General features: G+C 38.7%; 4 protein-coding genes across 4 annotated transcripts in view; 2 read left to right on the top strand and 2 right to left on the bottom strand.

The window, feature by feature from the left end:
• Window positions 1-13,997, top strand: part of LOC145774479 (translation initiation factor IF-2, mitochondrial-like) — a 16,275-nt gene extending 2,278 nt beyond the window's left edge. The window contains exons 2-17 of the mRNA XM_082585734.1: window positions 564-650; window positions 996-1,113; window positions 2,735-2,794; window positions 3,586-3,703; window positions 4,792-4,955; window positions 5,524-5,609; window positions 6,174-6,314; window positions 6,559-6,655; window positions 7,573-7,739; window positions 8,228-8,383; window positions 9,077-9,180; window positions 9,516-9,640; window positions 10,461-10,601; window positions 11,095-11,259; window positions 12,284-12,424; window positions 13,427-13,997. Of these exons, the coding sequence (XP_082441860.1) occupies window positions 564-650; window positions 996-1,113; window positions 2,735-2,794; window positions 3,586-3,703; window positions 4,792-4,955; window positions 5,524-5,609; window positions 6,174-6,314; window positions 6,559-6,655; window positions 7,573-7,739; window positions 8,228-8,383; window positions 9,077-9,180; window positions 9,516-9,640; window positions 10,461-10,601; window positions 11,095-11,259; window positions 12,284-12,424; window positions 13,427-13,599 (2,043 nt within the window). The 3' untranslated portion in view covers window positions 13,600-13,997. The remainder of the gene's footprint in view (window positions 1-563; window positions 651-995; window positions 1,114-2,734; window positions 2,795-3,585; window positions 3,704-4,791; window positions 4,956-5,523; window positions 5,610-6,173; window positions 6,315-6,558; window positions 6,656-7,572; window positions 7,740-8,227; window positions 8,384-9,076; window positions 9,181-9,515; window positions 9,641-10,460; window positions 10,602-11,094; window positions 11,260-12,283; window positions 12,425-13,426) is intronic.
• A 2,818-nt stretch (window positions 13,998-16,815) lies between these two features.
• LOC145773886 (secretory carrier-associated membrane protein 1-like) lies at window positions 16,816-23,457 on the bottom strand. The gene is made up of 3 exons (XM_082585008.1): window positions 22,762-23,457; window positions 18,388-18,564; window positions 16,816-17,721 (listed from the first exon to the last, which is right to left on the bottom strand). The coding sequence occupies exons 1-3, from the start codon at window positions 23,455-23,457 to the stop codon at window positions 17,572-17,574; spliced, it is 1,023 nt and encodes a 340-aa protein (XP_082441134.1). The 3' UTR covers window positions 16,816-17,571.
• An 8,337-nt stretch (window positions 23,458-31,794) lies between these two features.
• On the bottom strand, window positions 31,795-39,231 carry LOC145774637 (secretory carrier-associated membrane protein 1-like). Its single transcript, XM_082585927.1, has 3 exons — window positions 38,520-39,231; window positions 36,407-36,583; window positions 31,795-33,051 (listed from the first exon to the last, which is right to left on the bottom strand). The coding sequence occupies exons 1-3, from the start codon at window positions 39,204-39,206 to the stop codon at window positions 32,902-32,904; spliced, it is 1,014 nt and encodes a 337-aa protein (XP_082442053.1). The 5' UTR covers window positions 39,207-39,231; the 3' UTR covers window positions 31,795-32,901.
• Window positions 39,232-69,104: 29,873 nt separating this feature from the next.
• LOC145774710 (uncharacterized) lies at window positions 69,105-71,349 on the top strand. The gene is made up of 3 exons (XM_082586002.1): window positions 69,105-69,428; window positions 70,211-70,445; window positions 70,943-71,349. The coding sequence occupies exons 2-3, from the start codon at window positions 70,234-70,236 to the stop codon at window positions 71,328-71,330; spliced, it is 600 nt and encodes a 199-aa protein (XP_082442128.1). The 5' UTR covers window positions 69,105-69,428; window positions 70,211-70,233; the 3' UTR covers window positions 71,331-71,349.
• The last annotated feature ends 376 nt before the right edge of the window (window positions 71,350-71,725 follow it).

Genomic DNA, 71,725 nt, shown 5'->3' with positions numbered 1-71,725 from the left:
AATAGACTAAACTGAACGGCCACAAAAATGCGTAGCCTCACGATTGAGTCACTTCGGGTTAGAATTTAGTTTAAAAAAAGAATCACCTCCTGGTGGTATCGAACTCATATCCTTGGGAGTAATAGTCAAACAAAAATCGCACGCGCCACTGACTCACTTGGCAAAGGCTCTTGAATTTAGAAGTTATATATTCACTTTTTCTTTCAAAGAAAAGGTGAAAAAAGAAAAAATACGCACCAGCGCGCATGCGCAGTAAAAGCGCCGTAAAGATTAAAAAAAAGGCATGGAACGGCTGTATTTACGGCGCCGTAAACGTAGCCACTTCCAACTTTATAACTATTTCAAGACAAAATTAAGGTTAAACATTTATATTACACTTTAATTTTATTCTGAGTTTTGTTGTTGCTTAAAACTCTTCTGTTACATGCTGATAACTCTCAAGCAAACTGCTGAAGAATGTTTTGAATATTAAAAGTATTGGCGGTATATTCAATCTGTTACCGGTAGTTTGTAGATACTGCCACAAAATTATGTTCATTTTGTGGCTTATTTTTGCATTTTAGAATGTTATCTCACAGAACTGTCGATACTTGTATGCAACACAAGTTTTAGAAAAAAAGAGCCACACACACAACCAACTAACTCAGAAGGTATATTTAACAGCAGTAGTTTAAAGATTAAAACTAAACCTTAATTTTTTTAAAACGTATGTCTACATTTGAACTTGTTTGACATTAACTTTTATACATTTATTTGCAAATTGTTGTCTAACTTTTTTTTTTTTTTTTATACAATGCAAAGAGAATTTTATCCTTTGTTTAACTCTTTAGTGTTTTTGAGAGAGAATGGAAAGTATTCAATATGGTACGGTACTCTAGAAAATTTCAAGTACAATCATTTTGTTTATGTGATAACATTGGTATAATGCTTAAATAAACTGTTATTATGCATGTCAAAAATCATTCTTCTCGGATAACTCTTGTGTTTTTTTCAAGCGAATCGATATAATGCATGCAAAGCGCCTGGCACTAGCTAGAAAGAAGAAACCTGTTGTTGAATTACCACAGCCTGTCCGAGTTAGAGAAATAGCGGAAATTGCCAATATTCCTTCAAGTAACAAATTTGAATTTTCACTTTTTTTGTATTAATGTTGCCACTGCAGAACTTTAATGATTGCATGAAAATAAGTTTTTAATACTGTATATATATAGTTTATGTTTTTAAACTTTTGTTCAAAGTAGATATGTATAGATAAAATCTGTCTTTTATTACAGGCCTCGAAATTTGTACTTTTTTCCGGCGGTCAAGCATGTCCTACCGGACTGGCCCTTTCAGCGGACATTTAATATCTCAACCGGACATATTTTTTGTATGTAGATTTTGCGCAAAATCACACTACCGCGCAAAACCACACACAGAGTATTGTGTAGTCGTGTTTGTAGAAGAAGATTTTCTACAACAGAATAACTCTGCAATGTCCGCAGCAGTGGCCGAGTGGTTAGCGCGTTGGGCTCGCAGTCGAGAGCCTGCATGTTCGACTCCAGCCACCCGCACTGCTGTTGTTTCTCTGGGCAAGAAACTTTACGATAATTGCCTCTACCCAGTGATCGATTTCGAGTAATGGGTAGTACCAAATTTAAGTCATAAGTAGAGTAGACAACCGGAAACAGACATTGCCGTCGGCTGCAGCGTGGGTCAGGGGTACGTCGGAAGGCGTACACCGATGCATAGCGCTCAAGTCCGCTTTCCCGCAATGCAGAATAAAGATATGACAAACAAACAATGGTTGATGGCTTAATTAACCGACCCTGAAGTATACTGGAGCAGATTGCTTGCAAATAAATCAGTGCGTTAATGACAGTCGTGTAACGACGCAATAAACACAATCGAAAACAACAATTCAAATTTCTTTATTACAAAAACAACTACGATCACTTATTCCGTGGTTTTCGCGTTATAGAATCGTTGTGCCAAGCGATTACTGCCGGCGCGGGGTGGTAAATCTCTAGCTCAGGACCGTCCAGACAAATGCGCATCAGTGACTCAATATCAATAGTGTTAGTGTTAACTAACTAACACAATAGTGTTAGTCTAACACGCTCCCTTCCGTGCAGAAATTCTATTTCTATCAGTATCAGCGTGAATAAGGTCGCCACATTCGCCTAAGCACGTGTGGATTGTGGAACCCAGCTGAGACTTGCTTCTCTGTGACGTTTCTTTTTAACAAACGATCAATGTAACGCAATAATCCTCATTGTTAAAATTAGAATACATATCCTGCCGAAAAGTTCAGACAACTTTATTTCAAGGCAACATTGCAATGCGTTGAAATGATGTAAAAATGGCTACTTTTGCCATCAGCTCGTTAACCATGCCACTCTAATGTGATCTTTAAAGCAATGGCCTGTACTATTATTGTTTCAGCTCCGTATTTGTTCACGTTAAACAAACAATTGTAACAATTCAAATTTAAAATATATTTTAGCTGCATTAGCTCTATTTTTGTCAAGAATTTTGCGGCGGTCATTTATGACCGACCAATGAGTCGGCTTCGGCAGACATTCGAGGTCATTCCGGAGGTCATGTCCGCCATGACCGCCGAAATTTCGAGGCCTGTATTATTGTGTTAGTTGCAGTTCAAAATAGAGACATCTTTTTTTTATAAGTTATTTGAAGCAAAATCTTAGTCTATAAGTTATTTCCAAGATTTAAGCTTTGTGCTTGTTATGATCAGATAGAGTATTGGATGCAATCACAGAAGTAGCACCACAGTTGTCCTGCTCCAAGAAAACAGGTACTGATAAAGTAAAAATATGTTCGATATATAGTTTAAGTTATATATTGACCGATTGGTTTCAGTTTAAGTTTGTGTTTTGAGGTAAAAGAAAAATACCCTTGATACAATAATCTTTATATTTTGCACTATTATATAGATTATATTGAGGTAATGAGGTTGTTATGTTTTGTGCCTGACTACTGAAGCTACTGTCGTTTTATATCATAAAAAGCTGTGTCAGTTTTCTTTACTCACTGGTAAAGCATATTCAGAGCCAGATTTAGCTGATGGGGGGCCCGGGGCACTTTTAGATCGGGGGCTTCCCGTGCAAAACAATTTTTTGCACTTATGACGCGAAAAACCACCTCTACGTCTACAGTAGCATTAATCCAGCACTGCATAGCATTTGGTAGAAACTTCAAAGGCTGAAATAAAAAAAAACAACACAAAAATCACATTTGTTCCACGTAGGGGGGCCCTTTAAAATTCGGGGGGCACCTGCACCCTCTGCCCCCCCCCTAAATCTGGGCCTGAGCATATTGCTTTGTTATTTTTGTAGTTGTTTTGTCTTAGGCATGTCAGTGATAAAAAAAATAAGTGTTCAATTAGAGCCAAATAATTGCTTTGACATATCTGTTATTCTATCCGAAAGAATAGATTATAGTGGTGCATGCATCTTTTCTGCAGTACATAGTATACCATTGTGGGTTTTCAAATTTAACACAAGCTGCAATAAGCAATAATGTTCATTCGGTTGCTTAAGTTTTTAAACTGGCTTGCCGATCTAATGGGCATTGATGTTTTTTTAGTGCTAAAAGACTTTCAATTGGTATGTTCGGTGATGTTGAAGCTAGGCATGCGGTGCCGGAGAGCCCGTGACCCAACTCAAAGCTTAAAACCGGAAGAAGACTTAGATGCATACAGAAGGTAAGTTATGCATGGAACTAACACAGCAATACAGTGGCGGTTCGGTGACAATTAATCACCTAACACATTATACTTTTAATAATGCATCAGATGATCACGCTACATTTCGTCACTTCGACAGTTAATCACTTTTTAAATAAAAATTCAACAATTAATTGTGCTGTATTGGCCATAAGTACACAAAAAAAGATCAGCTGAATCTTTCAGTGCCACCTTCGCCTAAATACGCACGTTATTACGTGACATCATAATGCACGGGGTCAGAGTTCGTTTTGAAATTTATTTTTTTATTATCTCTGGATGTGATTAAAGGTCCAATTGATGAAATGTGCTGATGATGAAAAATAGAGATGATGTATCGTAACAATGGGAAATAACGTTATGCAATTTCGGTGATATATCAGACTTAATGCCCTGTGAGGAAGTGCTGAGTGATGAAAAGGCGCAGTACTATAGTGGTATTGTCTCCTTCTCTCTTCATTTTGCATCGAAGAAGCCTGGTCTTCATCCCGAAACATCAGGAACGACCAGTTGTCTGCAGTGACTCTTCCATCTCTCTATTGTTGGCATCTATATTTTTTTAGTTTCTCTTTGTCAGATTATTCTTTCCTGTGTCTTCCCATGTTTTGTATGGTTTTCTCTTTTTCATTTTTCCATCTCTACCTTATTCCAAATTTGCTTTGTTAAATTAATTTCATTCATTTGTTCAAGTTGTCACATCTCAGACGATGCCCACGCGAGCACTATGAATTACTGTAGTTGTAGACATAATAGTTTGTGAACTGGAAGTGAGCTATGAAGTGTATATGAGCATGCAACACTGTCATGAATTTCATTTTGACTTGACGCTTTTTATATCTTCAAAGTTTCAAGCAATTGAATTTTTTTGCGGGAATCTCTATATTCTTTTGTTTGTTAGACGTATTATACAGTAGTTTAAAATTATTTCTTGTTTAATGAATAATGACCGTCAGTTAAAAATCAAAAACGTCATGCGAACGTTTTATGGACGGTTTTAAACCGCCTCATCTTAGTTTACTTCTTTGGGGTGACGCCAGTTAATATTAAAATCCTTTCTTTCCTTACAGCAAACCGACAACCGATCCGACTTTACTTACCGGTAGACCACCCATAGTCACAATCATGGGCCACATAGACCATGGGAAGACTACCTTGCTGGATTCCCTTCGCCAGACAAAGGTAGCGGAGGGAGAAGCCGGGGGCATCACTCAGGCAGTGGGCGCATTTTCAGGTAAAATTATGGCTGGACAATACTTTCATTCAAGGTCGGCAAGACAAAACAGCATGCACGTTTGTTTGTGTTATCCCGGCAGGCGAGCACTGTAAATGTCATTGGGTTGATCCTTTGAGTTTGTTTGTCATGTTGAATATGATCTCTTCACGGTAATGCAATTTCATACATCTGCAATTGCTAAAGTTCGTCGTGCTCGCGCCCGGTAGATGGAGATTTGGCTTTTAAAGCGACTGAGAAGACAGGAAGCCAAATCTTCGTGTCCATCTTCACTCTGCAGGCATGCATTTATGTTTCTTTCTAAACTTTAAAGACACAGCCACATGCTCAAGAGCGTTATCTTATCAGTGCCCCTTTGAGTGCCGTACCAGGGCTCTCATCACTTCTCTAAGTTAATTTTTGGAAGATGTTTGTTCATTACACAATAAGGTTCACCTATAAAAGTGCCGTACGAAACTGTTACTATTCTTAATATTAAAACGTGACATGCGATTGTAAATTTGCCTCTTTCGGATTTGCGAAAATGCGACCGAAATAAACGTTGTTTAAGTTGCAATCTTCAACGCAGTGAGCATGGCCAATGACAAGACAATCACATTTTTGGACACCCCTGGTCATGCTGCGTTTTCGTCGATGAGGAAAAGAGGTGCTCAGGTGATCCCCATCAGAGCTTTTACATGTGTTCAATTTAGTATCAGTAGGAATGTTGCATAACTTATCCTGCATGCATTCAAAATGAAACAGTTTGGTTTTAATCCCTTCCAGCGGTCAAAAATGCATCGCAGAGTGATTTAAGCTACGAAGATATGTGTAATGTCCTTAGCTAAGTTGGTTTTTGCATCGTTATAAAAACTGCTGTTTTTTCCTTGTTTTTCCATCTTTGAGCATTAACATCCATGTGTTCCGTTTTGTATTCTTGATTGCTGTTTCGCTGCTTGAGATGCGAGAAACTTATTTTGGCCTAAAGTCGGTTCCAAAGTAAAGCGCATGTTTCAGCTTTGAAATTTAGTTTGAATGAAATCACAAAGCAGGTTATATATTTATAATTTGAGACTTTTTTTCGCACGCTCAACATTTCTTGATGTTTCACAAATGTAGATACAAACGAACAAATCTACATTTGTGCAGTAAACAACGATCATGCTGCTAAAAGCGAAACTCTGCCTGTTCTATTTCTTGATATGTTTCCCTCCAAATAAACCTCCGCTTTGTTTCCAGCTCACTGACGTAGTTGTTCTCGTGGTTGCTGCAGACGACAGCGTGATGGAACAGACGATCGAATCGATCAAAGCAACGCGATTGGCTGGCGTTCCTATGATCGTTGCCATCAACAAATGCGACTTGAAGAAAGCTGACGTGGTACATTTTTGAGTGGTGTGCCCTCACGTTATGACTAAAGTTCCTTGGTTCGATTCTACAACAAAGAGTTTTTTTTTACTAACTGTGTAATGGCTACTACTTGTCAGTAACTGTGTTATTGGCTTACAATTTCAATTCTTCTTAAAATTAAATTTTGATACGAATTTTTATGTACTTTTTTCTACACCAGTTCAAAATCGGGCTAAAATTCCCCCTTACAGTTTTTATCACTGTAATATTTTAGGAAAAAGTCATGAACGATTTATCTAGCCACGGCATCAAAGTGGAACAGTTAGGGGGGACTGTTCAGTGTGTGCAGATATCAGCTCTCAAAGGAAAAGGTAAAGTTTTATATTGTCCTCCCTGCTCTTGAAAGGTGTTTGCGTTTTTGCCAAAAGTATCTTGCCCATTAGTTTGCCGTGTAGTTTTTGGGCATCTGTTGAATATTAATATCTTGGACGTATTGAGCCATGCAGCTGAAAAATTCAAACATTGGCTTTTGTTGAAAGTTATAGAGAAATCTATTGAAATAAAATCCGATAATCCTTAAATCCTTCAGTTCGAAATTGAACCCTCAAGATTTGAGCCTATAGAGCAAGGGTCTCAAGCACACGGGCCACATTCGGTCCACGATAAATTTTCAAACTTTCAAATGATTAACAATTCCAGTGGCTGTTCAACTGCCGCATACTTTTTCATGGATTTGAAAAGGTAAAATTCACTCTAAATTTTCTCAAAAATATGAAAATGCCATCAATCTTCACACGATTTTTAAGCGCTACTGTCGCGCCATGTTGCTGCGTGTGAGAAACTCGTAATCGTTTCATCACAATCACATCGCCTGCTCATTTTTTGTGCCGTTATCGCAAAAGTAACCTTGGCATTTGCAGCAGTCAGTGCTTCAAGGATTTAATTCTTTTCCCGCGCTTTTTGAAAATCGGTTGCAAAATTTTTGCTCTCCAGGTCGTTGCGTTTGTGTTCTTTTTTCGTTTTTTTTTCTTTTATATTGTTTTTCTATCTATTTTCTTGTACTACTGTTTCTTTTATTGCATTCTTACTGTGTTATTTTGTTTGTTGGCTTTTTATTGTGTATTGCAAACCTCTGGACTCTGGTTAATTCACAAGTATTCGTTGAACCCTCAGAGCAATTTCAGTTTGAGACCCTTGCTATGGAGAAACTGCTCTCAATATATGTTACAGTCGTTACATTCATTTTATGTCCCAAGCTGCCACTAACCAAAGCCATCTTTATGTAAAGGCTTAGATCAATTAGTGGAAGCCATCATGCTGCAGGCCGAGATGCTGGAGCTGGCTTCAAACAATGAAGCGAAGGTGGAAGGAGTCATCGTCGAGAGCAGAGTTGAGAAAGGTGTTGGGCCAGTAGCAAGCATGGTCGTGCAACAGGGAACTTTATCTAACGGCAAGGTTTGTTTCTTTGTTTAGTGGAATGAGGCAAAAATATTTTGTATTATAACGACTTTTAATCTCAGTCTAGTTAAGCGTTGTTTGAATTAGAAAAAGTTTTTTATTAAAGGAACGTATTGGAAGGGTTGCAATGATTGTTTTGCGATTTTAAAATATTGGCTGTTAGCTTCAGCTCCACTAAACTACTGGGGTTCGTTGGTCTAATTTAAGTTGTCTATTTAAACGTCGCCACGTTGTTCATAATAAACTTCAACTGCAAATTTTTTGCATTGATTTTGCAATCGTTTTCAATGCAAGGAATCTGAATTTGATTTTTAAACTGATTTTTTTTTCAGTCAAACCACAATGAAATGCTTTCAGTTAGCGATAAATATCCATCACCTCTGGTTATGTTTCATGAGCTTCACAGTCCGCAAGTTCTGGATCTGCTACAGCGTGTTTACTTTAGCATCCAATTATTTTTGTAACAAAGTAAACCTGTGTTGTAGTATCTCGTTGCTGGTACAGCAATGGCCAAAGTCAGAGGTCTATTTGACGAGAATCGAAAGCATATGCCCACCGCTCTACCGGGCCACCCAGTGAGTATTTTTGGATGGAAGAGCGTACCGCATGCGGGCGATGTTGTCTTACAAGTTGAAAGCGAGGTGAGTGCTTTTGATGTGCGACTCAATTTCAAATCCGCATTCTTGCAAGAAAGATAAGACTGTGTATTTCGATTCTTTGAGCCCATTAACAGCACGTGCAAAGCCTTTCCTTAATCCCGCATACACTACCCAAAGCTGACATTTTTTACATCATTTCAACGACTGGCATCGTTGAAATAATGTAAATATGACAACTATTGCCGTCTGGGTAGGCCATCTTACCAAAACCTAAGGCCATCAAAAATAAAACGGTGAACTATAAATGTTTTGTTAGCAATATGTTTTCAAAATTTTGTTATTGTTATTTTTCTCCGTGAGTTTACCAGAAAATATATGTGCTTGTTCTTGTCAGTTTTTCTAAAAGTAGCCGTTTTAATTTCAATCAACTTTTTCAACATTTTAGTTTCAACTTAAGTGAAATTAAATGTAAAAAATGAAAATACACAAAAAACAACCTGGCAACACTGAAGCTAGAATCGGCCAGTTATAAATTGAGAACTCTGGGCTGCATGATTTTTACCCGATTTCACAGCCCTGAACGATACCACTTTACGCCTAAAGCTTCGCCGAATTTCACTTTTTGCTTACTGGTTTCATCTGTTGTCACTGGTACGATTGGTATCATCATCATCCAAAGTCAGTTTTGTTTCCATTAGTGGAGGTTGTGCCAACGTCAAAATCGATTGTTTTCAGTCTCGGGCAAAGCAAGTCATCGAATACAGAACCAGACTGAAGAACAAAGAAAAGGAGCTACTTGATTTAGAGACAATCACAAAAGAACGCGAAATATTGAACCAGTTAGTTTTATTTAATAATTATAACCTTTTTCTAAAAATTGATTTGGTTGATATTCTTTATAATGTCAAAATAAATGTTTGAATGTCTGAAAACTGTTTTTTCTTCGGGAAAAAAATGGCTGAAACGCCTGGAGAATTAACCTAATCAAAAAGTAAAGAGCCCAAAGTGTAAATACTAAACTCATGTTTAGCAAACGTTTCGAAAACTGAACTGTCCTCATCTTCAGTGCTATTAAAGTTGTGACATTACCTGTTTGTTGCAAAATATTTAATTCGCAACACGAATACATCATTTTTTTCTATTTCATAAACATGCAAACTGTTATCTTTTCCAGAGATTATCAAAGAATAAGAAGAAACGTACCTCATAAAATTAAACGTCTACTAAAAATACAAGAGTCAGTTCGTGAGCACTACGTTAAAAGCAGCGATGTACCAGAACTAGACATTATTCTCAAAGGTATGGTGAACCTAAGTAGATAATGCACCACTGAAGTCATTGGAGCAAGTTGGAGAGGTAAACTCCAGAACATGACCATAGAATTGACAAGGAAGAAAGAAAAGAACAAAAAGTATGGGTTTGGAAAACAGAAAATTGAAATCTTTTTCTTGTCAATTCTATGGTCATATTTTTGAGTTTACAGTTGGAAAACACCTCCAATTTTTTTTTTTAATTTACATTGTAACATAAGTATCTTTGTCATAAGCACAGTGTAACATAAGTATCCGAGCAGTGACAGCCCTCGCACGACGTTCAAAAGGGACCCGGTTCGACACCACTCAAAAGTATGTGGCTTTTTCTTTGACACTTAAAGGCATGCTTGGAAGTGAGCACAAAGATTAGCTTCCTTGCCTTCCCGTGTGCTTTGTCTAAATCTGCAACTAGCGGGCGTAAGCTTGGATACGACAACAACATACAAGTGTCTAATAAATATGTCGCTGATTGTAGCTTGTCGTCTTGGTAAAAAAAACAAAAAAAAACTTTTAATATCCTGTTAGCGAATCTTGTTTACCCATTTATTCTGGAGTACGTTGGGCCTCTCCTAAATACTGATAAGCTTGGGTGTTCATCAGGACAATTATCGTTTCCAGCACTAGTTGCAACGTTCATCTGATGAAAGTGAAAGTAAAAGGAACAATAAACGGATTGATAAGAAATAAACCAACCTGTTCATTTTTACTTTCACTTTCATCAGATGAACGTTGCAATTAGTGCTAGAAACGAGCCTCTTCTATTTCTTTTCTTTATTTTTCCAGCAGCACTATTTTATACTCTTCAGCCGATGTGGATGGTTCTTTGGAGGCATTGTTAGACGTTGTGGACACCTACGACTGCGCTCACCAGTGCGCTTTGAATTTAATCGATTTCGGGATTGGCGACGTAAAAGAAAGTGACATAGAAAAAGCTCATATCTTCCAAGGTATGTTTTGGAAAGTGATTGTTGATGCCAGTTTGGGTAGTTAGGTTTTTTTGCACGGCCTTGATCGAACACTTTGCTGGTTTGGTTACTGTCAAAATCAACTACAAGAAAAAGTTGAGCGTTTTCTGTTCACCTCTACAACGCGGTTAATACGCTCGTTCGTAAAACTAATCACATCACTCCAGTGGTGGAGTGATGTGATTAGGAGTTTTTTACCTATTGATTAGATGTTGGAGTTTTTTGCTTATTCGCATAAACAAAGCAAAAGATCGATTACGCTTAAAAACGTTTTATTTTACTAGTCAATGTCTTGTAGTAATTTGTCAAGTAAGTTCTGTTTTCTATCGCCATGCACACTGTACATTGTGTTCATTGTACAAGTACAGCGTCTTGGAGCATATTTTTTCTAGGGCTGGGGCGCTACATAAATGCTCCAATTTTATGTATTGTTCTTAGCAGGTGTTTAATTACCTTTAGTTTTGCACCATTCCAGGGTCAATATACTGCTTCAATGTTGGGCTCTCGGAATCAATGAAGGAATTTGCGGCAAAGAAAAGGGTTCCCATAATAAATTATAATGTTATTTATCACTTAATCCAAAGTTTAAAAAATAAAATATCGTCTCTTTTGCTTCCGCATCAAGAATTAAACGTTATTGGTGAGTAGATTAGCGTTCTTTTTATGTTGTTTTTAAACAAGCTAGTAATTCCATCAACTTATTATGTAGACTTTGCATGAATGCTTTATTGGCTTAGTTACTACTGCAAACAGTCAATTTTGCTTTTGTTGAAGATTATATTCATTTATTTTATTTTTCGTCATTAACGCGTCCGGAGCGAAAACGATACTACAAACTACAATAGTCGATGGACCTACCAGCACGTCAATGAACGGGAAAAGTTGACAAAACCTTAAAAGACATAAAACGTGCCTTAATAGTAAATCATGTAGTAGGGCAGTAGGCTATAATATTAACGGTATTGAAAGCCCATTTGTGCTTTTTTTTATTTGAAGTCAAATGAATGTCATTAGCACTTTAGTGGACATTTTAAAACTCCAACTTCTTAAAGTTTTGTTTTTAATATTCTTTATTATGTTAGCAGCGTACTATCATCTTCTGCCCTTGAATTTAACTTGATTTAAAAATAGAATAAGAAAGAGGATTCCCGCTGTCTCAAATGGTAGGCACTTTAACATGCAGATATCCAATCCAGCACGAACCAATCAGAAGCTACGCTTTTCATGACGTCATCAAGATTGCGTTTGGGAAGAATAAAGGAAAAACGCAAATTCTAGCTAAATTAAATCATCGCTTTGCCATCGGTTGGCTTGGCGCATTGGGTTAGGGCGGTGGTAGTCATTACATTGACGTGGATTTGATTCCCACCTCTGCTATAGCTCTTTTTTCTTCTGTAATTACCAAACAAAGTTCAAAGTAATTGTTAATTCTCTGGCTGAATGCTGGAATGGTCACAATAGCAGATAACGTACAGATAACGTAGCATCTCATTGGTTCGTGGTTGGATTGGATACGCGCGTGGATTATTAGAAATCTGCTTGTTAAAGTGCCTACCCTCTCTAATTTGGCTTCACAAGTGCTTGTATTCATCCGCACATAACAATTTTGTACAGTAAGTAGGCCGAGTACTGGAAAAACTTTTGACTCTTTTACTAAATATCAGGCGAAGGCACCGTGGAGCAGTTGTTTGATTACCACAAAGGCAAGAAACGCTGCACAGTCGCCGGTTGCTTGGTTCAATCCGGTGAACTTCATAAGGATTTGTTATACACTGTGAAACGAGATGGGAAAACAGTTTATGAAGGTATACAGCTAAAAGTTAAATCTTGTACAACATCTTTAGGCTTTATATAAAATAGGTTTGGGAGAGTGGTAACTTCAGAAGACCTAGATGATAGACAATAACTTAAAGGTTGTTCATAAAAGACGTCCGCAGTCAAGGGAGGTGCAAATAGCGGACTTGTGGACAAGGGTAAAAGGGAGTCCTGGAATGTGGTCGTACATGCTGTTCGGCCAAGTTTAGGCATCTTCCATAACACCACATGTTGACTGCCTAACATGGACTTACTGACCGAACAGGACGCAGGGACGAGGCATTAAAACTAGGATTATCCCGGCTAAACTGGGACGTATCGTATGGTTGGTTTGCCTATAATTATATGGTCCGATCGCCTATATTTTTCTTTTTTCAGCCCCTTGTGAATGTTGCTTTGGGAAAATTTTGTCTGTATGACAGGCCGTTCAATCCCTGTCATATGTTTGAAGTTAACGCAGTTTGTTTACAGTGGCTGTTATCGTGAAATACTTTTTTTTGTACAGCACTTGAAAAGTGTGCTACGTATTAGTATAAAATACGCAATTTTGTTTAAAGCTTTTTAAGCTTTAATACGCTTATGTGGATGTAAAATAGTTAATTATATCTTAGAGCAAGAGTCTCAAACACGTGGGCCGAATGCGTGTTTAAATCATTTATGAGTGTTCATTGGCCCTCAGAGCATTTTGAGTTTGAGACCCCTGTCCTAGACCTAGAGGGCTTCTATTCCGCCACTCCAGTAGAAGAATCATATTTGAAGTCTGACGCAAGCAATACAACTTTATGGAACGGCCACGGGTAGGCCTACTTGCACTTCGGAGATATCGGTGACGTCGTCCGCACGAACAAAGGGGGGAAGAGGGTTGGTATTTTGCAGATGTGGCAAGAGGAGGGTCTTTTTGCAATTTTATGAGGACATCTTTTATGGACAGCCCCTTAACAAATCTACGCTTTTGAAGTTAAATCTTAACACAACATTCTTTTGACTGGCAGGTTCTGTGCATTCGCTACGCATCAATAAACAAGATGTGACGAAGGTCTCCACCAAAAACGAATGTGGTTTAATTTTGGAAGGAGGCGTTTCACCACAAATTGGAGACATCATTCAGTGCGGGGAATTTGCTATGAAACCAACTGAACTGAATTGGAACCCTCGTGGATTTTAATTATGTTAGCGACTCAGTAGCCTTGGAAAACTTCGCATGAAATATTTCTGCAAAAAATGATCAACGTATGTTTAAAGTTTAATTTAGAGGTTTTGTTGGCAATCAGGAATACAGACGAAAAGTTTTATTCAAAAATTTTAGTAGTTGCCAAACCTGACTATTTTCATTTTTTTTAAAGTTTTAGATGTTTGTCGTCGGCTATCTTCGATCTGCGTGGCAGAAGGGCGGAAGTTCTCAGCATGTTAGTTGCTTTTTGTTTTAATAAATTATCATGTTTTAGGTAAGCTACACTATTGCTGTTTTCTCACATGATGCTACGTAATAAACCATGTTTCAGATTCACAGTTTAAATCTTGCGTCACTTCCGCCATCTTGAATGCTTTAACACTTAACCTAAAACTGACATGTAGTGGCAGGCGATGAGTTGGAAAAGTAGAGTCATGTTTTTACTGAAGATGAGAAAAACACCGGAGATCTGGGGGACTCACCAAGAAAAATTTAGAAAAAATGCATTGAATTTGGTGCATTCTGAACGTATTTTCACCTTTAAATTGTAATGAACGTTTAGATAAAACTTTCGGTGAGTCAGATGCCGTCACGAAGAGCTATATATGGCTCACGTCGGGAGCCATGGGTTCCCGACCCCTGGCCTATACTCCACAGTTATCACCTTGGCAGTGTACGAAAACACAGGCAACAAAACGTTCAACTTCGGTAATAAGGCTTTAGACCTGTCTGTGTCCTAATTACCGTGAATAAACTGGGGATGGTAGAAGTAGGGGATTGCTCATTCAAAAAGAAGATGGACAACTGGAGGGTCATAGTGTTATGACAAAATTTGGTACAACTACAGCTTGAGGTCTACCGCCATATGTCGCATAGGCTACCCAGGTGCAGCGTATGTGATCTGGCTGCGTGTGTACAAAGTGTGTATTGCCAAAATAAATGTATGAAAATATGTGATATCATGTTTATGTAATACTAATACCACGCTAGTCATAATAATGCAGCAATAAATTTCACGCTACAGTGGTAACAGTAGTTAGCCTCACACTGCTATAGCAACTGCAGTGCCGGATTAACCATTAAGCAAAGTAGGCACGTGTTCTATATAGTAAAGGTTCTATATAGCAAGGTTCTGCCGATGTTCTAAAATCCCAAACCTCACGCAAAATATAGCATTCATTTGATAAAAATAAACTTAGGCCTACGTAAAAGCAAACAAAACTTTTGCAGTTCTGCCAATTTTTTAATTTTGAAGTAACCCTCCAGCTTTCCATATCACAAGAAAAATCAATTAAGTGAGTCGTCCCGGTATTCCACTGTCCCTAAAATAAACTATCAAATTGAATGTTTCTTGCATCAAACTTGCACCTTTGAAAAAAGCTACTTTTAAGATTTAATGTAATATTAGGCTACAATGAATTCATAGACAATGTTTCATCAGTAGCCTACTAGCGTTACGTAAATAACTGAACATTTTTTTCCAAATATTTTAACAATTAACTGCATTAGTAGGATATGGACAAAAAGAAATCAAAAAACCTAAACAGGTTTCCGATGCTAAAACAGAAACCTCATCAGGTTACCAGTAGGCAGTAGCCTTCTCTGCAGGCTTTTAAACTTGTAGCCTACCGATGAAGAAATGTAGGTTAGCATCCTAATGAATATCTGAAACAAGCTTACATCTGCTTACCAAATATCAATTGCATTCTTTTACACTTAATTTCTACAGATACTGTATCGAAGCTTAACATTAAGCCCAAATTGCGATACTAAACACGAAAGCTTCCAAAATGATGATGCTATACTTCACATTCTAAGAAAAATACTAATGTAGGGGATATGTGGGGACCAATGCACCAGCGCCATATTTCCACCCCTTCAAATTCTTTTAAAGATGTGATTACGTTTTTGGAGTCGAGATTTGCATTTGGTAGCCACTTTATTTTAGTTGTATTAACCTTGGAAGTAGACTATAACGTTTTAGGTTATCACGTTTGCAAAGTTGATGTGTCAAGCTGCTAACTATAGCTACGACACAAAGCGCTATCTGGTGGCCGATTTATATTTCATTATACTGTAATCACAAATCAAAAAGATGTAACATAGAATTTTTTCAGAAAATATAACATGTTGGATTTTTAACAGCAGGTCTACTGTAAATAACGATTCCAAATAGTCAAGATCGAAACTTCAGGTCCACTTCGTGGAGGAAACTGGAAGCTCAAGCAGAGTAGGCTAAATTTATTTTTAGAAAGTCGTCATGAAGGAAAAATAATCAAAAAAGCATTCAATGGCATGCTTAAAATATGCATGCTATATAGGTCTTCAGTACTGGCAAAATTATTAGCCATTTTTGAAAAAAAAAGTGAATTATTTTCTTTTTTCGTTTAATGTAATTAAATGCTCATGAAGGGATTACAACTGTAATGCATTGAGAAGCTACATTTCTTTCAGTCGCACTCCCGCTACCCATTATGGCATTATCTAATATAAAGTGAAAAAATGACTTGTTGTTGAAAATTTTTCATGAAAACAATGCGTGAAAAAATTAAAGCAGAAATCATTCGACCATTGCGAAAAACATCAAGTCACGTTGATACTGACAAGAGTGACACCAACACCAGTCACGATTCCGAGGATGATTTTTTTTAGTGTACTGTTGGTGTCGTTGCATGAAAGAAAAGTCAATTGTGGAGGCCTTTCGTTTCAGACAGAAGCAAGTCATTGAGCTTTCCCAGTGCCGATTTATAAAGTCTCCATTGCACACAACAACCCAGTCCTTCCAGTGCTACGGTGGAGAGACTTTTTTCTGTTGAAAAAAAAACGTGCTAAAGCCAAATCGAGCAGGACTCAGCCACTCGCATTTTGAAAAGCTCGTGTTTTTAAATGATGCGTAGCAATAAATTTCACCTGGAATGTGTTTTCTATAAAGACGTTGAAATGACGGTGTGCACGGATGATATCTTTCGTTTCCAAAGTCATTTTGACGTCACAGAGTGCTTCCTGTGTTAGTTTAAGCTAAGACAAAAGAAGTGGTTGCACGCGCTACTTTAGCCCGAGTAGCGGTAGTGGGTGGGTAGTGCGCTACTTTTAAAGTAGCGGATGCCTACCTCCGATCAATGACAATAAAACACAATCAAAACCAATAACAAACTTTCATCAAAAACAATTAAACATACATCAAGAAAAATAAGCCAAACAGAGCCTAGAGTTCCTCATGTAAAAGCAAAATCTTGTTAAGCAAGTCTTTTAAACGATAGCTTCATTCATTCGCACTTAGCGTTTGTGTTTTTGTTTCGCAGTTTGATGGAAAAACCCAAGCAGTTCTACCTGGCTTGCATTGCAGGGGTCGATTTTTGATACAATTTCCGAGAACCAGAAAAATTTCCGCAAGACCAATTTATTGTCCCATACGACCCTGATATTTCCAATCAAGCCACCCACATCATCAAAAGGATCAATAAAGTTATAGCTATTTGTAACATATCAAAGCGTTGTGTCACGCATTCACGAGCATCATTTTAAAAAGATGCTGGACGATTTTCTTTAAACCTCAAATAGATAAATAATATGATTAAGAAAAACAAACATGAGTAGCAGTTTGAAGTGAAACATTTACGGCAGCAACCAGCAAGGCATCTTATACCAAATTTCAATATTCTTCCAATGGAAATTTAGCCGGTTTTAATAGGATACAACATGCCACTACCGGTACGTAAAAGGTGGGTTTGAGATGTGTTGTTACAGATATTTTGGAGTTTTTACAATGAACAAAATAACTAAGTTTGAAACTAGAATAAAGTATGATTGAGTAACATATTTGCTGTTCTTGTGGAAATAAAATATAGGCCACACAAATTTTCAGTACCGGTAGACTATATTTAAAGTCTGCATGTGCTGCAGTGCATGTGCCTACACGGTTGTGTTTCCGTGATTAAGTTTATGATTACGATCAAAGTTTTCAGCTTAATAAGCCCTCTCTAGATTAGTCTGAACCGCAGAGGTCACAGCAGTAGCAGCAGCAGTTTGAACGCCAGGGTTCTTCATGACACCTTGTGCAAATTCTTGCTGGGCTTGCTTGAAAGTAGCTCCAGTTGACCTATACAAGGTGTGGACCTAAATGGATAAAACATGAAACCTTGTTTATATGGATTTGTTGATTAGAGTTAAAGCCTGTTGGTTTTATCCGTTGATTCTTCGTGATTAAATCTGATTTTGTGAGATCTAATGCAATATTTTTAAATTCTTTACTCAACAGTTTTCAACAGAACAATATCTTTCTGTATTGACCCCACAGCATGACGCATGTGTTCAAACCTAATCAGGTGAATTTAATGTAAGTTATTTAAGATAATTTTGGTTATTGTGGCCAAGAGCTAAAAAAAATACACTTTGCATTACACAAAAAGATGACAGTTGCACACCATTTCAGACTTCAGAGAACTCATTGCTATGTCGACAAGATTTACAACCTGCTTGAAGGTAAAAACAAAGTTAGGTTTTGCAAAGTGTAAAGAGGAGCGTTCGTTCTGGCTTTCAGCCAAAGACGTAGCTAGAAAGAATATTTGGGGGGACAAAAGTTGTGGGAGGTAAACAGCATTCAACAGAAATTATATTGGTTTTAAAACGTTGTAATTGCATTGAAACATTTTTTGGGGGGAGAGCAAAATAAAATTTCCTAGGCAGTGGTTGCTCCCCGAAGTCTCTCCTCCTTCCGTGGCTACGTCTCTACTGTCAGCACAAGACTGAGTAGTGAGTACTCAATTCCTCTGGTTTACTTACTCTTTTCAATAAAAGGAGCGAAAGAATAGCAAGAAGCGTGAAGAGTGAAGCTTGCACAGAGGCATATATACCAACACCAAGGTTTCCTTTTTTTCCTCCAAAGTGTCCCAAAGCTGTAATCCACCCTGCCCAACCCGATCCAGGGATACCTACGGCTCTTATAACTCCGTTGATGATCTAAAGCAAAAAGATTTCTAAGCCTTCATTTTAATATCAAACTATTTAGTTTTCCAAAGGAACACGATTAGCCTAATGATCTACTGTTAAGAATTTAGCTAAACCACTAAAACATTTAAGCGGTTTGGTTGATTGTTAAATCGCAATTATAAGTCAACTTTTTGGATATACCATATAGAAAAACAAAAACAAAAGTTTCTTGAATTTTATGGTTTCATATCTAAAACTTGTGAAAACGTTTCTCTAAAGTCTAAACAAAAAACAATCTACTCTACATTGTAACTTCATCTGCTGATTTTTTCCTGGGGATTATCTTTTCAAAAAGAAATTTTTCACCACTTCAAAAGTTTTGCAATGATGGAAAAGCGTTTTGCAATGCTGTGTGAGTGTATGTAGGTGCAATGCAATTTGATCACAACTTTTTAGAATCAGGATTTATTTTCAATATTACAGGTGTTAACAGGGAGGTACAGGGGTATTTTGAGCTTAGGCCCGGCACAATGTTAGGGGCATGAAACCTTTCCAATCGGCCCAAAAGTTTGAAGAAGCCATCGCGTTTTAAAGTATCTTGAATAGGGGCCCGACGGTGTCATTGATACCAGGCCCAGATTGTTGTTTAAACGGCCCTGGTTGGATAACGGGTCTTAAACTCAAATTGCTCTGAGGACCACACGAACACTTGTAAATTGATCCGAGGGCCGCAATACACAATAAGAAGTCAATAAACAAAATAACAAAGTTAAAAGCAATAAAAAAGGTACTAAAAGCACACCAAGAACGTTCACAAGAAAAAGTAGATAGAACAAAGAGGTGGAAAAACACTGTAGCCTACCTACCATCAAAAACGCAAACGAAACAACGGACCTAGAGAGCAAAACCCTTGCAATCAACTTTTAAAAGCGCGGAAAAAGCTAAACCCTTGAAGAACTGACTTCAGCAAATACCAAGGGGCAAGGTTACTGTTGCAAACGACGCAATAAGTGAATAGGCAATGTGATTGTGATGTAACAATATCAGTTTCTCGCACGCAAAAAATGGCGCGATAGTAGTGCTAAAAAAGTGATGTGAATTGTGAAGTTAGATGGAGTTTGATTTTCAGAATTTTTGAGCAATTTTACAGTGCATTTTGTCTTTCTGGCTGCGTGACCGAATGGTGAGAACGTCTGAGTGACGTTCGAAAGGACCTGGTTTCAGGGGCGCCGGAACGATTTTTGACTGGGGGGGCAAGATTACAAAAAAAGGGCACTTTTGTTTACTAAAAAGCCAATTTTTTTTTCAAGTTTTAAGATAAGATAAAGCGACAATGCTAATCTATCAGCTCACTATGTATTGAGTAGGCTAATGATAGCCTACAAGTATCCGGTATACAAAGAAGGGCATCATGCTATGTTATAATGATGTAACCTAATGTCAAGCCTTAAAGCAGACTGCGGCCATGGCCGCTAAGTAGTGCTTGAATGACCGCCGGTGCTACCTCCTCAATCGGCCAAGTTTGGCCGCCGGTCTCTTCTAGCCAATTATTTAATTTCGCAATAGAATGATCGCGAATTAACTGTCGAAAATATGTAGTATCAAAGAGTGACGCAAAATTAGGTCAACGCGTCATAATCGCCGCTGTTGCATTGTGCGGGAATATTTGTTATTGATGGAATATATCCAATCCATCTGCGATCACCAGCGCTGTAAGTCTTGGTTGTAATTCCCGACGCTTATTTTAACAAAGTCTTAATCCGAAGTGCTAATTTACATCGGCTGGCAATATTGTCGTTTTTATGTCGATTCGATGTTGTCGGACATTGAATCGTTGTTAAAAAGGAGAACTAGGTTAGTTGACATCCGAGGGGAAAACATTTTTTGATCACATTTTGCAAAAATTATGCTTCTTTTAGTAATGTCCTTCACATCATTGAAATACTTATTTTATCACCTTGCCGTCATCGTCAACACATGTCGAACGTTATTTTTCGTTGCAAAACAGAATTCTAGGGGAGTGGCGAACTTCTTTAAAATCAGCCACATTGGAGACACTCATGCGAGTGTCGTTGGATGGTCCCGCAGTACTGGATTACAATCCCGATAAAGCAGTTATTACGTGGTGCAACGATTCTATTGTAAGACGTCGCCCAGGCCCAGACTTCAACAACGCTAAGTGATCATTTTTGCATTGTTTCAAGTTTAATTCTATTTAGCCTATTTGTGCTATCGTTATTTTTATTTTGTATTTTGGCCTATAAGCACGCAGATTTGGCCGCCGAGAAGGAGCTCCCGGTAGGCCACGATGGCTTCCGAAAAAAAAACGAGTTTTAAGGCCTGTTAACTGTGTTGCAAAATTTTGTGCCGTATATATTATTTTGAGGCAAAAATGAAAGATTAATAATTAGGCTAAAGGCGAATAACAGAAATTGTTATATTGCAAAATGTGCAGTAGCTTACATGAACTTAAAAAGGCACCATTGCCCCCCCTGCCCCTCCATCTGCAGAAAAAATGAGGGCAGGGGGGGCGGCCGCCCCCCTGCCCCCCCGCTTCCGGCGCCCCTGCCTGGTTTCGACACCGCTCCAGAGCGCGCGGTTGTGTTTCGGCGAAGATACTTTAAAACAGCACACGAGCATGAAGGCAAGCGTTGAGGGAAAAAAGCAGTGTGAAAAGTCGATGAGTGTCTGGCGTCGTGGTAACCGTAACGTCAAAAACAGCTTGCGGCGCAATAGTGACGCCAGTGTAAATCCGCCTTTGCGTTGCGGAATTACGCATTGTTAAGCGTCACGCTATAAACCAATTAGTAGTTTACATTTTCGCTGATTAGTATTGCGGTAGGCTTCGTTAGGCTACAGAAGAACGTAATTAAGGAGGCACTAGAAAAACTGATACTTTTTAGGATAGGTCTACTTCCCATCCTTGGAAAATACTGCTTGAGTTTAATATGTCATGCAATAAGCAACGTATCTACATCCAAAATGTAAAGTGACATAGGCCGCGGGAGAATTTTTTGTGTAAGTAATGAAAAAGAACAAGCTTTTTTCTCTTTTATCATTTAGAACAAGTTCTTTATTGTTTGTTGATCGTCCCCTTCAAAACATTACACATTTGCGAACTCTTAAATAAGCCAAGTTTTACTTCAACTTTTATCACAATTTAGAGCTAAAATATGCTCAAATCATGCATCAAATCAAATGTAATTTGTCTGAGGTAGACCCGCCGCTGTTGTATTCGCCTTCGGCGGACCAGTGCCGGTCTTTGGGATGTGCAAACCGTGCGATCGCACAGGCCCGCAAATTAGGGGGCCCGCAATTTACTCAGAAAATGCAGTAATTTTGTCATTTCCAATGAAAAAATTCATCAAGTGAATTCAACAAAGGAATTAGCAACAAGAAAACATAGAGACTCAACGGGTGCAACCTATTTCGTCCCCTGAACATTTTGTACCCTGAAAAGATCAAGAAAAAAAACAACAGAGCCGAAGTCGCTGATCGGAGTTGCCGCAAACATTTCAAAATTTCTCTCGATTTTTTTCAGGAGACGAAATAGGTTTCATCCAGACTCAACATAGAGATATAACTTTATTTCCGAAAAATGCCAAAGAAAGCATGATCTTATCCTTTTGCTATGTCACCGGACAGCACCATTTTACAGTAATATTCATACCCAAATTTTTGTTGAACATGCTTACAGAATGCTCCAACTTCAAAGTTTTTCAAAATTTTATGGGGGAGGCTCCCCAGACCCCCACCGCTGGGTGTCGCCTTCGGCAATCACGCCGTCAGGCTTCGCCCGCCGACCGTCAAACCACCTCCTCCATGTTAAAAATACCTAGCTACGTTGCTGAATTGGATCATTGTCATTGGGGCCTGCAAAGCATATTCTGCACAGGGCCCGAAATACCCTAAGACCGGCACTGGGCGGACACACAGCCGGGCTTCGCCCGTCCGCACCATCCCCATTTCTAGGACTCACCAGCCGCTACTGCTTTTATGGATTGCAAATTTTGGGCTAGGTTTGACTGGAAAACATTGGTTTACTTTTGAACACTGTAATAAAGTGTACCATTTTGTCTGGAAATGTAAAAAGTATCTGGCAACACCTTTTCATGACGAATCCTACTCTCAGAACCAAAATGGTGTAAATTGCGCTTCTCGGTACACTCTTGTTTTCCTTCGGGCTAAACTAATTTACTGTATAAAACAGGCTATCTCAAAACTTACATGAATAAACATTACGAAGAAATACCAAAAGAAATACAAAGCATTGTCTTTGCGAAATGCATTGTAGACTGGCCGGTACCAGCACAAGGCCCATGGTACTTTTATGACCAACCACAAAATTGACATTCCAAACATTAGACCTGCGTCAGAATCAAAGCAGAATATAACCAGACACACAAAAACGTTGTTGAACATTGTGAAGATGTAAATTATCAGGAAATAATAGTGTAGTTTCACAATCAGTCGAAACTGGTCAGGAATATCCACAGAGAAATCTTGATAAAAACATGGCCCGATGGGACAACATTTTGGAAATGGCGGCCAATTGTTTTTTCGCGGATTTACTCCAAAAGCCCCGATTTCTTGTTCTCTTTTTTGTAGTTCTAGCGCTTTCCTTTCTAATTCCTCCTGGCGCTTCAGAAGTTCATCATGACCAGGAATGGATACTACAACTGGATCTTCCACTGGAGGAGCAGACACATTATCACTTTTGTTTGTAACAGAATAAGGAGGAGGAGGTTCAAACGTTTGTTTTGCAAGGTGGTGGCTGGTGGTATCCTTTGCTTTTGTTGAAGCCTTACCGCTCCCGAATGGGTCAAAATTTTCCAAGACTGGTTGATTGGCTTCTCGTGTAGCTTGTGTAATTGAAGAATCTTCAAAAGGATCAGCAAATGGGTTTACATCCACATCTCCCATTCTGACAAATTTTCACAGTATGATCTCTTTAAACGTAATTTAGTCATTCATACAAGTTTCTTAAAAGCAAAATGAAACATTACTTGAACCACAACTTTCCCAATGCTACAATGTCACATTTGTTGAACAACCCAATAATGATAATATAGAATCTAGATGCTTGTGAAGATAAATGGATACATAGGATATATGCCAAAACAAATATTCAAAAATTAATTCTGCCTCAAGTTTAATTTTTTGACGCTCCACTACATATTTAGTATTTTTTTCAATATTTTACTGCCTTATTATTAACTTAATTAACTTATTAACTTAATATTAACTTTAATCGAAACGGGCTTTTGCCTGAGGATGGGTTTCTTTTATGTCCGGTTTTCTTTCTCCATCCTATTATTATTATGACTGCTCATCCACATCAATATTGGAACTGGCAAATTTAATCCACAACACTTTTCATTAGGCTGTCATTCATTACTACATGTGTGCTTCTCTCGGTTTTTGTTTTATTTTTTGCTATTTGTCTTTTTAGGTTTTGTGGCGGTGCTAACTACTGATATATAGCCTACTACATAATTTTTCATTCAGGCACGTTTTAAACCTTTCAAGGTTTTGCCACCTTTTCCCGTTCGTTAACGTGCTGGTAGGTTTATATCGATTTTTGTAGTTAGTATCTTTTTCGTCCCGGACGCGTTAATGACGAAAAAATAAAATGATTGAATGATTGAACTGCCGTCCTTGCCTACTCTTTTTTCCACAACGCTACATTTTGTGTTTGCCATGACGCTACATTTAATTATTTCGCTCTGCTAGTTTGTTTATCACTGCCTTTGACTGCCGTGTTTCTCATATAATTTATTTTCTTACCTGTAATTTGCCACGACGCTACATTTGCAGGCTTTGCTCACTGCTCTTTCATCAATTCTCGTTTATGTATTTGATACGTAGCCGACTTTACTTTACTGCCGGCTTGGTTTAGGTTACATTCAGCAATTTTTTCAATATTTACGCTCATGCTTTTTCAATATTTACGCTCATGTTTTTTCAATATTTACGCTCATGTTTTGACATTATTGTGTCACTGTATTGTTATTTTAAAACATTACTTATAGGTTTTAACTGCCCTTTATCAGAACTGAAGATGCACTAGCAAGTGCGAAATACATTTTCTGTTAAACATCCACTGACAACTGATCCCTGTTGCTTTAGCAATTGAGGTTTTAGCTTTCTAGATATGGACCAGAGATGGTTTCAGAACAAGACTAGGTCAGAAAGCGAGGCAGACTCCGACTCAGCTCAGCAGCAGCAGCCTAGAGCAGTTAACTACAAAATGAAACACTTTTTATGCGGTTACAAATATTACATTGATGTGGATGCTTTATTGCAGCTGAAGTAAAAGCCTAGCCTACCCAAACTGCTTGTCACATTTTCAAGTTGTCGTACTAATTAACCCTACTTCATTCAATATCCATACCTTTTTCAGTCAAAGTTAGTGAATACCAGTGGCGTATCCTGGTGGGTTGAGCAAGGGAAGCGATAAAACTCGTGGGAGGCTAGAACGTGCCGAAGGCACGCGTATTCTAGTGGGGTCCGGGGCATGATCCCCGTAAATTTTTTGCAAAATTGCACTCAAATAATGGATTATAGTGCTTTCTGGAAACACTTTTATGGTAATGTTTGCATGAAATTTATTAGCAGATAAACAGCTATTAACTTATTAAAGTAGCTCTTACACACAAACGGGCAAACACTGCGGCTAAAATTAGACAACACCAAAAACTCAGCGACACAAAAACTACACAAAAACCCTACAGAGTAAGCGATTCTGAAATTGCTTCCACAGATTAGTTAAAAGAAACCTAAATAGCGTAAACTTTGCGCTGCTTTTTTCCTTTGTTTCTCATTTGTTTTTTTGTATAGCTGAAACGAGAGCAATGGATGCGCTACGAATCTCTGCTTCCGTAAGCTTCCAACTTTTTAAAAATTTAAACCGAGCTGAAATCATACGAGGGACATGAGTTAGAAGCTATTTTAATTCGAGTTCAGGTAAAAAAAATTACGAAATTGCTTTACTCAAAAATATCAACTTTTCTTTTGACAGGAGAAGCAATGCTTTCCTTGCTTCTATTGAAGATACGCCCCTGGTGAATACCATTCTATGCTTGTTCTCTAAACCAACACTATGTAACTCAATTTCTGTTTGGCTACTCTTTTTAATGCCCATTTATGTATTTTTGGATGCTGAGTTCAAAAATCCAGTTAGTTTTTTCGTATCCTCTTTACTTTTTGAAATATTTAAATTTTTTGTTACATTTGATGATTTGATGAAGCTGTAGGGTCATTTCATTATGATAACACACAACATTTTCAAATTTTGGCATTCCTAATTTTGTTTTTTCATTGACTTAAAACATGCTTCTCACTTTTCTGAGAAGAATAGTGCAAATTTGATGAAAATCAGACAAGCGGTTCTCGAGTTATAAGTAAAATAACCCTTGGCCACTAGGTGGCTTTATAGATAATATGGAGCAATAGAAAAACAGCAATATCTCAAGAACCGCTCAACATATTTGGATAATTTTTAGCTCTACCCCCATGTTTTCTGGGGTGGGCAATCTGTTTATGAACACTAAAACAAGTTTTTGCTACTACTTTTTGAGATAAAAAAAATTGACATCTAGTCGTTACGCACCAATAAATCCATGATGCGTAACTTTAAAAAAAAAAAATTTAATTAAGTAGAGGAAAGATTGAGGAAAAGTTTGGCAAAAACAGTGTAATGCTACAGTCCCAACTTTTTGCCCAAATCAACTTTCACTACTTTTAAATGTAATTTGGGCAAAAAGTTGGGACTTTAGCACTAACTTACACAGTTTTGTCAAACTTTTCCTCAATCTTTCCTCTACCTAATTAAAAAAGTTTTTTTTTAAAGTTACTTTTTTGTTTCATTCTTTTTTCACTTGAGTATTGTGTTTATCTGGGGGCAAACAAATATTTCACTTTTCATGTTTATCATGCAAAAGCAATCATCATGATGAATTTGCGGCTTTCTTCAAACTCTCGGAACTGCAAAGGATATAACTGTTTCAGAACCCTCTCAGCCATCTTCCAAGATTAGCTTGACAACTTCCACAGGTTCTATGTTGTGATCATGACTAATTTTGATCACAAGTGTCCTTTCGAAAATACAGACTCTATACTGTAAATGTTGTCCAATCGGCCATCTTTGTTCTTTTCACAATTATATACGGTATGCGGTGTGTTCACTGGTGTCTGGTGATGTTATATCCACATACATAAAAAAAGCAATCCGATAAATTTTTGCACTGTCTAATAGACATTTTGATTTCCACTACCGGTATTTAAAAGATGAACTGATTTAAGATTTACACAGGCTTTGACTACTAAATATAATTACATGGTGTACTTTTCTATGTAAACACTGAACACGACATTCTCTAATGTGACTATTCCGAACTTAACAGGCTGAGATGAAACATATACTGAGATAAGAAATAAAAGCTCTTTAGTATGCGAGATGTCACTCTCCTAATCCCTATTCCCTTCCTCAAGGAAATAGGACGCCGATTTGCAACATGATAATGCAGACAGACACATATCATAGAAAGTAGCAACCATAACCGTATAAAAAACCTACAGTTTACGGAAAACCATAAAAAACGGAATCCATTGTAGGCTATCTCGAAAACAATCGATGATAGAAAAAAACTGATAGCATTTTTGGAATCATTGCTTGAAAATCATACAGACACACTTAAAAAATGTAAGCCCAAAAAAATTTTTGAATTTTGTTATGTACCGAAACCTGCAGTTTAAGGAAATCACAAAAAACGGATGGGATGGACGACAAGTGGCTCCTCGTGCCCCATCCTGTGAGTAACATCTGCACCCAAGCAGATGCCAAACGAAACTTGTCAACCAAGAGCCTCCACCCGGACGGCACAGCTGCAATGGGCAATGGACAAGTTCAGACGCCCCACCATTCTGCAGCTCAACATAGAAGGCTACACAACAAGCAAGATCAAAGTTGTAGAGCAGCTTGCCCATACCAACCGGGCACTTGTCATCCTCCTCCAAGAGACCCACTGCACCTCTGCAGATAAGCTAGCTATTCCCAACTACACGCTAGCCGGGTCTACCTTAAGCAGGAAGCACGGCATTGCCACGTTTGTGCATGAGAGCCTGAAGTCGACCTTTGTCGACCAATCTCTAATTGATGCTGAGATTGAGTGGGTGTGCATTTGTATCTCAGACTACAACATCGTCAACATCTACAAGGCCCCACCCTCGCGAATGTTGCCACCATCCCTTCCAACGTTCCCCTTCCCCAGTCTCTACGCTGGCGATTTCAACTGCCAGCACATCGACTGGGGCTACAATAACACAAGCAGCGACGGAGAATTGCTGGCTGACTGGGCCTCTACAAACCATCTTGCCCTTCTATTCAACCCAAAGGAACTAGCCAGTTTCCACTCCGGCCGCTGGAGAACAGGAACAAACCCTGACTTGGCCTTCGCGAGTGTCGACAGCTCTCTTCCAGACAGACGTGTGCTTGAGAAGTTCCCGCGGTCCCAACACTGGCCGTCCCTCATCATCGCTCAAAAATTTGTGGCTCCTGTCCTGAGTTCACCGGTGAAGCGATGGAACTTCAAAAAAGCCGATTGGAATCAATACAGTCTCCTGACCAATGAGTCTGCTGCAAAGTTACCATCACTTGAAACATGCAACGCAGACGAGGCATACCAGAACTTCTGCAATGCCATAATAACTGCGGCAAAGGCCACAATACCACGTGGCCATCGAACCAGCTATACACCATGCTGGGACTCTGAGTTTGAAGCTCTCTATCGCTCCTACCTAAGCGCCACAAGTGGTGCTTCTTCTAATACCACCGCCACCAGACTACTTGAGCGGCTGGACACAAAGCAGCTTGAGCGATGGAACGAAGCTGTCCAAACCATCGACTTCTCACACTCAAGCCGCAAAGCATGGAGCATCGTCAACAACCTCACTGGGCGCTCAGTAAACTCCCCTCGTCAGTGCCCCGTTTCTGCTAATGCCATTGCTTCCCAGCTACTGCAGAACGGGGTCTACAAGACAAAGGACCGCAAGGCATCTCGCCTTGTTGCCAAGGAAGTATCTGCCCTTTGGCGAGTGGAAACACCACAAGAGGAAGCAATCTCTGGAGACTTCACCCCAGAGGAATTCGCCACCGCCCTCCGCCTAGTGAAACCACACAAGTCTCCAGGGCCGGATAAGATCTGCCCTGAGCTTGTGCTTCATGCTGGCCATGCCCTAAAGTCCTGGTTATGTAGATTCCTCTCTTCCTGCCTGCACCACGACATATGGTTCATATGATTATAGAACTTGTCAGGAATCGAAGCTTCACCCTCACCACCGGTAGCTCACGGCGAAGCAGACTGAGACGCCTGAAAAACGGCGTCCCACAGGGATCGGTCCTGGCTCCACTTCGTTTTAACATCTACACCCACGACCTGCCAACTACGGTCTCCGCAAAATACGCTTATGCGGACGACCTGGCAATTCTCCACTCCGCAAAGTCGTGGGAAAATCTAGAAGACACCTTGAGCCAGGACATGAAACCTCTCTCAGCCTATCTCCAGAACTGGCGACTGAAACTCAGCGAAACCAAAACTGTGGCAGCAGCTTTCCACCTCCATAATCGGGAAGCTGATCGTGAGCTACACGTCCAGAACAACGGAAAATCTCTGTCCGTCTGCCCCGAGCCAATATATCTTGAGGTGACACTGGACAGATCGCTCACATACCGCCACCATTTGGTGTCACTGCGCAAGAAACTCACATCTGGCAGGCTCTAGCTGAGGGGCGAGGGCTGACACTTTGCGTATAGAAGCCTTAGCCCTTGTCTACTCTTCAGCAGAGTACTGTGCACCTGTTTGGTGCCGCAGTGCTCACTGCCATAAATAGCGCACAGTGACCGGATGCCTGCGTCCCACACCATTGGACAATCTTCCCATTCTCGCTGGCATCCAACCCGTTGAGCTTTGTCACGAAGAAGCCACTCTGTCCCTCGGTCGACGGGCACTGGAGCCTAACCACCTTCTCCACCACAAGATCTCTGCTCTCCCAAACGAGCACCCCCGTCGACTGAAATCAAGACACCCATTCGTGCCAGCCGCTCAACTTCTTATCAAAAAAGCTGATGTACAAGACATCTCTGCGGCTGCTTGGGCGGACCATAAATGGAGTTCTGAATGGAAGTCAACCGCCACCAGACTCTATTCGTTCATCCCCGACGCCGACACACGCCCCATCGGTCTAACACTACCAAGACAGGCATGGGTGCGCCTCAACCGTCTCCGTACGGCGTCGGGCTTTTGCGCTCAACCATGCACCAATGGGGAATGGCCTCCTCCTCCTCCTGTGAATGTGGTGCCGAGGAACAGATCGCAGACCACATCATCAATGACTGCTCCATCTTCAAGCCACTTAACGGAGTGGAAGGTCTGAGTGACATGGATGATGAAAACAAAGACTGGCTGCTCTCTAGTAGCCTTCCAATGTAGTCCGGGAACACCGTGAACCTGGGGTGGTAAAAGGATAGACCCTCGGCCCCAGACGCTCACACGACGACGACGATGACAACGACAAAAAAACGGAAATCATCGTATCTCAAAAACGATCGATGATAACGATTGATCGATGATAGAAAATCGATGATAGAAAGATCGATGATACGAAACGATCGATGATAGAAAAAAAACTGATAACATTTTTGGAATCAGTGCTTGAAAATCATACAGATAGGCTACACTTAAAAAATGTAGCCAAACAAAAATTTTTTTGAATTTTGTTACGTAGTGCAATGCTTCGATAACAAACGATTTATCGCAGAAGCTAATTCTCGTTTTTAGCTATTTCTGATTCATTGCAAGAGATTTTATGACTTCTTTGACTTTTCGATGCAGATTTTAAGAGTGCTAATACATGCTTTGCACAAAATTCAAAAAAATCAGTTGAATGGAACAGTTTTCGTGACTGCTCAGAGCTGCTCATAAACCTCTGTAGATTAGATTAGGGTTAGGGTTAGTTATCTGTAGATTAGGTACTTGTTCAGCGTACATATTGCCTACACCGTTTCTTTGCATAACAAAGAGAGCGAAAACTTAGTCTCAATCGAACTGTAATAGTGTAAGCGTGTAAATAGTGTAATAGTATAAACTAATACCTGCTACTTTTATGTTTTTTAAAACATTAACCTAGTTTTGTTACGTTTTTCTTAGACTTAGGCTTCTCTCTCGAATAAAACTCAACCCAAAAAATCTGTGATTCAAGCTGACGTTTTCTCAGCACCACAATGTTTAAGCCACAATCTTTAATTACATTTGCAAGTCTTACAATTTAGGCAGTCGAAATCGTGACTAAAAGTACTAAACAAAGTGCTCGCGATACCAGAAACCGGAATCGAATATTTGACAGCACTTTCACAGAACGATGCAATCACATTACAAAATAACGATGTTGGCTCAACGTTGCTTTGAGCGTTATTTTTTCTTTCAAGAATGTGTCTTTCCAAAACGTGACAATGACATTTCTCAGGCACAGTGGCGTGCGCTAAGGGAGCGGTTTAGAGATCAAAAGTCTACCATTGAGCTTGATTTTTGACTTTTTTTAACGTTCAACTGCGTTACGCAATCCAACAATCTTGATTAGGATGCAATAAAAGTTTGTTGAGCGTTTTTGACTGTGAGATCGCGCGCTGTGTTATTTGTGGCTTTGAGACCAAGGTTAGGTGGATGGGATCGTTTTTCTTTGCTTGTTTAAAAAATAACTGTATCCTTTCAACTAATAAAACCATTGTTTTGTGGTTAATTCGGATTGATTGTATCAAAAAGCACAGATAAGCATTCCATTCAGTGTTGTGAGATTAATATAACCAGTGATTTGAGTAACTTCACCATTCAACACACTTTTTTCGTTTGCAGATGAAACAAAATATTTGGAGGCCCGTAAGAATAATGTGTCAAAAACAAAGGTAGGCTACGGTACGTGATTTAGAAATTTGAAAAATGCCTTTATAAAGCGTTTCACTCCAGAATGGATGCTTCATGATTCAGATTGTCGCGAATTCTTAGCACAAACTTGGTCATACCGAAATCTTGCATAAATTCCTTGCATTGAAAAACATGCGTCTGATGAGTACGAAAAACAACCCTGTCATTACCTGTTAACATATAAAAGAGATATAACAAAAAAAAACACACCACAAAGAAAAACAAACGTATCTCAGATAACGAAAATATAAGATTACTAAAAAGAGAAATTTCTCCAATTTCCGTGTAAACATTTCAAATTGCATGTGAAGCTGACAAGTTGGTTTCCATATAACATAGGCTATCACTTACGATGCACCATAGCTTTGTAAAATTTACGTTTTAATCTCTCTTTTTTTTTGAATGAAATAATAGTTTTTTCCAGCTGCTTGAAATCTCTGACCAGACCATTGGTCTCAGCACCTGCATGCATTTTTGCCAAGTCGTGTATTTGGTCTATTTATAAAATGTTGGATGCTTGTCTGATATCTTTATTTGTGTTATGCTGATGAATGGTTAAAGTCTTTATGGATAAAGCACAATACGTGATAGAATAGCCTACTGATTCGTATCAACCTTGTACATATGTTTTTTTATGTCATTGGCTGAAAAATAAATACTCCTGACACTTGACAGACGTGGTAGATTAACATACACCACTTGTTCATTTTTGATTAAAACGTTCTTTAGAAAACAATTCAGTAAAGTTCATTTCTAACAGATAAACAACTATCAGTGTTGAGTTTGGGACAAAATACCCTGACAATTTTATTTTGGTCTCAAGCACGTCACTGTGTTTGCGTTTTGTCACTTCTGCCTTTTTAAGCCTCTGCTGCGTTTGGCATTGATTGTTTTTCGTTTTGAAGATCAGAAATAAAAACAAACTAAACTGAACAAAAATAATATAGAGTTAGACAAAAACACAACCAAACGCAAAGTTTAACAAGCCTTCATAAAACAATGTATTTATCTTCTTTTTTGTTCTAAAAAGTGCAGCCTAACTCCAAGTTAGCCGGTTATATTATTGAAACAAGTTTAGAAAAACTTTAAAATTTGACGAAAAACATCTATACAGTGATAAGCAACATATACCAGTGGGAATTCGACCGGTTTCATTGGTTCCTATACAACTTGCGTTGAACGTAAAAGTTTAAAACTTGTGATTACAGATAGTATGAAACAATCACAATGTGTACAGTATAAATAAATTTAAAACTGGAATAAAACATGATGGAGTAACATATTGGTGGTCTTGCGGAAATAAAAAAAAGTCTGCATTTGTTACACGCGCACAAGCCTACACGATTGTGTTTCCGTGATTAAGTTTATGATTACGATCAAAGTTTTCAGCTTAATAAGCCCTCTCTAGATTAGTTTGAACCGCAGAGGTCACAGCAGTAGCAGCAGCAGTTTGAACGCCAGGATTCCTCATGACACCTTGTGCAAATTCTTGCTGGGCTTGGTGGAAAGTAGCTCCAGTTGACCTATACAAGGTGTGAACCTAAATGGAAAAACAAGAAACCTTTTATACGGTATTGCTGGTTAGAGAGTTAAAGCCTATTTGTTTCAGGACATTTTGGTCAGGACTGCAAAGGTCAAAAACATTTCTCAAATTAGTATCACCAGGATCCATAACAAAACAAAACTCCACCTGAAAATAATAAGGGTAGTTCCGGAAGCTAGCGTATCTGTTCCTGAAGTTATTGCACTCATCTTGTGAATTTTTTGGGTGATATTTCTCATGTTAGTGTAATATTATTTAGGGTTATCTTTGTTTTTATCAGATGTACGGTACTGTTTAGATTATTCTCCTGATGACGGTTAAAGAACAGACTCATACCCAACGCTGATTTTGGTGTCTTTTTGATTCGTGAAAGTTCTTGGATAAGCCATTTAAGTCCAAGATTAAACCAAGCTATACGGTATCTATGAGAGCCCTGGGGCGAGTCAACACAGCAGTAACAATACCACAAGGTTTCTTACCGTAATACAACGCACAGATAATATTTTTAAACGTAAAAGGTACGGCAGTCGTTAAATTTAAATTTAAACTAGCGTAAGGCTCCATGAAAAGCACATTGTGCCTACCTATGACTAAAATACAAAGTGGTCAAGTATTTCTACATAAGACAGCAGCCAGTCGTTGGTTTTGTAGCTCCCGCGAGCTTTGCACACGTTCGCTTTCTAACGTCACTCATTCTTGTTTCGCTTCAAAATTCTGGAATCTGTACAATTCTGCGGGCTCATAGTTCATTTTTGCGGTTCTCGCGGCGTTCTTGGGCGGTCTGAGCGACACACCTCCAATCAGACTATAGGGCTTTTAAGCAGCTGCAACCTGCAAGCATGGTGTGTGACTTCAGACTTCAGTAGAATAGTAGGCCTATAGTGTTGTTGGTAGTGCTGATTTCTAAATTTAGGATTGTTAGTCTTTAGTTCTGGTGTTACTAGTTGGTGGTCTCATTTAGTGGCCTGTTGAAAGCGGTCATGAATTAATTTCAACGTTTGATAGGTCCACCTCTGCTCGTTTTTCTGTTTAACATTTCGTTTGACATTATGCTTGCTGTGTTGCTTTTCACCTTCACATCTGGACTCAAAATAAATCAGCATGTAAATCAATAATAGCTGTGTGTCCTGGTCACCTCTCGCCATCATCATGCCCAAGAGTGTTGTCGTCATGCCGACAGCTATATAGCCTATAGGCTATGAACGAGAGTCTCAACATAAGACACGTAGCGTGCAATTTCGCTGCAATTTCGCGTGCAAGTCCGCTGCAATTTCATCATCCAAGACTCGCAGACCTTCCACATCGTTAGGTGACTTGAAGGTGATACAATCGTCGATGATGCAGTTTGCGGTTTGTTCCTCAGCACCACATTCACAAGAAGAGGAAGAGACCATTCCCCATTGGTAAATGATTAAGCGAAAAAGCTTGACGTCTGTACGAATATACTGAAGTTGTGACGCACCCACGCCTGTCTCTGTAGTGGCAGCCCGATGGGACGGATATCCCGTCGGAGATAAACAAATGGAGTCTGGTGGTACATAACTTCCATTCAAATTTCAATTCATGATCTGCCCAATTAGCCGTAGATATTTAGTCCATCAGCTTCGTTGATCTGAAGTAGGGATATTAGACTTAGTTAGTGTCTAGGTATCCCTGATCTGAAGCTAAGCGGATGGTACGAATGGGTGTCTTAATTTCACTCAGCCGGCTCGAGAAGAGTTTATTGTGTTTGATGCAGATTGAGCTCTCTTTTAGGATATCTTTTGGAAGTGAAATAATGGTGGATCAACTGTGAACAACACGTGGCTCAACCGTGAAATTTAGGGTATCATTTGAGCCGGCTGAGTATCAATTTCAAAATGTCGATAAATGATATGAATCGGGGTCAGTCGCAAACACAAACATGCTCACAAGAACTGCAAAAGACTGAAATTTATCATGATGGATTCGGATTTTTGGTAGCCTAAAGTTCGTCGTTAAATTTTTATTGCAAAAACATCGATTTCTGGCTCAACTAACTAGACCTTCCCCTAAAGCGCGATGTCACACCATGTCGTAGACAGCTGTAACTTCAAGAAAAGTCAGCGCCGGCCTTTATATTTTGTTTCAAAGCAATTCTCGATGTCTTGAGTCAAGAATGTCACCTGATCCACAGTGGATCTTCTTCGCCAGAACCCAGCTTGCTTGTTTGAGAGGATGGCGTCGACGATTGGATTGGCGCTGGTATATTTCAGTCTTTCGAGGATTTCGAAAGAAACGCAGAAGGGATATATCAGACGATACTTCCTTGGGTCCTCTAATGACTTGTAAAGCTTAGACAGCGCAAACACTAAAACTCTTTCCCAAATTTTTATGATTGTGATGTGGTGCAAGTAGGAAGTAAGGAATATACAGTACCGTACTAAGCAGGACTTAGGGCAGGGCCAGCATGAAGCAAAAGCTTTAGAGCAGATCTTATCCGGTCATGGAAACTTATGTGGTTTCACTAGGCAGAGGGCGATGGTGAGCTCTACTGGAGTGAAGTCTCCAGAGATTCTTTCTTTTTGTGGTGTTTCCACTCGCTACAGGGCAGATACTTCGTTTGCGACAAGGCGGATGCCTTGCGGTCTTTTGTCTTGTACAACCCGTTCTGCACTACCTGAGAGACAATAGCATTTACAGAAACGGGGCACTGGGGAGGGAAATCTGGTGAGCGCCCAGTAAGGTTGTCGATGATGCTCCATGCCTTGCAGCTTGAGTGTGGGAAGTCACTAGTTTAGTCGGCGTCGTTCCATTGCTCAAGCTTCTTCGTATTCATCCGCTCAAGTGATCTGGTGGCGGTGGTGCTAGAAATAGTAGGCTACTAGGCGTGGCGTTTAGGTGGGAGCGATAAAGAGTCACACTCAGGGTCCCAGTATGGTGTATAGCTGGTTCGACGGCCATATGTGATATTGTGGCTTTTGTAGCAGATATTATGGCGTTGCGGAAGTCCTGGTATGCCTCGTTTACATTGCATGTTTTAGGTGATGTTAACTTTGCAATAGGCTGGTTGCTTATGAGGCTGTATTGATTCCAATCGGCTTTTTTGAAGTTCCATTGCTTCACCGGTGCCCTCGGACAGGTAATACGAGTTTTGGGGCGATTATGAGGAACGGCCGGTTCTTCTTCTTGTTGCCAGATAACTATTCCATCTAATGAGCCGCTAAACGGAGAACTGTCCTTAAAATATGTTGCTCATGCGCACTGTCCGAGAGTCGAACCAGCTTCGTTTGATTTTGCTAATTCTTCGTTCACAAAGTCGAGAGCTTCACTAACTGAGTTATCACTTATCAGGGCGGTTATAAGTAGGCTACAATTCCGTAGATTTACTTACTCTTTTCACTAAAATCAACTCGAGAATAACTAGCAGTGTGAAAAGTGAAGCTTGGACAGAGGCGTATATACCAACAACAAGGTTTCCTCTGCTTCCTCCAAAGTGTCCCAAAGCTGTAATCCACCCTGCCCAACCCGATCCATTAAAACCTATGGCTCTCAGAATTTCGATGATTATCTAAAAAACAAAAGATTTCAAAGCCTTCGTTTTAATTTCATACCATTTAGTTTTACTAAAGGAACAAGATTAACTATATGTAGGCTACTAATAGTCGAGCATTTAGCTAAACCACAAAACTTGTTTGGGTGTTGTAATTGATTGGTAAATAGCTTTTTTGATGCTTAGAAAAAACAACGATAAATGTTTCGTAAACTTTTTTGTTTTGTATCAAAACTTGTAAAAACGTTTATTTAAATAGTTAAAAGCGTTTTCTAAGGATTTCTCTAGGCTTCGTTTTTTTATTTCAGCAACACCTGCGAAAAACACATCTGTGCAAATCGTTTAAAAATTGTTGTTCAATCAATTTAAACCTTGAAGCAACATTTTTTAGTATTAGATTAACAGCTCTTTGAAATTAACGTCACAATTACCATGAGAAAAAACAAAAAACCTAGCGTTTACCAATTTTCAAAATCTTAGATTGAAACACTTTTTGCTTTGAAAGGTGACGTATCACCTTGATAAGGTAGCCGCATAACGATGTATAAAGATCGCCATGGTAGATCGCCATAAGACCTTAAGGTCGCCATAAGGCCCTATATTTATAAGTTTATCTACTGACTTTTTCGTGATATCTTTTTAAGAAGCATTTTTAAACAACTTCAGAAGGTTTGAAAAGCGTTGTGCAATTGTTGTGGGCAGCAGACGCAATGCAACTTGATCATGCAACTTGATCAACTTGATCAATGCAACTTGATCATTGCTTTTCTACATCTGAATGTAGTTTCAATGTTCCCACGATGTACTGTTGATTTTAATTTTCAATTTTGATTTTCAATCTTCCAACAACGATTCCAACGATTGTATCTTCAACTATATCGCAAATTATGCCTTTAAAAAATGTCTATGTTTTGGTATTTTAGTTTTCAGTATATCGTAGTGTATAACTGCAGACAGGATGCCACTGTTTCGACCTTAAGGTTTCACCAGTGCAGTAAACGTAGGCTATACTACTATACTAGACTCGAATGCCTTATTATATAATTATAAGTAATTCAGCGTGGTGATTTCTCCACTTGTGGTACGCAAGGAACCAAGTTTGGATACTTTCACCCACCTTGCCACAGAGTGCTCAAACTGCTGGAGCGGTGAGCTATGCGCAAGGCAACAGCAAAGTGTCTGCTAGCAAAATGCTCAACTGGCTATATATAATAAGCTTATTTGGCTATTTTATACAGATGTACGGAATTGTACTATATATATATACCAAGTATACACCAAGTAAATAATTATACTATATAAGTATAACCTATATATACTGTATACACGCAATATATATGTGTAGGCCTACCTACTGCACTGAGGAGGGCGGAAGATCGAAATGGTATGTGCACTGTCTGCATTTATGGACGCTCTTGGCTTATGCCGATTGAGCACTTTACTGGCACCTTGCTGTGGATTGCGCAAAGCTCACTGCTTGCAATTTGAGCACTTTGGCAAGGTTGGCAGTAGTGCCATTTTTGGAGCTGGGGTTCCACAAATGGGAACACGTCACACGGAGATATATATCTCCGTGGCCATACCCAGTAAACCTACTGCACTAAAGAGACCGAAAGGCCGAAACGGTGTGCACTGTCTGCAGTTATATAATCTGCTGCAGTAATATATATATTTGGCTATTTTATACAGATTTAAGCTGAGTTACGCGTAGGCTAAAACTTGGATTAAAGTCTTAACTGCTAGCAATGCCTATGCAATATTGCAATCTATAGGCTATATTGTTTTGCAAGCATACAGTTTGGAGGTTGAAAAGTCTCTTGCGAAACGAATGCAGGCCTATTTATTTACGTGGTCATAAAAGTGGTTTCCTACTTATCGGTTCAGCCTAACTTACATAACCAGAATGTTCAACCAAAATTAAACAAAAAATAGATTAGGCTATCTCAAAACTTACGTGAAAAAACGTCACAAAAAAATACCAAAAGAAGTACAAGGAATTGTCGTTTCGAAATGCATTGTAGACTGGCCGGTACCAGCACAAGGCCAGTGGTACTTTTACGACCAACCATAAAATTGACATTCCAAACATTATACCTCCATCAGGATCAAAGCAGAATATAACCAGACACACAATAACATTGTTGAACAATGCAAAGGTGTAGACTATCAGGACATAATAGTGTAATTTAACAGTCAGTCGAAACTGATCAGGAATATCCACAGAGAAATCTTGATAAAAACATGGCCCGATGGGACAACATTTTGGAAATGGCGGCCAGTTGTTTGTTCTCGGATTTACTCCAAAAGCCCCGATTTCTTGTTCTCTTTTTTGTAGTTCTAGCGCTTTCCTTTCTAATTCCTCCTGGCGCTTCAGAAGTTCATCATGACCAGGAATGGATACTACAACTGGATCCTCCACTGGAGGAGCAGACACATTATCACTTTTGTTTGTAAAAGAATAAGGAGGAGGAGGCTCAAATGCCTGTTTTGCAACGTGGTGGTTGGGGCTATCTTGTGGGTTTGTTGCATCGCTACTGCTTCCGAATGGGTCAAAGTTTTCCAAACTTGGTCGATTGGCTTCTCGTGTAGCTTGTGTAATAGAAGAATCTTCAAAAGGATCAGCAAATGGGTTTACATCCATATCTCCTATTCCGTCAAATTTTTACAGTCTGATCTTTTTAAAATTACCTTTTTCCTAAAAGTTTCTTAAAAGCAAAATGAATCCTGTTTCATGCGGATCAGGCCCGCAACCAGCAAATATTTTCGGGGGGGGGGGGCATTTAATTTTTATCAAAGAATAAACATTAAAATGATGCATTGTGATATTTTTATGTTAATGTCCACGCCCATTGATAGAGCGTGTGGCACTACCATGTTACGGTTCAGTGGTCATAACTTATGTCAATCACGTTTTTGTTTAGTACAGCTGGTCACAGCGGTAAACCATAATCTCTTCGTGGGAAAATTGTAACATAAGATTCCCGAATCCGTTCGTCTGCATGTAATGACCGAAAAAGAAACACTCCTTTGAAACGTCTATTCAAATTGTATTTCTGTAAAATTAGCCACCTGGCTGTCGAAAATGGGATGCAACGCCGTACACCACTAAAACTTGTCACTACAGAACAGATTACTTGGATAAAAGACGGAAATTTTCGTCCAGCTGACAAGCACTAAGCAAAACAGTTAAACATGCGACCAACCTCTTCAAGCAACAATTTTAAAATGACTAGAATAATTTGCGATATCTCAAACTCACGTAGACAGTAACTGTGACGCAATAATGAAAGACATTGTCACGCAATTCAAACAGGTGTTCAAAGGTGGTGATGCCATGTTTCATGTTCAAACAAGTTTGACACAAGTCTTACGAACGATGGTGCAATTTTGGCTCATTTTTAGGAAAAATTCCATGACGTAATACGCTAAGATTCAGTAGACCTGAACGGTTTTATATGACGTTTGATTTGTATAGAGATTGGCCGTAACAACAGCATTAAAGGAAACTAGCCTTTGTAACCTTTTCTCATTTAGCTATGACTACCCAAGGAAGAAAATTACGATAATACAGTAGGCTAATGTGTTCAGTCGATTACAAATAAAATACAACATCTGACGGCTACGAACTGCATTGGCACGACTGGAGTCATAAATTAACCAATAAGCAATAACATATATTTACATCAACATAAATAAACAGATACATATGAATAAACTCAACACGGTAATTACAAATTACAATCCTGAAACATTTTGTTGGCTCAACAAGTTTTTATGTTTGTAGGCCCAAAGAAGTTGACTTTGCAAATGCAAAATGACATTTTAGTTTAGAGTATAATGTTTAACTTTCTACTTGATTTGGCAAGTTCGTTTAACACCAATTCCGCGCTTGGAATTTGAGTAGGCCTAGGATGGATTTGCATGAGAGCTAGTCCAGAAAGCCTGTCCTGCCCCATAGTGCTTCTGTTTCTAAGGTAACTTTTCAAGCGTCGTAGACAGCTAAATGTTCTTTCTGCAGAAGCAGTTGTGACTGGAAGTGTAGCCAAAATTATCAAGAGTTTGTAAATGTTTGGATAAAACTCTTTTTGGGATTCTATTGCTGACACCGCATCAATCGCACTTGCTGGCCTTTCACTTTCAAGAATTCATTTAAAATCAGATTTACAAATTCCTAAGCCCAACTGAGTAGCTTATTTACCACGCTATCGCAGCTGCTTTTGATTCTCGAATTATTTAGTTGTTTTTAAAACGCTTTTTGTGGTGATGATGGATGCTGACATTATGTAGGCTATACGCTAACGAAACAGATAATGAGGATGCCAGCCTAATTTGTCGAACAAAATCGTTAGCATAGCTTCCAACCAGCGTAGCTTACTTTCGGTTTCGATAGTCTACGCTCTACAGTATGGCTGTACGTGTACGACGTATAGTACATTTCATACTGCATAGAACGTTAAAAAAAAATTCAAAAAATTTCGGGGGGGGGCAAATGCCCCCAATGCCCCCCCCCTGGTTGCGGGCTTGATGCGGTTACAAACATAAGATTAGCCTACTGACTACTGTACTGTAGGCCTAGTTGGTTTTATGCAGCTGAAAGCCTACCGAAGCAGTGCTGCCTGTAACACTTTAAAGTTTTTTTTACTAACTTCATTCAATAGGCTACTTCTTTTTTTAATTTTAATTGGCGTACGATACACTAGGCCTACTCTATGCTTGCTTTTGGCCGATGCTTCGATAGCAACAGCCTTTCTATCACGGGAAGCCAGCAACTTTTATCTGGCAATAATATGCAAAAAATTAACCTACCAAGCCTACTCAGAAAACAGTAAGAAAATTTGAAACTAGAAAACACCTTGTCTTAGCTTGTTGATTAAAACTTTTCAGCTAGGTTTGTTGCAAACGTTAAGCTGTAAGAAAATCTTCTGCACCATGTCAAGCAAAGAAGTTTTCTGACACTACAGAAACTGAAAGTATTGCCGTGAGCACTTTTGCTTCTCACGCAGGTGAAAGCTACGTTGGCTTTATAGTTTTCACGTTCTTGTTGCCGAACAACATTTCCTTGATGCTGTTGTTTTCTTATTCTCTAACAAACACTAAAGTAATAATTGTTATCTACCTGTACATACTTTCGCCATATCGCGAGAAGTTTGCTCAATGCTCGAAGCTGCAGGCTTTCGTCTTACTCTCTTCAGGAGCTTTCGTTAGAATAAAGTAAACCTGAACGCAAAAGAAATCAACCAAATCGTGAATGCAAAATTGTAGTTGACAAAAGTTTCTGAGTCGATAAGGCGAGCATTGAATCGCGCCGGAGTTAAAGTCGCTATGAAACCATTTCGAACCATCGGCAGTATTTTATCACTACCAAAAGATCCTACCCCTTTTCACAATAAATGTGGTGTTGTTTATGAAATTCCGTGTAATGATTGTGACGCAGTTTATATTGGCCAAACTGAATGCAGCATAAATTCCCGGGTCAAAGAACATTACAGACCTGTCAAAAATATGGAACATGAAAAGTCAGCCCTTTGTTCACACATGCTAAATGAGGATCACAAAATCAACTGGTCAGAAACAAAAATTTGAAAAATGAAAGTAATCAGGGTTGCCAGATGTTTTCAAAATTTCCAGCCCAAAAGCAATTTCAAACTAGCCCAAAATAGCCCAATATTGTTGCTTGTATAAACTATCCCAAAATTAGAAGAATTTGTTCACAAAATCAGTCCAAATTGACGAAACACAATCAATCATCAAAGATCTTATTTCTCACACTTAAAAAAACACCTAAACAGCAAGGCACAGTCCTAAATGTGCAATAATGCAAGATACAATAAGGATTTTAAATTAATTGTATCAAGAAACAACAAAAACGTTGCCCAAAAAAAACAATGATGAAGGGAACATTGAAACTATTTTTTCATTCTGTTTACTTCTGCCTAATTGCTTGTACCACTAAATGATTGTTCAACAGATTAGTTGCTGGAATATTATGTTGTTTGATGCTACCTTCGAGTCTTCGACCTTTGTATTAAATACTGTAAAAGTACACATAAATGCAACGATTTACACTCAAACTAACACATTAAATTGTTACACTTTGGAAATCACATCAGCAGTTCAAAAACAGTGTCTGCATTAGTTTCTAAATCACTAGTGTTAGCTTGGGAGTCGCTTTCAATGGTGTACATATCCGAGGTAAACAAACAATACATGGCTCGTGTCGGTTGAAATTTGTTGCAACAAACACCACAACGAGCCATGTAACCCCAAATACCCCAATGCGTTCCACTGCTGCATTGCTGAAGGGCAATGGAAGCAGGGAGAGAACAAATTGTGCCACTCTGGTAGTAGACAGTAAGACAGAGCACTGGGAGCAGGTAATAATTAATAGATCAAACAAGCAGCCATACCATTCCTCCTTCACAGTGCCGGATTAACTATAGTAGCAGATGTAGCAGGTGCTACGGGCCCCGCGCTTCACAAGGCCCGCGCTTGGTGAGCAAAACATTTTTTTTTGCAAAAAAGCTGTCGAACATAGTTGGTAAGTAATTTTTGGCTTGCAAACTGGAATGGCATGGGAGAATATTATAGTTGTAGGATTAAATTACTTAGTCCCAACGTCTTATCCCTTCCTAATTATTGTAAACTTTAAAAACTGGTAATTTCCGCTGGAGGCAACTGCCTGTTCTGATCAACCTTCTATACAACATCTAACTACAGTATTTCACTTCGATTAAAGAAAACAACATTGACACCACGTTTCCTAACTGACAATTTGTTATGCATTTATCTATGTATGATGGTATACTAATTGTAGGCTACAGGAAAGAGATCATTTTCAAAATTGAAGTTGATTAAAAACTAGCCTATCTGCGAAACACGATGGGGCAAGAGCGGCTACACTATAATCAAAAAGTATCAAATCTATAAAATATTCAATTACTTCCCAGTCATTATCTGTACATCAAATCAATCTGCTACAGGCCCGGCACTTGTTTAATCCGGCACTGCTCCTTTACGTGACGTTTTCGTCACTTTTCCGCTAAGGCGCTACGTAAACCAGTTTAACAGAAAAAGTTCACCTAAAATTCACTCTGATTCATTCACTGTAAAGCGAAATTTATAGAATTTCATTGAAAACTGTTGTGATTTTTTGCTATTTTATGCTTAATATTGGTTTGGTTTTGAATCTTTATCCTCGGACTGACAAAGCCTTGATAGGTTATTCCTGGTACTTGTTTGCATTGCTCCAAAAACAAGCCCAAAAACCCGCAGTAAAAAACAAAAACAAGCCCAAAAACCCGCAACCCGCGACTACTCAATTTTTCCTGCAATTCTTCAACCAAACTAGCCCAATTCCGCGGGAAAACCGCGGACCTGGCAACCTTGAAAGTAATTATTATCAACGAACGCACCACCGTAGAAAGTTGCTTCATCAACATCACATCAAAACATTGCAATGTACTCAACCGGAACGACGGAAACCTTTTACCAAAACTTTATAAATCATTATTGTCTCGACTTCGAATTTATGTTTATTGTTGGAAGTTTATACGTAATTTAACGTCGAAAGTAACCACACATCATTAGCCAATCTTTAAAACATTGTGTTCTATTTCTCTTGCCTTCAATCGCATTTTTTCTGTTGGTCGTCACTGCTTCGTATTTTTATGTTTATTGTTGGAAGTTTTTTTTACGTAATTTAACGTGGAAAGTAACCGCTCACACATCATTGGCCAATTTTTAAAATATAGTTTCGGGAGAGAGTTTGCTTTTTTATACCAAAGGCAGGCAAGACACAACAATAACACAGGGGTTGAGCATTACAACAGTATGTTACATATTTACAATAGTTCAACATTCAAACGTTTTCGACTTAACTTAAGTCCTCATCAGGAATCTGTAAATATTTATAAACTACAATAAATTTCACTTCTTGACAGTGACTACCGTAACTAACTAACTAAACAACTAACTAAAAGCATCGAGAAACACGCAACGATTAAAAGCAATAGAGTGGAAAACATACAGACAGACGAAAAAATTACATTAAGAAAAGGCAACTGCATGACTAAGTTACAAAAGAATTTGCACCACAGGGTACGTGATACAACTAATAAATGTTGAGGAGAATAGAGGCGCCACCCGCAAATAATTGTTTGTTTAAATTTGGGTTGTAGCGTTTGATTAAAAGTGCTTCCTGAATTTTTGTGTCAAATTGGGATTTGCCTTTGCGTAAAATTTTAAATGAGTCAGTAGAGAATTTTTGATCTGTGCAAAAAGAACAATCCATGATATGGTCTTTGATGGCACTTTTCTTTAAGTCTCTAAAGTTCAGATGCTCCCGTACTCTCGTGGTCAAATGTCTGGTGGACATACCGATGTACGTCAATGCCGAATCACACGGACATGTAAAACTGTATACGACATTTAAGCAGAGAGACGAAGGCGTCTGGGACTTTAGTTGAAAATACGAACTAATTTTAAATGTTTTATAAATAGGAAAAACGTCCACATCAAATTTATTTTTCATAAACTGTCCGATTTTACGAGCAAACGTTTTGGATTCTTTTCCCACAAACGGAATGGACAAGCAATGCTTCACGTTTAACTTATTTTCAGCCTTTTCTTTTTGGTTGGAATTCTCAGAGATAAAGCGATTCAATATTTTCTCAAAGTACAATTTTGGATAGCCATTATTATAGAACCTTTGTTTTAATTTCTCTGTTTCAATATTAAAAAGAGCATCATTGCAGCAAATCATTTTAGCCCGAGCTAATAGGCACATGATCAAACCAGATTTCCATTTCAATGGGCATAATGCATCAAAATTCAAAAACAAACCAGTATGAGTTGGTTTGCGCCAAACCCAAGTATCAAATCCAGTGGCATTAATTTTAATTTCTACGTCCAAAAAAGGAAGGGTTTCACGTGCTTTTTCGATTGTAAATTTAATGTTTTTATGTTGAAAGTTCAGCATATCTAAAAAGGTTTCACATGAGGTCTCTTTATTAAATACAGCAAAAATGTCATCAATGTAACGTAAGAACAACTTCGGGTGAAATGCTAGATGCTTTTCAAATAATTTTGTTTCCAAATGTGCCAGAAAAAAATTAGCAATAGTAGGGTTCAATGGAGATCCCATGGCCACACCGTCAATTTGTTTAAACAATTGGTTTTTATACATAAATATGCCTTCGGCAGCTAAATTCATTAACTTGACAAATACGTCACGCTTGAAAGGTAATTGAGTTGGTTTTGTTTCCGAATAAATGTAGTCAGCAATGATGTTAACAGTCTCTTTCAAAGGTACGTTCGTAAACAGAGATTTAACATCAAAACTGACCATCATCTGTCCAGAAGACGGAGAATAATCTTTTAGTTTTTCTAAAAAATAATTTGTGGAGTTAAGCATGTACGAATTTGGAATGTACGGTTTGATCATGCTATCTAAGAATTTTGCCAGTTCATATTCCGGAGAGCCTATCATAGAAACAACAGGTGCACTTTTACCAAGCCGTGTAATTTACCGGGGTTACTGCCCGATGGAATCAGTTTCGTTATCAATTGTTTGTGGAAGTCTTTAAAGTACTTAGGCCTACGGATGTAGTACGCAATTGACTTTTCTTTTGAAATGATGGGATGTGATTTGCCGCTGTCTGAAATTCGTTCAAACTTTGATTCATCATTGACTATAGAGTCCAGTTTCAGATAGTAATCCGAGGTGTTTAAAATTGCTGTCCCTTTTCCTTTATCAAACTTGCAAATCTTGATGTCTTTGTTTTTTGATAGAGTGTTCAGAGTTCGATGTATTATTTGATTTCGTTTTGAAGAGCAAGCACGTTTAGCATCAGACATGAATCGTTTAACCATAAACTTAATTTCATCCTTAGATTCGTCGTCAAGCGTGATTTCTTTTTCTTTCCTTGCCGAGTAAATTAAATGTTCCATGTTCGTTTTTATGCTGTCAATTTGAACTTTTTTCGGCAAAATGTGATGGTCTATTCCAAACCGCAAAGCGTCTTCTTCCAATAGACTGAGTTTCTTGCTACTCAAATTTATAATACAATTAGGAGATTTGTTTCGCTGTTGTCGCCAGAGGTTAGTGAGCTTTTTTTGGTGAACATCAAGAGTTTGTTTTGCAAAGAATTTAAATTGTTCTGACAGCAAAGATACTAAACATGTTTTCTGAAAGAAACTGAGTGCTGCTAGCGTCTGTGTCTTGTTTTCGTCATATTTGCTTTCCAGTTTCCACAATGCGCAATTCTCGGCTAATTTCTTTTAACTTTCTGGTTACAATGATTTGATAGAGTTCATCTGGCTTTTTATAAACACTTAATCGTGGCGGTTTAAATTTCAAAAATTCTGGGCATATTTTTAAATTTAAGCATGTTTCCAAATATGGTTTGTCCAATCTCAATTTGACTACTTTTCTTCCGCATCGCTCTATGTTTCTGAGCTGGTTTACAGGAATACCTCTCTTGTTGCAGATATGATAATATAGTTTCGGGAGAGAGTTTGCTTTTTTATACCAAAGGCAGGCAAGACACAACAATAACACAGGGTTGAGCATTACAACAATAATGGATGGAATAGTTCCCCGGCAACAAGACTTCAACAATCGGAAACTTCACTCTGTCAATCTCGGTGACCGGGCCTGCGTCAGTGATCCGAAGCCTCTACAAGTATGCGAAACTGCCAGGATTAAGCTCTGCAAGAAGCTTTCCCAGTCCGAGGATAAAGATTCAATCAATCAATCAACTTTTTGGAAAAACCTAGAACATCACACAACTCAGGCGAAAGAGAAATTGAAAAAATAAAACTAATCGGGAAAAAATGATGGTTTGCGAAAATGAGAGAACTTGTATACCTGGGACTGGTATATAAGTCCCCCCACCCCCTTTGGTAATTCATGACAAAGACAGGCAGTGGCGTAGCCAAGGGGGGGGTTTTGGGGGTTACAACCCCCCCTTTGGCACGCGTGTGACGTCACGATATTGAGAATGATGCTTTCAGTCTAAAAAAAAATTGCCTAATTTTAAACAAAATTGCATTAAAAGAGCGAGTTTTGCCAATACCAAACATTTAAACATCTCAGCCAGGAATTAGCAACAAGAAAACACAGAGACTTAGCTTTTTTTTCCGAAAAATGCCGAAGAAAACATGATCTTATCCTTTTGCTATGCTACCGGACAGCACCATTTTACAGAAATATTTGTACCCACATTTTTGTTGAAAATGCTCTCAGAATGCACCAAATTCAAAGTAATTTTTCAAAATTTTCTGGGGGAGGCCCCCCAGACCCCCCGCCGTTGGGTGGTCAAAACCCCCCCTTTCAAAATTCCTGGCTACGCTACTGAAGACAGGACTCAATGGACATGGCTCTTTCGCCTTAGTTGTGTGATGTTCTAGGCGTTACCATACTTTTCAGTATTCAAAAGATATCTAGTAACTCTGCAATTGGACAACACCTACTGGATAACGAAGAATGTGCTTCGAACTTTAGGCTGGAAATCTTTTTAATTCTTGCTAAAAACCGTTCTTGGTTCAACCTTGCAGCGAGATGGAATACGTTGGAATGGCTGTGTATTGTCAATTCATGTGAAATATCAGACGTATCTCACTTGGATGACTGTTTGTTTTTTCGGTATTTTCAATATGTTTTTGCAGGTTGGTGGAGTGTAGGTGCGGTTGCGTTTATGTGTTCTGTGTTCGCGGTAATGCGTGTCCACTGTGTGTTAAGAGCTTGTTAGGGGGCAAGCTTAGGATACTTTTTACTCTATCGGATAAATTTTGTTTTTATTTGTGGGGTTACCTTGTCTCAGATAACCGCATGTTTTTGTGCCTCTCTCTGGGATGTAGCTTCGATATGGCTGAAATGTTAGGTTATGTGTTTGATATAGCATCGGCCTACTACTTTTTTCTCGGACTTTTGTCAAATGTACCGTACCGTACTTATACACTAAAATAAACTAAATATTATGTTCACAGTTAGCGCTTTGGTCTTCAAAGTGCTCTGCTTGCTGTCATACAATGTAGCCTAATTGTTTCTCAAACTGTTTGATTGATTGTTTCCGTTTTCACACAAATAGAATGATTCAAGAGCAATGTAGGCTAGTGCATTTACAGTAAACGACTGAAGTGAAACTATAGTACTCACGAAGATGCTTGTTTGTGAATGTTGTTGACTTCTCGAACAACCATCGCATTGGTTTAATAGAATAGGAATCGAAAATCGAATTAACCTATATCAGTTTGAGAAACGTAATCAAACGGAAACTCAATCTTTGACATTTTTCATCGCAAAGTATAGGTTTGGTGGCCGTGCTTAAATTTACTTTCATCGACGTATCCTTTAAATTTACATCGTATGCACGTTTTACTTCTTTGGTTTTGCCGCCGTTTTCTTTTGTTGGTTTTATTCCCGTAAACTGTTGGTAACTTTATCATTGCTGTTTTTTTCCGACAAAGAAAGATAAATTGAATTGAATAGTTCACTACTCGTTTATTTTTATTATTTACTTTGGTATCCCAGAGTTGCCAGATACTTGAAAGTATTTGTACAATTTAAGAATTAACGACTAGTTTTATCGATCAAAATTTTCAAAATGAATTTTTCAAAAACATGATAAATATGCCTCTCACTCCATTCTATCCCATCCCATTCCCTTGCAATCTCTATAAAAACTCTCGATCCAGTTTTATGCCACCAAACAAATGTTCATGCCTCAAAGCGTCTTTGTTGATTTGAATTAGGCCTATTCTGATTAGCCAAATTTACATTTCTTTTTTTTTTTGTTTCTGCTATTAACCTATACTGTAAATGCTTTACCACATTTGATTGGTTTTATTCTGACGAGACTAGCTTAGTGGCCGAGTGTTTTTGCCTTCAGCTCTGGCAGGCCCGCAACCAGCAAATCAGCAAATATTTTCGGAGGGGGGGGGGCATTTAATTTTTATCAAAGAATAAACATTAAAATGATGCATTGTGATATTTTTATGTTAATGTCCTCGCCCATTGATAGAGTGTGTGGCACTACCATGTTACGGTTCAGTGGTCATAACTTATGTCAATCACGGTTTTGTTTAGTACAGCATTAAAGGAAACTAGCCTTTGTAACCTTTTCTCATTTAGCTATGACTACCCAAGGAAGAAAATTACGATAATACAGTAATGTGTTCAGTCGATTACAAATAAAATACAACATCTGCAGGCTACGAACTGCATTGGCACGACTGGAGTCATAAATTAACCAATAAGCAATAACATATATTTACATCAACATAAACAAACAGATACATATGAACAGGTGCGCCGGAAGCGGGGGGGGGCAGGGGGGGCGAATGCCCCCCTGCCCTCAAATTTTCTGCAGATGGAGGGGCAGGGGGGGCAATGGTGCCCTTTTAAAGTCATGTAAGCTACTGCACATTTTGCAATATAACAATTTCTGCTATTCGCTTTTAGCCTATTTATAATCTTTCATTTTTGCCTCAAAATAATATTTACGGCACAAAATTTTGCAACACAGTACAGGCCTTAAAACTCGTTTTTTTTTTTCGGCAGCCATCGTGGCCTACCGGGAGCTCCTTCTCGGCGGCCAAATCTGCGTGCTTGGAGGCAAAAATACAAAATAAAAATAACGATAGCACAAGTAAATAGAATTAAACTTGCAACAATGCTAAAATGATCACTTAGCGTTGTTGAAGTCTGGGCCTGGGCGACGTCCTACAATAGAATCGCTGCACCACGCAATAACTGCTTTATCGGGATTGTAATCCAGTAGGGCAAAGTGGGGCGTGTTGTCACAGGGGCGTGTTGTCACAGCACGATTTCCATGTGATAACCCAAGCATGTAACCACGAGTGTTCAATGGAAGGCATAGTTTTCAGTTCTCTTTCGTACAAGCAGTGAAGGTTAATAAATTTGTCACCACAGCAGAAATTATGAGGAGTGCCATTGAATTTTGGGCAAAATCAGGTTTTATAACTAAACTAAAAAGTGGTCTGGCAAACTAAGGTATGAACATAACTGATCAGGAAAGATGCCATAGCTTCAAGCCTGCTCGTTTCATCATACCAAACAGATCATACATGCAAGTAAAGATGTATACATGGTTGTGGAAACCAAGTGGTTTCATACCACGGGGCGTGTTGTCACAGCTGTGACTACACGCCCCGTGGTGTGCATTTTTAATATTAAGAAACGTAAAAAATTATTTATGCTTATACAACGAGGTAATATGCGCATTTGTTAAAATACAACGCTTTTTTAGGAAATAAAAATTAATATTAGATAATGATACACACATATATTCGATAGTGACACATAATTCTCAAGATGACATTTTTATTGTTTTTGACAATGGGCATGAAATTTTTACAAATATGTTGTAAATTAAATTTTTTTGCATTTCGCATATTTTTTTATTCGTTCAGCCTGTATTAAAACCATTTTTTGTTGGTTTCTATCATATTTTAGTCATAAAGCATGTGCAGAAATTTTGTGACAACACGCCCCGGGGTGGGGCGTGTTGTCACAGCCCATTCACTTGCATTAAACATGCATTTATGTAAAAACGAAATAATCCAGAAAAACTTTAGCTATAGCTAAAAGAAGTCGAATGATACCTCTTTCAATTGCACTATCAAGCATCTCGATACCATTGGTACAGAACAAAATATATGCTGATTTGCAAAAATTGTGACAACACGCCCCACTTTTCCCTACTATTCAAACGACACTCGCACGAGTGTCTCCAATGTGGCTGATTTTATAAAAGTTCGCTACTCCCCTAGAATTCTTTTTAGCAACGAAAAACAACGTTCGACATGTGTTGACAATGACGGCAAGGTAATAAAATAAGTATTTCAATGATTAAAACATTACTTGTAGGCTTTAACTGCCCTTTATCAGAACTGACGATGCACTAGCAAGTGCGAAATATTTTTTCTGTTACATCTACTGACATCTGATCCTGTTGCCTTAGCAATTGAGGTTTTAGCTATTTCAATGATGTACATTACTAAAAGACATTACTAAAAGAAGCATAATTTTTGCAAAATATGATCAAAACATGTTTTCCCCATTGATGTCAACTAACTTTGTTCTCCTTTTTAACAACGGTTCAATGTCCGACAACATCAAATCGACATAAAAACGACAATATTGCCAGCCGATGTAAATTAGCAATTCGGATTAAGACTTTGTTAAAATAAACGTCGGGAATTACAAACAAGACTTACAGCGCTGGCGATCGCAGCTGGATATTCCATCAATAACAAATATTCCCCACACAATGCAACAGTGGCGATTATGACGCGCTGACCTAACTTTGCGTCACTCTTTGATACTGCATGTTTTCGACAGTTAATCCACGATCATTGTATTGCGAAATTAAATAATTGGCTAGGAGAGACCGGCGGCCAAACCTGGCCAATTGAGGAGGTAGCACCGGCGGTTCATTCAAGCACTACTTAGCGGCCATGGCCGCAGGCTGCTTTAAGGCTTGACAGTAGGTTACATCATTATAAAATAGCATGATGCCCTTCTTTGTATACCGGACACTTGTAGACTATCATTACTCAATACATAGTGAGCTGATAGATTAGCATTATCGCTATGTCTTAACTTGAAAAAAAATTGGCCTTTTAGTAAACAAAAGTGCCCTTTTTTCGTAATCTTGACCCCCCAGTCAAAAATCGTTCCGGCGCCCCTGCATATGAATAAACTCAACATGGTAATTACAAATTACAATCCTGAAACATTTTGTTGGCTCAACAAGTTTTTATGTTTGTAGGCCCAAAGAAGTTGACTTTGCAAATGCAAAATGACATTTTAGTTTAGAGTATAATGTTTAACTTTCTACTTGATTTGGCAAGTTCGTTTAACACCAATTCCGCGCTTGGAATTTGAGTAGGCCTACGATGGATTTGCATGAGAGCTAGTCCAGAAAGCCTGTCCTGCCCCATAGTGCTTCTGCTTCTAAGGTAACTTTTCAAGCGTCGTAGACAGCTAAATGTTCTTTCTGCAAAAGCAGTTGTGACTGGAAGTGTAGCCAAAATTATCAAGAGTTTGTAAATGTTTGGATAAAACTCTTTTTGGGATTCTATTGCTGACACCGCATCAATCGCACTTGCTGGCCTTTCACTTTCAAGAATTCATTTAAAATCAGATTTACAAATTCCTAAGCCCAACTGAGTAGCTTATTCACCACGCTATCGCAGCTGCTTTTGATTCTCGAATTATTTAGTTGTTTTTAAAACGCTTTTTGTGGTGATGATGGATGCTGACATTATGTAGGCTATACGCTAACGAAACAGAAAATGAGGATGCCAGCAGGCGCGGATTTATGGGGGGGGCCCAGGGGGCCCGGGCCCCCCCCGAAATTTTGTGAGGAATTGTTGAAATTGTATGTTTCCGCATCAAATGGTTTGATATGCTTCTAAACAGCTGATGTTAGTCCCACGGCGGACTTAACTTATCCGGGGGGGGGGGGATAGGTTTTTGTTATTATGGTTGAAATTATCCATCGATCAGACTTCGTAATTATTTTCTTTCATTTAATTTAAAATACATTTTAATAGCAACATTTGTTGGAGCTGAAACCAACGCTGAACCAAATATGGCGTCAGTTGAAACAATCTGAAGCCCCTGAATAGCTCAGTGGCGTAGCCAGGGGGGTTGAGGGTTTCAACCCCCCCCCCCCTTTTTGGCATGCGTGTGTTTACAAAGTTTACTTAACTTTACTTAACTAAAACAAAGTTTACTTAACTTTAAACGAAACTGCATTAAAAGAGCGAGTTTTGTCAATACCAAACATTCAAATATCTCAGCCAGGAATTAGCAACAAGAAAACATAGAGACTTAGCTTTATTTCCGAAAAATGCCGAAGAAAACATGATCTTATCCACTTGTTATTTCACCGGACAGCACCATTTTATAGGAATATTCATACCCACATTTTTGTTGAAAATGCTTTCAGAATGCACAAAATTCAAAGTAAATTTTCAAAATTTTCTGCGGGAGGCCCCCCAGACCCCCGCTGCTGGGAGTCGTCTTTAGGCGAACACGCCGGCCGGCTTCGCCCGCCCGACGTCATAAAAAAACTTTTCAAAATTTCTAGCCACGCCACTGGAATGCCTGTTTTATAGTTTTTAGTCTTCATTATAATTTCAATCAATTACGTATATGCCTGCAAACATAAAATATATCCAATTGGTCATAGATACTCCATGCACGGTTTTAAACCAGGTTTCAAGTTTACTTTGCATGCTTAGCAATTTTTATTGAAGCAAAATTTATTTTTTAAACATTCACAATTGATGAAAATGGCTGTTTTAATGTTTATTTTATATCATATCTAGGCTATATGTCGTAGTATCATTGTTCATATGTGTTTTATCTTTTTCTTTCTTTTTAATTGATTTTCAAATTTTTTGGCCCCCCCCGAAAAAAACTCCTAGATCCGCGCCTGGATGCCAGCCTAATTTGTCGAACAAAATCGTTAGCATAGCTTCCAACAAGCGTAGCTTACTTTCGGTTTCGATAGTCTACAGTCCAGGGGTTCCCAAACTTTCTGTTCATCGGTACCCTTTGGTCAATTTATAGATACGCTCATGTACCCCCAAAATTTGCTCATATTTTTGGCTTTAAAAAGTCTAGATATTGCAACAAATTAACAGTAGAGCTGCATTAGAAGACTGCATACATGATATTTTGTACTAATCAAAGCACATAAAGTTATTCATAACAATGTAATCCAAGGTTAAACAAACACTACAATCAAACAAACAATATATCGGCTGAATAAGCACAGCAATCTTAGCTAATGTGATGGATGAGCCTGCTTTTTAGCAACAAGCTCATTAGTACGAGGTAAAACATTAGCAACAGCACTACGATGATCATGTTCAGGTGTTTTGAGCTGTGATCTGTTTTTCGATTTGATTTCAAGCAGCACTGAAAATGTTGACTAACACAACCATGTTGATGGAAACAACAACAATGCAAGAATAGCAGGTTCCGCAATCTTTTGGTAGTTACTGTAGTTGTAGTTAAAGCTTCTACTGGGGTGAAAATGTGACTTACTAAGAAGTTCTTAATCTCAGGTCTTCAAATTATTAATATTATCAGGTGATAAAAAATATTTTAAGGCAGATTAGAAGTTATGGAAAGAATATCCTTATACTTAATCTAATGTACCCCTTGAAAAGTCGAAATGTACCCCTGGGGGTACATGTACCCCAGTTTGGGAACCCCTGGTCTACACTCTAGTCTACAGTATGGCTGTACGTGTACGACGTATAGTACATTTCATACTGCATAGCCTAGAACGTTAAAAAAAAATTCAAAAAATTTGGGGGGGGCAAATGCCCCCAATGCCCCCCCCCTGGTTGCGGGCTTGGCTCTGGTAGATCTGTGATCGATTCCAGTCGGGTCAAACCGAAGACTTTAATAACGGAACTGATTGTGTTCTTTCTTGCATAACGCATTGAGAATAAGTCGGCTAACAATGTGAAGACATCGTAAAGCTGATATAAAATTTAAAATGAACTCTTTTGTTGAAAAGTCTTAACCGTTGTAGAGCGACAATAAAAAAAACCATAACATTATTTCTATTTTGACGCTCCTGAGTCTTGAAGAGAGTCAAACGAAAACCTGCAGCTTCAAGCTACGTGCAACCTTCTGGTCGCTTCAAGTTCTGTACCACCAAGCAACTTTTCACCATATTCTTGATGCTGGTTTAAAAGTTTATAAGAAATTAGTGGCATCCTTAAGGGTAGATGTTAGGGGTCTAACCTTACTTATTGAGCTTGATATAGCCTATAGGCCTATAGGCTTACTCTATATCTTAGCATTCTTAGGTGCTGTGACCGTGCCATATTTTAAGCTGATTGTCCTGTTTTGGTATCAAGCACGTTATAACTAGGGCCGGATTTATCACTAGACTGGAAAGACCAAAGTCTTGGGCCTCAAGACTTTGGAGGCCTTAAAATTTAAGATGTAGGCCTACCGCGTATATTTAAACTGTAGATCTCTCAACAGGTATTAGTCATTGAGGAAATTATCTGTTAAGTTTAAACGACCTGGTATTTTTTGCACACCTTCACTACAGTAGTTGTAGACAAATTCGGGCATTTTTATGAGTTTAAAGAGCGAGGTGCCTAGTAGTCTAAGTCAAAAGCTGTTAGGCGCTGGGCCCAGGCGCAGATTTATGGGGGGGGCCCAGGGGGCCCGGGCCCCCCCCCCCCGAAATTTTGTGAAAAATTGTATGTTTCCGCATCAAATGGTTTGATATGCTTCTAAACAGCTGATATTAGTCCCTCGGCATCACAATTGATGAAAATGGTTGTTTTAATATCTATTTTCTAGCATATCGTATATGTCGTAGTATCATTGTTCATATCTGTTTAGCTTTTTCTTTCTTTTTAATTGATTTTCAAATTTTCTGGCCCCCCCCCCGAAAAAAACTCTTAGATTCGCGCCTGGCTGGGCCTACCTTATCTCAGCACAACGTTCTACTATAAGGTGATGCCAGGGTTCAAACTACCAGTAGCCTATCTCGCAAAACAAAATGAAGGAAGTGGAAGTGTGCTTATGTTATATTTTTGCTTATGTTATATTTTTAGAACCGTGCTTTGCACCATCCCACCGTGGCATCAAATCCATTTAAAACAACAAAATCTAAGCAAGAAATGCAGAAAGGTGTTGAACTACTGATAGAAGCATACCCACAACGTGCTGACATGAAACTTATTGATAAACTTTTGTAGGCTACTTTCCCATGTATGTACGACAAACCATAGGCTAACAAAAGAGCACATTTTGTTTCATACGGACCTTTTTATTAAATTATATACAAGCAATGAAGTGAAAACATTCAGATGGCCCCAACTGTAGAATCAATCTTTCTGCTGTGTTAGCTTAATGATCACCTACTGCTCAGGAAAAGGTCCTTTTCAAGATTTAAAATAAATAAAATTGAATTAAGATCCATAATGTCTTAAGACAGATTGTCTGCTTTAAGTATTCTGTGTATTGAAAGTGACAAACTGAAGCAAATATATTGTGATGAGATTTTGATTGACTTAGTTACGAGAAAGGCTAAGACAATATTTTTTTAGTTAATCTAAGTGTATTTAATGATAATAATTAATTTCTTAATATGCGTCCCAAACCTATATAAATTCTAAGTATTGCATACCATGGATGGATCCAAGGGGGGGGGGGGGTGCGCACCCCCCAAAAAAAATTTTAAACTGCTATTATTTTAATAAACTAATGGTATTAAAATCCACCAGTATTACTTTATATTTTGATAGATCATAGCATTTTATATCAGCATGTAACGAATTGATGCTGAGTAGATTATGGAATGTGTACCAATGGAAATACAGTAATCATGTGTTTTGTAGGCTACTGCTCATGTTTTTAAACTTTAAAATATTTCCCAAAATTTCATCACGTTCTTGAATTTTGTTATACCATAAGTGTTTTTTATTCATGCTTGTTTTTGAGACTTGATTTTTCATGCACACTTTCTCCGTTTTCAGGTCTTTATTAATATTAAACAAAAACATCTGTATTAACAACATGAATGCTTATCAGGGGTGCAACCTAATTCGTATTATACCATGAACAATTCGTACCGTCAGTTCGTACGGTACCTTGAAAAGATCGAGAGAAAAAATTAAAAAAGCCGAAGTCGCTGATCGCAGTTTCCACAAACATTTTAAAAGGGTTAGGGTATCGGAGTATCGGTTGGGTAAGATCGAGAGAAAAAAATAGTACATCGCTGATCGCAGTTTTCGTTTTTCCGCAGTTTCCGCACACATAAAAATTTTTGGTAATGATCCTAAGAGTTTGCCAAAGTCGCTGATCGCAGTTTCCGCAAACATTTAAAAAGGGTTATAGGGCTGATCGGATTTTCCGCAAACATTTTAAAAGGGTTAGGGTTTAAGGTTAGGATGTTTCCGCAAACAAACAAACTGAAAAAATCAAGAGAAAAAAAATGAAAAAAAGCCGAAGTCGCTGATCGCAGTTTCCGTTTTTCCGCAGTTTCCGCAAACATTTAACAATTTCCGGTGATGATTCTAAAAGTTTACCGAAGTCGCTGATCGCAGTTTCAGCAAATATTTTAAAAGGGTTGGGGGTTAGGGTTGATCTGAGTTTCTGCAAACATTTTAAAATTTCTGGTAATGATCCTAAGAATTTGTGTTTGTTTGCGGAAAATTTTAAAATGTTTGCCGAAACTGCGATCAGCAACTTCGGCTTTTTTTCGTTTTTTTTCTCGATCTTTTCAAGGTACGAACTGACGGTACGAATTGTTCATGGTATGAATTAGGTTGCATCCGCTTATCAGTATGCCAAATACAGCAGAGGCACATTTTGACAGTGCCACACTGATGGACCTCCGTGAATGAAAATAGATTTCAGCGGCACCCCCCAAACCTTAGAGGCTGGATCCAGCCCTGTTGCATACACCAAACATAAGCTACTAATATTTCATTGCCCTGCTGCAATGATAGGCCAATGTCGGTAGATTTATTAGCAAAATAGTAAGATTGTAAATACTCCTACTGGCTTTCTGGCTCGTGTGTTTTTTGTCTACAGAAGGTCCACTGGGTCTACAGAAGTTTTTCCATCCTCGTCGACCAATCGCCATCTTTCGGTGAAGCGGTGGCCATGTGCTCCAACCAGTTGTTTTATATCAATATCTTGGACTGGATCGTCATTCTATTGTCTGTTTGTTTGTCTGCTACTTTTTTCAACGTAATCTGCCGAATTGGATTACTTTTGTATTTAACGCGTAAAACATACGGGAACCATAATTTCTCATATTACTGTAACATGCCACTACTACATCCCAGCTAGCGAGGCCTGTCATTTTGCATTAATTCAACGTTTGCTGACGTTGGATCGGTGTGGAGGTGACGAGTTTAGCTGGCTGGGGTCTTAGAATTATCGCTTTGTAAACGTAACTGTATACAGAGGTGGGAATCTGCTACTTTTAAAGTAGCGCGCTACCCACTACCGCTGCTTGGGCCAAAGTAGCGCGCTACCGCTACCCGCTACCAATTTACAAAAGTAGCGCGCTACCTGCTACCGCTAGTCGGGCCAAAGTAGCGCGCGCTACCGCTATTTCTTCCACTACTTTTGTCTAAAATGACACTAGGAAACACTCAAGTCCCTAGTGACGCAAAAATGAGCTTGAAAACGAATGTTATCATTCGTTTACGCTGTCATTTTGACGTCGTTATAGAAAACACATTCTAAGGGAAACTTAGTGTTACGCATCTTTCAAAAACACGAGCACTTCAAAATGAGAGTCACTAAGTCCTGCCCGCTTTCGCTTAAGCACATCTTTTCCAACAGAGAAAAGTCTCTCTACCGCAGCACTGGAAGGAATGGGGGTGTTGTATTTAATGAACAGATGTTTTAACTCGGTATTCGAAAAGCTCAAGGACTTGCTCTTGTCCGAAAAAAAGGCGTCCACAATTGTTGCTTCCTTCTGCACCGACGTTTCACGGGATGGCGCAAACACTCCAAAAAATACATCCTCGGAGTCATGACTGGTGTTGGTGTCACTCTTCTCGGTATCAACCTGGCTTGATGTCTCCCGCAACAGTCTAATTACATCTGTCTTGACTTTTTCTAGCAGTGCGTCAGCATCATCCGTGGAAACGTAGTGCAGAAATTGTAGCCACGACGTCTTGAAGGAGGGATGAAGACATGATGCCATTACGCATTTCATGTTGTTGAAGCACTTGTTAAATCGTTTCTTCACCCCTTCAAGAACTTTCACTTTTAACTCCTCACAGGTCACAAGATCACTGATCTCGGTCAACTTCTTCCAGCAAATTGTGATGGTTGGAAGCAAGACTCCGTAATATGCCTTGGACTCGCCCTGGAGAATGTCTAAAGCCTGGCAGATAGGCTTCATCACACGGAGATATTCGCCGAAGAAGTTGACGTCAGCTAGAAAAGACCGAAACTTTGCAATCAAACCGATTATATAGCGGCTTGACCACGCCAGTATTGCAAAAAAACAAGCATTTTTTTCAATTTAAATTAAAAAGTAGCGGGTAGCGGGAGTGCGACTGAAAACAAGTAGCGCCTCTCCCGCTACTTTAGAATGAAAATAGCGCCGCTACTCCAACTAAAAAGTAGCGCCGCTACCGCTACTTTTACCAAAAAAGTAGCGCCGCTACAAAAGTAGCGCGCTACTGCCCACCTCTGACTGTATATCAAAGCACGCTTCATATCTGTAAGACATAACTTCCCTGAGTAGGCCTATAATAGGATTTCCGCAAGATGATGATGTTTTTGCTTATTTGTTTTTGTCATTGTTTCATGTCGTCAAGTTGTAACTATTTTGTGAGTCGTGCAAGGCTTGGTGCATTGCGCTTGAAATGGCTTTGCCTGTGGTAGGATTTCTTTGTGGAGTTTTCTTTGCCTGCTTTGCTCTTCTTTGCTGTGAGCTAAACGCATGAGATGTGTTCCCCTCACGACCATTAGCACTCTTGATAACGCATTATGGCCGATTTTCATAGCAAGTGTCATGGCCACCTAAAGATACGGCCTGATTTGTCACATTTTGCAGAAGTTTCCAGGTTTTTCTAACTTTGGGCGAATTTTTAAATAAATTTTTCTAAAAATTAGATTTTTACGTTTTCTTTATTCTTTTCCCCAGATGACACAATAGGTTTTAACATCCTCACATGTGAAAAAGCAAAGAAAATTTGATTTTGTAGATTTTAGTCAGACTGTTAATTTTCAATAACAGTCTGATATAACAGTCTGATTTTGCGTTTTTCAACTTACTTTTTCTCATTTGCTATTGCTTCCCCAAAGCAACAAAAAAGTTTTTTGTCATTCATCATCATTAAGTTCCTTCCTCTCATCGAGGGTTGGGGGCAATGATACGTCAAGTTTCTCTGTTGTGAGATTCTTTTACTGCAGTTTTGTAATTAAGTCCTGACCAGTCTTCAATATCATTAGTCCAAATTCTTGGTGGTCTGCCTCTATTTCGTTTGCCGTTCATTTTTCCTTCTAGTAGTTGTCTTTGAATAGAATTATTGCGAATCATGTGGCCAAAATATTTCAATTTTCTTGATTTAATTGTTTGTAGAATTTCCATGTTGGTTTGTATTCTGGATAGTACATCTTTGTTTGTGAGTTTATCCTTCCATGAAATTTTAAGCATTCTTCTATAGATCCACATTTCAAATGCCTCAAATCGTCTAACCATTTGTGATGATAGTGTCCATGTTTCTGCATTGTAAAGTAACGTAGTCCATATATAACATTTCATAATTCGTTTTCGAGTGTTGATGTTAATTTTGCGTGTTGTTAATGTCTTTTTCATTTTTACGAAGTTGTTTCTTGCTATTTCTGTTCGTCTCAATATTTCCGTATCGCATCTGCCATTTTCAGTTATTGTGTGTCCCAGATAGGTAAAGCTTTTGACTTGATCGACCAGCATTCCATCAATAGTAATATTTACACTTGGTACATTTTCTTTTCTTGAAATAATCATCGTTTTCGTCTTGTTTGTGTTGATTTTCATGTTATATTCCTTTCCAATCTTGTTCACTTTTTCTATTATTGCTTGGAGAGCATCTGCTATTATTCTTCGAGCTATTATTATGCTATTATTCTTCTTGCTATTATTCTTCGAGCTATTATTGTTTGGAGAGCTTTTTGTCATTAGGAAACCGCAAAAAGTAAAAACATCTCAAAAAATGTCAGTTAAGCACTAGAAGTAGCTGTAATCAAAATCTGCAAAATGTGACAAATCAGGCCGCATCTCCAGGTGGCCATGCAAGTGTCTATTTATAAAATTCTTAAAAATATCAGCTAAAGCTATGGCCTAAATAAACTTATATGTTGTTTTGTTTTATTTTTGTTTGTAACACTTTTTTTAAATTTTCTATTCTATCTTAAATTTTTCTGAAAGTGTTGCAACCGTGCCAAATTTTTTTCAACTTAATAACTTATTTCGGTTACAAGCACGTTTTAACGTTCGCGCTTTGTCGCTTCTACCTTTTTCTCGACTTTTGCTATGTTGGCGTGTATTGTTTTTGTTGTGATGCCAACTGAACTGAACACTCGGATCCTGTAGGTTGCACCTCTGAAGCGTCGCCTAGCTGGCAATGGCGCGGGAACTATTTTTCTCTAGGGGGGGCTGAAGCTGCCGTAGTGTTGTCAGCTTCCGGGGGGCAACTTTTGAAAAGGTACCATTATAAAATCCCCTTTCAACTTGGTTTGGTAATTACAGAAGAAAAAAGAGCAACAGCTGTGGTGGGAATCAAACCCACGTCGATGTAATTACTAATCACTACCACCGCCCTAACCCAATGCGCCAAGCCAGCGGATGGGGAACGGATGACTAAACTGAGCTAGAATATTCGTTTTCCTTTGTTGCTCAGAGGGGATTTTTTTATGGTACCTTTTCAAAAGTTGCTTCCGGGGGACTAATTTAAAACTGGTAGTAAGCATTCAGTCTCCTCCTGTGTAAACGACGCCAAAACACACACATTGTAAATCGTAACAAATGAAGAACGGCAACAACAAAGCAGCTGTTTAGGAAACTAAAATGAAAAGTTGAAAACGTACAAATTAGAAAGTGATATGAAAACGACAGTTTATGGAAATGAGGTCTCACACGCTTCCGAAAATTGCTTTTCGCTCAGGTGTTTTCTCTATGATCGAGCTGTGTCGTGAGTTCTTTGACATAGACAGTGTCCAAAATGTTTTAGTGCAGGCCCTTAGGGGCAAAAATGAGCATCTTTAGGCTAAACGTGTTACACGTTGTTTTTTTGCATTTTTTTGTAGTTGATGAATCTAACTTCAATTTTAGTGGGTGCCGCAACTTTTTGGGTCACGTGATCACCCCCAAATTGGGGATTCCCCCCAAGTCAATTTTGAGCTCTTTTCACGGCATTTTTATGCAATTAGATACGTTATTTTTTTACATTTGGACTGACTGCCACTACAAAATACACGAGATAAAACTGACACAAAATTATGTTATTAATGACGTCATTGTGACGTCATGTATTAATTTTTTGCTTGTTTTTTTCTTATTGTAGTCGCTTGTTTGTTGTTGGTGTTACTTTTTTGGTTACAATAAGTTACCAATGGTTTTTCAACTGATTTGATTAGTATTGAGTGTCAGTACTAACATATTCAAAATCTTAAGGAATCCAACTTCCGGAAAGTGGTTATTTTCAAGATAGCTTCCAAGATGGCCGCCAAACCATTGAACAAAACAGTAAATTGACCATAACTCGGTCATCATATGACCAAGTCTATATCTAGGTTTTTATACCCTGTGAAGTCAATGAGACTATTCTCAGAATTGTTGAATTATCTGATAGCCTATAAATTCAATATGGCCCTCCAAGATGGCCGCCAAACCATTAAAATAACAGTAAATTGATCATAACTCGGTCATCCTATGACCAAAGCATGTAGTTTTAGTGTCTATATCTAAGTTTTTATACCCTGTAAAGTCAATGAAACCATTCTCAGAATTGTTAAATCATCTGATAGCCTATAAATTTAATATGGCAATTCAAGATGGCCGCTAAACCATTAAAATAACATAGTAAATTGACCATAACTCGGTCATCATATGACCAAAACATGTAGTTTTGGTGTCTATATCTAGGTTTTTATACCCTGTGAAGTCAATGAGACTATTCTCAGAATTGTTAAATTATCTGACAGCCTATAAATTCAATATGGCAAACCAAGATGGCCGCCAAACTATTAAAATAACATAGTAAATTGACCATAACTAGGTTATCATATGACCAAAACGTGTAGTTTTGGTGTCTATATCTAGGTTTTTATACCTTGTGAAGTCAATGAGACCATTCTCAGAATTGTTAAATTATCTGATAGCCTATAAATTCAATATGGCAAACCAAGATGGCTGCCAAAACAATTAAAAATGTACAATAACAATGTATTGTTTATTAAAAAACCCGGTGAATTTCTATCACAGGGATTTCTATATATATTTGAGTTAACTGAGCAGGCATAAAGAGCTCATACGATGTGGTCATGTAGACTCTTGGCATAATCAGCGTAAAGAAAGCAAATGGATCAAGTATTACTAATGCTCATCGCTGTCACTCTCGATGTCATTGTCTGTAATTATGTGATTGCTGTATGGACACATGAACCAGTTTGGCATGGTCCACATCCAACATGGTATGGTAGCACATATCTCCGGCAACTACAGTGAGGTCAACACGATTCGCAATTGCAGTGATCATTTTCAGTAGTTTGTCCGGGGCAGCTTTCATGTCCGTCATGATTGGAACCATCTGATTATTGTCTATTTTCCATCCCCAGTCTAGAGCATCCATACCATCGTCAGTAGCCTACCCATCCTGACCATAATCTGGTAGTAAACTCTGAGGCAGTGGAATTTGGTAAAGGATGATGTAGGTGGCAAACGTTCAGGGTGAACAAAGGATTTGGCTGTTTTAATTTTCTTGACCAATGTATTGTATCGCTGTGTTTCTAGGTTACTACTGCCATCGTTGCCAAACATAACGGTCATAGCTTTGTTTCCAAGATCCTTAATGATGTGGTCTGTCTGATTTGGGAGAATAAAGCAATTTGCACATTCTTTGATTATTGGTTGACTTTTCACTAGTTTCTTGAAAGCGTCTTCTTCCCGATACCAAATATCCTTGACGTTGAATCACAACCGGTGAATGCATGAATGAATAGGAGCTGTAACCATAATTATGTCCTGTCCGATGATTGCTTTAAGTTTGTTGATGTCGTGTATCTTGGTTGCGTAAGCCTTTTCGGAGCGGAGGTAGAGGTCTTTAATGTCTGGGTCAGTGTCAGCATAGCGTAGTATCAATATTAAAAGGTCCGTGTCTTCACCAATTAAAGTCGTACTATGTCGATGAGGGCTGTCCATCTGCCGTCTTGACGATGTCAACATCTGCATCACCTGGAGCGTTCATCACATTGCAGCTTCTATTCCTCAGTTGAGCAGAAATTAATCCTTCCTTGTTGGAAACTCGAGGCAAGAACTGCTCCTTCTTTCCAATGAACTTGGTGTCTACAGTTAAGTGAACAACTGGGTGGACGTTCATGCCGCGTCTTTGATGGGTATTGTCTTTGATAGACGGACCACCATATCCATCAAAGACCACCGTTGCTAAGCGACAATGACGAGTGGTAAAATCTGCATACGACTGTGCAGTGTGCAATAGACCCATAACTGTCTCCAGTTTCAATGGCACTCGATGCAACAAGAACCCTCCATCAAGGACGTAGTGATCGGTTTTCGAGGCACATTCTTTCACTACTTCATAATCGGCTGACATCACACTGCTGGCATGTTCTGTGATGGCAGTAGCTATTTGAGGCTTATCTTCTGCAAGAAACAGGGTCTGGATGTTACGTGGCTGTCACAAGTAATACTCGTCTTCCTCTCAACTGGTCTGAGTTTTTGGGAAATGACAGCAACAAAACTGCGTTATATCAACTGGTTCAACAAGCTGTGATAACTTCAGTCGACCCAAACTTGTTTACGATTGTTGTAACATCGTTAAATACAGCTCTTAACAATCAAACATTGGACATGTCTGAGGTTTCCCCATGTGATCACGAAGAGGCAGACACCCGTATGTTTCTCCATGTGAAACATGGAAAATCCGATGCCATAGTCAAAACAGTAGGTAGCCTACTAATGTGGTAATTATTGCAATTTTGTGTTTTGACAAGTTAGAAATCTGTAAACTATGGGTTGAATTTGGAGTTGGAGAAAAAACTCGCTTCATTCCAATCCATGATATTGTTTCATCTTTACCTCAATCTCCGATGATTTGCGCTTCTTTACCTTTGTCTTATGCTATCACAATCTGTGATACTGTTTCGTCTTTGGAAAAAAAGGCTTGGGATTGTTGGATGCTTAATCTTACCGCAATGTGTGGCTTATTTAACTCTCTGAATTTCTCAAGCTCACCTAGTTCTATAAATGACATACAAAAGTATGTCGTAGCTCTTTATGGCAATGGTCCTACTATCACGGATGTAGACGAATGCCGTTATATGATGTTTACCAATGGTTGCACTATTGAAAAGCTGCCACCAACGTCAGCTGCTCTGACGCAACATACACGCAGAGCGATACATCAAGCTGAAATATGGAAATCAAGCCGCGTAAATGTTCAGCAACTACCTTCTCCTTTAGCTTGGGGTTGGAAACATAATGATGCAAATCAGCTTGTTCCGTTTTGTCAGTCTACTTGTGGCTCTCGATGTTCCTGTAAGAAAAAATCCATAAAATGCACAAGTCTTTGTTCATGCGAGTACGAAACATGCAATTCGACCACAAAATATCCAATCCTCTCTGATGTTTCATCTTCAATCCACATTGACGTTTCATCTCCAATCCACACTGATCATTCAAGAAATGCTTTTGACTTTCTAAACTCTATCTTGTACGGTAACTTGAAAAAACTTGTCGTACACGAATTTTTTTAACATCAAATTACGTATGGTAGGAATTTAACATCGAAAACCGCTAGTTTTTTCATCTTGAATTAACAGTGTTAAGACTCTGACATTGCATCATCTGGGGTCGTGTATTAATTTGATTTGTAGATCATAATTAGGCCTACATATTATTTTAAATTTTAAAGTGGCATGACCAAAAGGGAAATTCACCCCTGGTAGCTGCTCTTCTGGTTATTTCCTTGATGACGTCGTTATTGCGTCATACTGTACTGGAATTATTGTTATTGCTTGCAATTGTAAAATTTTAAGCATTTGTAAAACTTATAATGAGAGTATTTGATCGCTTTTTTCGGAATAAACTTACCTTTGGTTCCTGAATTTGAAGTTGTCTAGTTTTAATAATGTAATGATGACGTCATAAAAGATGCAATCATGACGAAACTACTTTTAGGAATTGTGAAATGGTTTTAGTAACCGGTACTCCAACTAAAACCAACAGCAAACGACCAAAATAGGTTAAAAAAGCAAAAAAATATATGTGATGACGTCACAATCACGTCATCAATCAAATTATTTTGTGTTTATTTTGTCTCACTTATTTGTATGTGCTTTTTAAGTTAAAATATACAAAAATCAAATATGTAATTGCACAAAAATGACGTAAAAAGAGCTGAAACGTGATTTTTGGGGAAATCCCCGATTTGGGGGTGATCACGTGACCCAAAAAGTTGCGGCACCCACTAAAATCAAAGTTGGGTTGATCAACTGCAAAAATATGCAAAAAAACAACGTGTAACACGTTTAGCCTAAAGATTTCCCTAAGGGCCTGCACTATTTTGGTAGACATGCATCAACGCAACATGAGTGAGTCTTTTTTGTGTTATTGAGCTTCTCAACCACGTTTTCAGGCGCCTTAGAGCAGATAAAGAACGTTATGATGACGCAGCTGAAACCGGGAGGCAAAGCTCCACGAAGTTTTGCGTTTCCTTGAAAAGATCTAGTGTTTTAGGGTTCAGTTGCTAAGTACAGCGTGAAATGTTAATATGGCAGAATGATGTCCAATAAACGATGGACTGCCCTGTTATTAGGGAGGGTTGCTAGTACCGCTACTGCAAGGTATAAGCTCCCTGTGATTGCCGACTCTTTATTGCGAATGATGAGCGCGACCACACGTAACAGGAACTCGATTCATCGTAGCAATTATTGTTCGAATAATTTTCTGAAAATATGTTATGTAGGCTACCTTAAATTGTCAGAATTTTCTAGAGGGGCTGAAGCAATTATCGAAAATTCCCTGTGGGCGTTGAATTAGCTCCATAGGGTGCTATGCAGCCCTTTAAGCAACCCTACTTCCCGCGCCCCTGCTAGCTGGACTATATGTTTAACTGTCAGAGTTGTAGGCTACGGATCCAAGAGTAGAATACTGCAATCAACTAAACATACAAAAAAAAAAACATTTTTTGCTGTTGATTTCAGATTTGTAGTTGATTCAACATGGTCTTGTGTTTTGCTATGCTGGACAGGTAGTCACTACCTGGTCTAGCGCCCTGAAGAAGTCAGTCGTGTCTCATTGACGAAACGTCGGAATAAAAGCAGATTGTCTCTTTATATACATGTATCTTGTGATAGTTCAGCTTAACTTGCACCAGTAGAACATATCATATTGTTCTGTAGCAATTTGTTGCATGTAGGCTAATGTTGCAATTTAGAGCTGAGCAGTAACATGGCATTTTTGAAATGCAAAGCAGGCCTAACTATAATTATGTTAACACACTAAGTCTCGGACTAGAAAAACAATTTCATTGGTTAGCGAGACAAAGTGATATTAAAAAAAAGTTGAATACTCAGAATCAGTGGCGGCTCGTGGTCTTAAAACATGGGGGGGCTGCATCAATCAGTAACCTAATACAAATAATTATAAACCTGTACCGGACTGAGTTATAAATGCACTGAGTTAGGGTTAGTAACACAGTACACAGTAACATGTTCTATTAATTGGCTGTGGTTTAATGTTTTTATCATTTAAAGTGAACTTTTGATAATGGTTTGAATTTGGTCAAGTTTAGGTGGCCACCAGATAGAGCTAGTACTATTTTGGGACTTGGTATTAACTTAGTTGGTTAGATCTATGCTTGTGCTTTCCAACGATAGCAAATTTGTTGAAATTGAACAACAAATGAATAAATGGGAGACAATTTCCTTCAGGTGTTTTTCAGTGCATTTCCACCCCGTACTTCCTCCTTTATAATAGTCCATTCCAACGTGTGTGACGTGAACGTCATCATCCAGTTGACCAAAAGGGCGAATTGTGAAAGAACACCAAAATGGCCACAATTAACATCTAAATCATGCCATTCATGCCTACCGATAATTCTTAGGCTACTTGAAAATATCACAACCTAATAATTCTTTTCAAGACAAGCGTGAACAATACATTGATTGATTGATTTGAATTTTTATCTCATAGGCTACTTCTACTGGTCTGAAATGATTAAAAATAATTACAGTAGGCTAATTGGCTTTACTTCACATCAAAACTAGTCTGTCTCAGCAACGAGATATAACACAATGAGTGGAAACTCACTCTTCTCTTAGTGTTTCTCTTTTATCTCTCTCGTTTCTTTACGTCGTTCGTTTCATGGTTCACTGCTTGCACATGGAAGGCTACAGACTGCGACCGTACGGGTGTACAGCGTGCTAAGAATGCACTAAAGCAAGGCTAAAGTGACGGCGAATACCACGAAGCAATTGGACTGTTCCGACCATAGTATTATTGTTAGGTGGTTTAAAAGTTTATTTTCGTTACCGCTTGTCTTTTCAGATTATTGTGTGAAATTTTGAAGTAGGTTAATCAGGATGTTACAGGTCAATAAGCAGGGTAAATACATAGGCTCTTGCTAACAACAATATTAAATTAGTATAGGGTAGCAAAGGTCTACGAAATACGATACAAAACGACTGACTGTAGGCTATATGGTTATCAAAGTTTATCTTATCCAGCTATAAACAACCAACAGGGCTAGAAGAAGTTTGGCTTTTTATAACAGTGCAATGGAAAACAGTTCTGATGATTTAACCGTCGAGTATCTTGTGGAAATAATCGAAGATGAAGAATTTCAAAGTATTCCCATTTCAACGAGCGCGTCTACAGTGCAACGTGAATTTGGGTAAGAAAGCGTTTCAAAGGACCTCGCACCTCTAATTAAATTGTGCAGTTGTGTGTTGAAAGCTGAATAAAATTGTTTGGATATATTATCCGGTATTTTTGCAGATGTCACTTATGTCCGAAAACTTACAAAACCAACGGGGGATTGCGTTTTCATGTCAAGTCAAAGCACGCTGGAAACACATGTAATAACACCAGAAAAGGTATGGTACTACAGTTCCGCATATTACCTGCCTGTAGACCGGCAAGACAACTTTATAGCCTGAATCGTCCATTTACACATTGTTTCTACGTCTAGCGACGACGAATCAACGTTAAAATCTGACTGCAGTCAGCCACTTGTGTGTAACAATTGCTGTGGTAGGCATATCCAGTCTGCCAAATTAAAACATATCGCAAATATTGCATCTATTCAACACCTGCCTACGTCGAATCGACGTAAAAAGGGGAAATTGTTAGACCACATTCCAGACGTCAAAATAGCAAAATGAGGCCCCTAATTTCTTGAAACGGAGGCTCATACCCCCTTCAGGTTGCAACTAAGACATCATATATCGCGTTTTCGTTTGCAGAAGGGGCATTGGTCCCCTTGACCCCCCTCTCGGGAGCCCTGATTCTACTGAATAGCGTCATTACACCAATATATAATGGAAACATAAGCTACCGGGACGCATCTTTTGAAAATGTACCATTACATAGGTGTATAGAGGGAATGGACCAATCAGAGGGTTAGGGAAAAGGATAGTAATAATATAGTTGCTAAGATCGAGTTTTCGACCAACCAACATGGCGTAGAGAGTATGCTATTGGCCAGAAGACTGGAGGTCGTTGGTTTGAATTCTCTATTTTGGTTAAGATGTCTTTGATTTGGGAATTTGTAGACAAGTTTCCTTTTAGGAAACGTATTGTGGTACACTTTCAAAAGGTGCTACCGGGACATCCGCCACTACATGTAGTATTCATTACACACTTTGTATTTTTTTAGTGTCTGAATCAACAGTACAGAAGATGTGGTTACAAATTGGTGGTTCACTTGATAACTTCACTGATGCAGCTCTTCAATATTACATTCGTGCATTCGAATCCACCACAAATGGGAGCGAACTTTTTCACAAGTTTAGCTGTGATGCAATTGAAGTGATCCCAGGTTTATTTCACGGAAAACTTCAACGTATGGAAGCAGTGGAGCAAACAAGAAAATTGTTTGATGTGTTTCTGAGGTAAAAACCAAACATATAGTGGCATTTTCATTCTATACCGATGCTATAGCTTGTTTAACCAATGTAGCTTATCAACAGTGATTTACATTTATTTCAATCATGTCTGGTACGACGAACGACAGTTCTGCCAGATTTCAGAAACTGCCTTCAATGATTAATATGCTTATCCAGTGATCTCGTGGGATTGCTGTTGACTGAGCCAATCCCAATCTCTCCGTCTTATCTTCAAGTACGAAACTTGTCTTAATTCAGTCTGTATTTATTGGTCGATATCCAAAAACTTCATATAAAGTCGCCAAATAGATAACGCAATTGTCTATACCAGCCAGTAAATGAGACATACTCAAGATGCATAAAACGGGGCAAGATGCATATTTTAACTTTGCCTACATTACCGTAAAAAATAGCACGAATTTACGATTTGTATACCATTAAATACTCTTGCCAGCATCTATGTTCAATACACAAACATTAACGTTTTGAAATTTACATTTCAGAGATGAAAATAGCAAAGTTTCACAACAACAACAAACGACTAATACGGTGCTTACAACTGATGAAATACACATAATAGAATATATTGGGGGATACGTGTTACGAAAATTGAAGCGCAGTGCCACAGATGAACAACAAGGCATTTTGTCTAAACTAGAAAGTGACACCAGTTGCACAGCGGGTTCATCTATGATTGACAGACTACAAAACGACGAATACGGAACATTACTGAAGCCAAGTCCTACTCTGATGAAAATTTTGCTGAGGCTGGAAGTGGATTTTCGAAAACATTTCAGCTTTTGTAATACAATGCAGACTGTGTTTAAGGAGATTGATATAAACAGTTTGTATTTATTAACCAACGACTGGGCATTGTGTCATATATTGTAAACCCCATTTGCAAGCTATATTTTAAAATTCGTACCTATCAAAAAACGAAGATTTTAAAGCTCAAAGTCATTGGTGATGTTCAGAAAAACAACATCAGTCTGCGTAAAGCGTTACAGTAAAGACACTAATGTACGGAATATTGCTCGTTGTTTTACAATAAAATGTAAATGAAAGTACTTTATGTTGTAGTGCTACGCCTTCCCATTGCTTTAGACTACGGTTTTTTTCATGGAACGTCATTTTTCATAAGGTACTTTTCATGGAGTGGCCGCTTTTAGCGAGCGCCAAATTAGTGTTGTGGGCAATACCAGTGATTTTACATCAAGGCTACTGTGCAACAAACTTTACTCAGTCGAATTTTGTTAGGGCTGCACTCAGGCGCGGATTTATGGGGG

The sequence above is a fragment of the Aplidium turbinatum genome, chromosome 7 (genome assembly GCF_918807975.1).
Source record: "Aplidium turbinatum chromosome 7, kaAplTurb1.1, whole genome shotgun sequence".
Taxonomy (NCBI): Eukaryota; Metazoa; Chordata; class Ascidiacea; order Aplousobranchia; family Polyclinidae; genus Aplidium; species Aplidium turbinatum.
This window is presented reverse-complemented; position numbering and strand designations above follow the sequence as displayed.

Bases quoted from the DNA above. Each gene is read 5' to 3' on its own strand.
- LOC145773886 (XM_082585008.1), bottom strand. From the start codon at position 23,457: ATGGGAGATGTGGATGTAAACCCATTTGCTGATCCTTTTGAAGATTCT. The intron at 18,565-22,761 runs GTAAGTTTTGAG...TTTTTGCTTTAG, and splicing joins TCTTCGTAATGTTTATTCAT to ATCATCAACGGAGTTATAAG. The intron at 17,722-18,387 runs GTAAGTAAACCA...TTATCCATTTAG, and splicing joins CGCTCCTTTTATTGAAAAGA to GTCCACACCTTGTATAGGTC.
- LOC145774637 (XM_082585927.1), bottom strand. From the start codon at position 39,206: ATGGATGTAAACCCATTTGCTGATCCTTTTGAAGATTCTTCTATTACA. The intron at 36,584-38,519 runs GTAAGTTTTGAG...TTTGTTTTTTAG, and splicing joins TTTTTGTGACGTTTTTTCAC to ATAATCATCGAAATTCTGAG. The intron at 33,052-36,406 runs GTAAGTAAATCT...TTTTCCATTTAG, and splicing joins AGTTGATTTTAGTGAAAAGA to GTTCACACCTTGTATAGGTC.
- LOC145774710 (XM_082586002.1), top strand. From the start codon at position 70,234: ATGTGGTTACAAATTGGTGGTTCACTTGATAACTTCACTGATGCAGCT. The intron at 70,446-70,942 runs GTAAAAACCAAA...TTTACATTTCAG, and splicing joins TTGTTTGATGTGTTTCTGAG to AGATGAAAATAGCAAAGTTT.